General features: G+C 40.4%; 2 protein-coding genes across 2 annotated transcripts in view; both read right to left on the bottom strand.

The window, feature by feature from the left end:
- Positions 1–14,069, bottom strand: part of LOC132535633 (vomeronasal type-2 receptor 116-like) — a 20,698-nt gene extending 6,629 nt beyond the window's left edge. The window contains exons 1-4 of the mRNA XM_060182248.1: positions 14,053–14,069; positions 10,907–11,198; positions 6,611–7,420; positions 2,923–3,156 (exon numbers count right to left, since the gene is read on the bottom strand). Coding sequence (XP_060038231.1) covers positions 2,923–3,156; positions 6,611–7,420; positions 10,907–11,198; positions 14,053–14,069 — 1,353 coding nt within the window. The remainder of the gene's footprint in view (positions 1–2,922; positions 3,157–6,610; positions 7,421–10,906; positions 11,199–14,052) is intronic.
- Positions 14,070–35,538: 21,469 nt separating this feature from the next.
- Positions 35,539–69,384, bottom strand: LOC103128151 (vomeronasal type-2 receptor 116-like). The gene is made up of 8 exons (XM_060182247.1): positions 69,265–69,384; positions 59,582–59,766; positions 57,058–57,129; positions 53,926–54,217; positions 47,965–48,765; positions 46,046–46,273; positions 44,764–44,884; positions 35,539–36,701 (listed from the first exon to the last, which is right to left on the bottom strand). The coding sequence occupies exons 1-8, from the start codon at positions 69,382–69,384 to the stop codon at positions 35,779–35,781; spliced, it is 2,742 nt and encodes a 913-aa protein (XP_060038230.1). The 3' UTR covers positions 35,539–35,778.
- Between the last annotated feature and the right edge of the window lie 2,705 nt (positions 69,385–72,089).

Genomic DNA, 72,089 nt, shown 5'->3' with positions numbered 1-72,089 from the left:
CTGGAGGGAGGGTGGTGCTTGTTAACAGCGGTTATGTAAATAGAATGAAGTGGTTATGTAAATAGAATAGTGTTAAGCAGAGGGGATTAAACTAATGAAACAGAAGGGGTTTTTAGAAGCATACCAACAATTCCCTCTTTCTTTTTAACTAATGGCCATAGTATCAGGATTGCAGGGCACTTTGTGAGGCAGGAAGACTGATAAGAGGCACACCTTTTGGGGTTCCACTGTCCCTCCTTGCTCAACCTCTCCGTGGAGAGAGAGACTACACACCCCTCAAGCTCAAGCCCTTCCAAGCTCAACCACATCCTCACAATTCCCCAACATCTCTCTCTTACTTTATGGCCATATATAACTGGGTCAATGTCTGTAAAAGGCTTCATCTCTGTCAGGAGAATAGCAGCAGGTCTGCAGGTGTCTTTCTCTCCACCTCTCTGTCTTCCCCTCCTATCTCTATTTCTCTCTGTCCTATCCAACAATGAACAGCATCAACAACAACAATAATAACCACAACAACGCTACAACCACAAGGGCAACAAAAGGGGGGGGATAAAGGCCTCCAGGAGCAGTGGATTCATGGTGCAAACACCAAGTTCCAGCAAGAATCCTGGAGGCAAAAAAGAAAAAAAATTCCCAGTTTTCCATATGACAATACAACCCCCACTAGGTCCTCTGTCATCCTTTTTGGTACATTGTTCACTTTCTTCTTAACACGGAATGAATCCAAAGTTTCTGGACACTATCATTTGTAAGTCCCACTGGAGTGGCTCTGGTATTTGACTATTCTTACATCAACATTTTCAGTGCATTTAAGTGTATCGTAATTAATTAAATGGCCAATATGTCTTACAGTTACTTATGTCCCCATTAGGAGAATAAATTTTGCATTCTGTTAAGAAAAACTATTTATGGGGGCCTGGTGGTAGCACAACAGGTTAAGCTCACATGGTGAGAAGCGCATGGACTAGGCTCAAGGATCCTAGTTTGAGCCCCCCAGCTCCCCACCTGCAGGGGAGTCACTGCACAAGCGGTGAAGCAGGTCTGCAGGTGTCTGTCTTTCTCTCCCCATCTCTGTCTTCCCCTCCTCTCTCGATTACTCTCTGTCCTGTCCAACAAAAATGACAGCAATGGTAACAACAACAAAGGCAACAACAAGAGCAACAAAATGGGAAGAATGGCCTCCAGGAGCAGTGATTCCTGGTGCAGACACCGTGTCCCGGCAATAACTCTGGAGGCAAAAACAAACAAACGAAAAAGCTATTTATTTATTATGAGAATAATGAGTGTGATTGTACCATCTATTTTTACTTATACCAGTTTTCCTGCTGAATTCAGAATGATGCACTATGGGGAATAAATTAATCATATTCTAGTGTTTGGGAGTATCATTTGCACACAAACAATCTTCAGATTTCCTAAGGATATATATACACAGTAATGATAATAAAAATTGTCTATTACCATATAACAATCATGTTTTATAAAGATAATTTATACATGTATATTAACATAGCATTATATGTTATGTAAAAGTAATAACATATAGAGGGACTATCATGTTGAATTCTTGAGACGTTTACAATTCAGGGGCCAGGTGTTGGCGTACCTGGCTAATCCATTACATTGCAGTGCGCGAGGACCCGGGTTCAAGTCCCTGGTCTCCACCTGCAGGGGAGAAGCTTCATAAGTGGTGAGGCAGGGCTGCTGGTGTCTCTGTCTCCTCCCTCTCTCTCTCAATTTCTTTCTGTTTCTATCCAGTTATAATAATTATATATACATATACATATACGTATATGTATACATATATACTTGAAAAAGAACTTTACAATTCATGGTGGAAGCTTGATATTTAAGTGCTCAAACAGAAAGCCATAATTCTAGGCAAGCTGCCAAATCAGCAGTAATACTGTTCCTATAGTTTTGTCATTTTGTGGCCTTCACCTCTCAAGGATGACTTCATCAGTTAGAAAGACTGACAGAGAATGCAAGAAGAGCATGATGGTTCCCTCTAATGCAGTGAGAGTCAGGACTTACTCTACTTCTTGATGCTTTTACATGGAAACATAACAATAATATTGACACTACTGTATAAGAATTTAAAATATGTAAACAGCCAGTGAAGCGTCAAATGTGAGTAATGCATGCAATACAGGTTCAAGCCATTGAACCATTCCACTGAAAGAAACTTCAGAGTCATTCTCTCTTTTCTCTCTCTCTTCTCTGTTTTTTCTCCTTTTGTTGCCCTTGTTTTGTTTTTGTTGTAGTTGTTGTTATTGATATCATTTTTGTTGAATAGGACAGTGAGAAGTGAAGAGAGGAGGAGAGGACAGAGAGAGGGAGATAAAGAGAGACACCTGCAGACCTGCTTCACCGCTTGTGAAGCGACCTCCCATTCATGTGGGGAGCCCGGGGGCTCAAACCAGTATCCTTATGAAGGTTGTGCTTGGCGCCATGTGTGCTTAACCCACTGCGCTACCACCCTAACCCCCCTTCTCCGTCTTTATCTAAAAATAAACAATATGGGGGATTCTCAAAATAATATACAATCAGTTGTTACACTATGTGTTATGTTAGCTCTGATCCAGAAGACCACATCCTTAATTTCTCTACTAAGATTATTATTTTCATCCTTAATCTCTCTACTAAGATTATTATTTTGATTTTTAGACACATTTTATTGTATTCATTTACTTATTTATTGAATAGAGATAGAGAGAAATTGAGATTAAAAGGGAAGATATGGAGGAAGAGAGAAATACCTTCAGCACTGCTTTACTGGTTATAAAGCTTTCCCCTGCAAGTGGGGACCAGGAGTTTAACCTGGGCCCTTGTGCTCAGAACTGTATGCACTCAACCAGCTGTGCCACAGCTGGGCCACAATGTCTATATTTCTATAGTGCCCATAACTGGTGATGAATGTCACTGTACCTTTTCCAATCCCATAGGCCATTCTATAACCTCATCATGGATGACCAAACTTTGATAACTTGTACCATTGATGACAAACTCTCCTACTTTAACCAGGAAGTCCTGAGCTGTAGGAAATAGCGCAATGTTCAGGATGTCATATTGTTTTTTAGATTCTCTTTGCTCATCCAAGGATACATGGTCCCCAATGCTGTTAGTAAACTGGAGACTTCTCAGAAATCTGTGAAGCTAGAGGAGAAGCAAATTTATAAAAGAAAAGTGTAATCAAGTTAGAGACAAAAGACCCAGGCCTATAAAAACCATTCATATTCCAACCTCAGATGTTCTTTGTCATAGCAGTTGCTCATATTTATTTATTATTAATTAATTAATTAATTAATTAATATAATTACTTGGATTATTGCTGGGGCTTAGTATCTACACAATGAATCTACCACTCTACTGAGTACCCACAGAGTGGTCTAGGCAGTTCAATTTTGTTTGTTTAATTACACAAAGAGACCAAATGAGAAGAGCAGATCCTCTGACCACAAAATAAATTTTCAAAGCAATGAATGAAATTAAAGTGTTTCTCATAGTTGTGTTTAGTCATGGATATTTGTGCAAGACAGGCCAGGCATCTATTCAGATTACCTTTTTTTCCTAAAAGAAACAAGTTTCTTTGTTGTTGTTGTTATTGATGTCATTGTTGTTGGATAGTACAGAGAGAAATGGAGAAAGGAGGGGAAGACTGAGGGGAGAGAGAAAAATATAGACACCTAAAGACCTGCTTCACCACCTGGGGAGTGACTCCCCTGCAGGTAGGGAGCCAGGGGCTTGAACCAGGATCCTTATGCTGATCCTTGCGCTTTGCACCACATGCGCTTAACCTGCTGCGCTACCGCCTGCATCCCTGTTCAGATTACTTCTTGACTAAACCTTGCTCACTAACTTGGATAGTGTACATGTTTCACAAAAGCTTAATTCATTAGAAATCTTATGGTATATGAAGAAACAAACCCTATGTTGCCTGTTAAAAAAACAGAAATAAAGATGTAAATCACTCATCAAATTGACACACACTGTTGACGTAAAGGTAGCCCATTTTGGGATGCCAGGGAAAAGGAATCAAAAAGGTAGATCTGACCCATAGTTGATCTGTCTGTATTTTGTCATGAGTTATTAGACTATCTAACTTTTGTTTGGTGCAAAATCATCTCTACTTTTTGAATTATGCAAATTGAGGGCTGGCAAGACAGCTCTCTTGACTTGTCTACCTGTTTTGTCTTGCACATGACTCAGATTGGAGACTGGCCTTCACCACATTGGAGGTCTCTCTCTCTCTCTCCCCCCCTCTCTCCCTCTCTCCTCTCTTCCTCCCCCCCCCATTTACCTCTGTCTATCTGTTTTCCCATCTGAAAAAGCGATTCCAGAGAAGTGAAGACCCCATTAGGTCTATGGATACAATGTAAACTACTTGTCCCTTCCATCAGGAAAGTGTACCTCCTGTAGACCATTCTAGAACCTCACCCTCACTATACAACAGCAATGGTAGGAACGGTCTTGCTCTCCAAAGGGAGGCTGGGCCAACCTCTTCAGCTACTTGAGGAAGACTGGTCCTGAAATGAGTATACAGCCTAGAATGTTCTAGGCTGTGACCATGGGATGTGAGCTCAGACCTACAGGGATGCAGAGGCTACACAGACTACTGTGATAAATATGAAAAGACATGGGTCCTAGGTCAGATTGATGGGGTTTATAGTTAATGGTATTTATATACTTTGCTCATATTTGGGAGCTACTCTCTGCCCTGACCCACTTTCTAGTTTTATTCTCAACTCTAACACCAAACTTCCCAGACAGTACTTTTAGTCTACCTGCAGTTACCTATTGGGTTCAGACAAAAATTACTAAAGTCAGAAGCCCCATGGAACATACCTAAAATAGACTTCCTAGTCACTTCCCACACCAAGAAAGACCCTTTGTTTCATTTGTTCTATTCCTAACCTTGGGTTCCTGCATATTGAACATGTTGCTTTATAGTTTGCTGCCATTAAGTCACCAGCTTGCAGATGTTATTACGATTCCATCCTGACTTCCCTTGGCAGATGACCTCACTATATGGTGTCCCAGAACCTCACCTCTCCAGATCCCTATCCCACTAGGGAAGATAGAAACAGCCTGGTGGTATGGCCCCATGCCCACAGCCAATGTACATGTCAGCAGAGAAGCAGTTACAGAAGCCAGACCTTCCACCTTCTGCACCCCATAAAGAATTTTGGTCCAGGGGCCAGATGGTAGCACAAACACTGCTGTGTACAAGGACCCAGGTTCAAGCACCTAGTTTCCACCTGCAGGGGGAAAGCTTCATGAGTGGTAAAGCAGGGCTGCAGGGGTTTCTCCCTCTTTATCTTCCCCTTCATTATCAATATCTGACATCTCTATCTATTAAAGAAAACCAATATAATAAAATTTTTAAAAATAATTTTGGTCCATACCCCTGGAGGGATAAAGAATAGGGAAGCTGCCAATGGAGGTTTTGTGGGCATGGAACTCTGGTGGTGGGAACTGTGTAAATTTGTAGCCCTGTTATCTTACAATCTTTTTAGTCATTATTAAATCACTAATAGAATGTATTAAATATAAAAATTATAAAGCGAATTACCCATCAATTAACATTATTGGTATGTAATTGAAAAAAAGTTTAAGAAAAGTTTTTTTATATAATTTTTTTTTTATAAAAAGGAAACACTGACAACTCCACACAATTCCCACCACCAGAACTCCATATCCCTTCCCCTCCCCTGATAGCTTTCCTATTCTTTATCCCTCTGGGAGCATGAACCAAGGGATATTATGGGGTGCAGAATGTGGAAGGTCTGGCTTCGTAATTGCTTCCCCACTGAACATGGGCATTGACAGGTTAATTCATTCTCCCAGCCTGCCTCTCTCTTTCCCTGGTGGGGCAGGGCTCTAGGGAAGTGGGGCTCTAGGACACATTGGTGGTGTCATCTGCCTAGGGAAGTCCAGTTGGTATCATGGTAGCATCTGGAACCTGGTGGCTCAAAAGAGTAAAATATAAAGCCAAACAAATAGTTGACTAATCATGAGCCTAAAGGCTGGAATAGTACAGATTAAGATTTGAAGGTCTCCATTTTGTAGGTAGTTAGTAGGCCTATTTTAGGTATATTCCAAAGGACCTATTCCAAAAAACCTACACTAGTTTTTTTTTTTTTTATGAGCCTGACATCTGAAATGCAGGTTTATCCAAGTTATTGTCTGGAGAGATGATTTCATGGCTGGAAAAAGGACCAGAAAGCTGGATCAGGGAAGAGAGTAGCTCCCAAATATGGGAAAGGTGTATAAATGAAATCTAAATCAGGTCCTTAGATGAGTTCATTGTGAACACTTATTCAGGATGTTTTGTTTTTTTCTTTCCTCATCAACCTTAAGGAAAAAACGTCATTGAATGAGATACTGTCGTGGTATACCTTGTGTGCCCTGAAATGGCACTGAAGACAGGATTTTAGAGGTAGATACTCAGTAATTACTCAGAAGCTACATGTGCTGTAAGAGTTTTCCACTTGTTTTGACTGATGATGCTGTTAGGAATTATAAGGCTTAGTGGTATGTTATATTTCAGCAGACAATTCCCCACAAGCCCTGCTTGTCAATGCAGACCATGTAGTTGGAGGAGATTTACCTTCCAGGAGAGAGGCACTGGAAGGCTTGAATCTCTTGTCAACCCCATGTCTGCTTCTTCCAGGAGCATCTCATGAAGGGCTCTGGTCACAGTATGCACAGCATTGTAGACGAGATAGCTGGATTCAGACATGACCATCATGTCAGTGTTTCCTGGCATAAACTCTAAGGAGGCATTTGGGGGACAGTCTTTGAATTTTCCACATAGTGATGACCCAGAAAATACACAGTTAAATGCATTAAGCCAAAATCTCTTGAAATAAAAATCTTCTGGATATTTGGAAGGGTTCATTTTTTTAATAAAGTGTTCAAAACCAGGCACGTCTCTCTTTGGAGATGAAAATGAGAGACTTCCATGGAAAAGGCCCATAATACTCTTCATTTTATATAAGTCAACATAGGACTCTGTTGCCATGATCCACAGCTTACCTGAATATTCAGTCAGTCTTGAATGCATGTGTATGCTTATAAAAATGTCAGAATCACCATAGACTAAATAGACATTTACTTTTGCATCCTCTGTTGAGAGAGCAATTCCTTCATATAAATTGATAGTTCTTACCCATGAGGTAGGCAACTTCTCTATAAAGAGAATACATAAGTGTTTTTTCGCCATCTCTGCTTTCAATGTCCAGACGAATGTCTCACTTTCTACATTATCTGTGATGGCTACCCCCACCCAGGTCCATTCAAAATGCAGCAGTAGACAGATCAGTCCACGCACTAGGAACTTGTCCTTAACAGCCATTTGATAGAGTGATGGGAACTGATCTTTGTCACTCAGTGAAGAATCAAATGCTCCGTATGTGACCTAGACAAGAAACACAACATTCTGATTTTCACTAGGACTGACAAAACTCAAAACACCGTCCTGCTGGTTGGGAAAGTCACAAGCATAAGAGAAAATATAACCACAACAGCTGTTGAAAGATAGAAATGATTATTGTGAGATGTAGCCAGTGCACGCAGGGGAATTCCAGCCTTCCCATCAGCCTCACCGCATCACCCCACCCCTCCTCGCTCTGGTGGGCTTTGCCCTCCTTATATTTCTAGTTCCCGGATGGATCCTGCGTCGCCATCCAGACCTCCTCACTGCCTTGCTCTCTTTTCCCTTATAAGGAGATATTGGTCTCATTGCCAGCATGGCTACTTCCCCTGCACAGCTACCCCTTTATAAACTTATAACTGCAACAATAAAAGGTTCCCTCCTCCGCCACGGTATCCTGAAGAGGTATGTTGTATCGTCCACTGCCACGGTACACTGGGAGACCCCTAAGCAAACTCACCCCTTCCTCTGCTGGCCCACAATTCCCTGCTGTTTGTCTCCTGCTGACCAACAGGCCAGATGGAAAAGTGGGAGCCTCCAGGCTGGCTCGTTCCCCTGAGGAACCCGACAGTTGTGGACATTATGCAGTACTGTATTATTTTTAAAAGATTTTTGCTAATGTGAAATTCATTTAAATATTATATAAATTTTATCTAGAGGGGAGTTGGGGGATAGCGCAGTGGATTAAGCACAGGTGGTGCAAAATGCAAGGACTGGCATAAGGATCCCAGTTCAAGCCCCCTGCTCCCCACCTGCAGGAGGGTTGCTTCAGATGTGGTGAAGCAGGTCAGCAGGTGTCTATCTTTCTCTCCCCTTCTCTGTCTTCCCCTCCTCTCTCCATTTCTCTCAGTCCTATCCAACAATGACAACGTCAATAACAACAATAATAACTACAACAATAAAACAATAAGGGCAACAAAAAGGAATAAATACATAAATATAAAAATTACTACTAATAAAAATTTCATCTTGAGGACATCACAGTCACTACCAAAATGTACTCTCTGTACTCAATTATAAAGACACATATATTTTTAATAACAGGATTATTCCTGGGGCTTTATGCCTGCATGCTAAGTCAAATACTCCTGGCAGACTTTTTTCCTGTTAACTATTTTCTTTTTTATCTCCCTTGATAGAGACAAAAGGAAAAATAGAAGGAAGGGAAAGAGAAAATTGGGGAGTGAAGGGAGAGCGGCTCTTGGAGCTCCACAGCACTATACTGGGGCCAGATGGTGGCACACCTGGTCGAGCACTTGTTACAATGTGCAAGGACTGGAGTTCAAGGCCCCGGTCCCCACCTGTAAGGAGAAAGCTTTTCAAGTGGTGAAGCAGGGCTGCATGTGTCTCTCTGTCTCTCACATTCTCTATCACCCCCTTTCCTCTCAATTTCTGGTTGTATCTATCCAATAAGTAAATAAAGATAATTTTAAAAATATTTTTAAAAAAGAGCCTCTGTACTATAGGTAGGGCACTGATGCTTGAACCAAGGTCCTTGAGCATGGTAATATGTGCTCTCTATCCAGCATCCCATCCACCAAATTCTCAGATCTAGTAAGGGGCCAGAAAGGGGTCCACCTAGCAGAGCCCACATGCTATCATGCATGATGACCTGCTTTGCCTATAGGGGAAGCTTCCTAGAACTCAAGCAACACTACAGGGTGTCTTTCCTGCTTTCTGTCTCCTTTTCTCTCTCCATGTGTCTTTGTCTATATTTAAAATAAAAAAGTGAAAGAATGAGATCTAATCAAATACCCAGCAATGTTATCATCTGAGGATTTTTCCAAAAGGGAAAAAATACCTTTGCATATAGATCTAGGCATACCTTTGTTCATAGCTGCACATTTTGTAATCGATCAAAGTTGGAAGCAACACCAGATGCCCAATGACAGACGAGTGACTGAGAAAGTTGTGGTACATATACACAGTGGAGAACAACCCAGCTGTTAAAAATGATCAAGTCATCTCCTTTGCCTTATCTTGGATGGATCTCAAAAGAGTCAGACTCAGGCAAAAACTAGTAAAGTCATGGGCCCCTTGGAATATACTGAAAATAGGCCTACTAGCTTATTCCAAAACAGAGATTCTAAATCTTCATCTGCAATATTCATGCCTTTAGGTGCATGATGAGTCAACAATTTGGTCTTCTTTATATCTTAACTCTTTTTCAGCCACCATGTTACAGATGCTACCATGATGCCAACCTGAGTTCTCTGGAGAGAAGTCCCATCCAATGTGTCCTGGAGCCCTGCTTCCCCAGAGCCCTGCCCCACTAGGCAAAGAGAGAGACAGGCTGGGAGTGTGGATCAACCTGTCAATGCCCATGTTCAGTGGGGAAGCAATTACGAAGCCAGACCTTCCACCTTCTGCATCCCACAATGACCTTGGGTCTATACGCCCAGAGGGATAAAGAATAGGAAAGCTATCAAGAAAGAAGATGGGATATAGAGTTCTGGAAGTGGGAAATGTGTGGAATTGTATCCCTCTTGTCCTATGCTCAATATTTCCATTTTATAAATAAAAATTTTAATAAAGAATTATGTTAAGTGAGGTAAGCCAGAAAGCAAGGAATGAATGCCAAATAATCTCATTTATATATAGAAAGATAGAAAGAGGAACTGCAAATTGAGTTTTGATATATTGTACCAAGGCTCTCATGGGTAGGAGGAGGATGAGTGGGGTGTGGAGGATACAAAAACATTAGAGTCCTGGTTTATGGTGTTAAAAGGGACCTAATTAGAGGTTAGAATGTTTAACAGGGTCCTATCTTATGGAGATAAGAAATTGTGTCCGAGTGTCAATAACTACACAGTAAAATACTAGTCTTTCAATTACAATATTTGCAATAAGTCATATGCAGAATGTAATAGAGATTTTTTCTAAAAACTTGGGGGTATTACTATAAATGAAATAAGCTATATGAAGAAAAACAATATATAATTTCACTGGTACCACAAATTCCAGAGTTGAGCAGTATTCTTCCTTCTCTCTCTTATAGAAATGACTAAGTAGGGAGTCGGGCTGTAGCTCAGCAGGTTAAGCGCTTGTGGCACAAAGCACAAGGACCAGCCTAAAAATCCCGGTTCGACCTCTGGCTCCCCACCTGCAGGGAAGTCGCTTCACAAGCGTTGAAACAGGTCTGCAGGTTTCTATCTTTCTCTGCCCTTCCCTGTCTTCCCCCCTCCTCTCTCAATTTCTCTCTGTCCTATCCAACAACAATGACAATAATAATAACTACAACAATAAAACAAGGGCAACAAAAGGGAATAAATAAATAAAATAAATATTTTTAAAAAAGAAATGACTCAGTAGAATCTCAACACAGCAGAAGATTTATCAAGGATATGAGTTCATTCTCAAAGACACAGTCTCATTCTTCTTTCAGTGGAAGGTAAGGGAAGTCCGTGGTGGTGGTGGTGGGGGGGTTATTTGATTGTTTCTTCAGATCTTCAGAATGTCAAATTACCTTACCTGTGGAATTCTGTAGAGTCCCAGAAGTGGTCCAAGGATTGATGAAAATTCTAGTGTGGTTCCTGCAATAATGGCCGTAGATTTGCTTTGTTTCTGGCAGTTATAATTTGGGACAGTCTGATTCCCTCCTGAGAACCAAAGCAAGATGTTCTCTAAAGGTTTCTCATATTTATTAAAGGCGTTGTAGAGACTGAAACCAAGCGTCAAATTAGGGAGCAGATACGGGTCCTTATTGATCTCTTCAATGGCAAAGAGAAAGGCCAGAATGTAATTATAATTCTTCAACTGCCACCTGGATGGAAAACACAGCATTAGACACAACGGTCAAGTTATTCAACTCAGGGATATCTCTGAAGCTACACCCAACAACATAATACGTTACAGTCCCGTTTCTAATCATTTTTCTCAATATGGAATACCTAAACTTTACTTTTGGTCATTTGCTAATTGTCTCCTGATATTTCAGCATCCAAGATTTATGTAATAAGTATTTGTGTTGAATTTTTGGAGACCACAAACCTGGATAGCATATGAAATATCATACAAGAGTAAAGTTTGGTATATTTCGTTACCCTTAGAATTACCAAGTTTTTAACCAGACACACTCATCCAAAAGATTTGGGGTATACCTATGTTCATAGCAGCACAATTTGTAATAGTCAAAACCTGGAAGCAACCCAGGTGTCCAACAACAGATGAGTGGCTGAGCAAGTTGTGGTATATACACAATAAAATAATATTCAGCCCTTAAAAATGGTGATTTCAGAATTTTCATCCCATCTTGTATGGAGCTTAAGTGAAATAAGTCAGAAACAGGAGGATGAATATGGGATGATCTCACACAGGCAGAAGTTGAAAAACAAGATCAGAAGAGAAAACACTAAGCAGAACTTGGACTGCAATTGGTGTATTGCACCAAAGACTTATTGGTTTTATTTTTATGTTTTTTTAAATCTATTATTGGGTAGACACGGAAAGAAATTGAAAGGAGAGCAGAGAGAAAGAGGGATAGAGACAGAGTAAAACTTGTAACACTGCTTTATTACTTCTGAAGCTTTCCATTTGCTAGTGGGAACTAAGGGCTTAAACCTAGGTCCTTGTGCACTGTAATGTGAGCATTTAGCTAGGTACACCACCACTGGGCCCATGAAATATTTATTTTCTATTAATTAGATATGAGAGAGTTTCATCTGAGGCATAAAAAAGAAAAAAATGATTCAGATTATCACTCTGTTGTGTGCAGTGCTTTGGGTTGAACTAGAAATGCCAGACACGAAATTTTCAGTGCCCTACGATTCAGCCGTTTCCCCCATCTCTGATTTCTTTTTTTGTTTTTAATTTTTACTTATTTATTTGTATATGTATTTATTTTCCCTTTTGTTGCCCTTGTTGTTTTTTCATTGTTGTTTTAGTTATTACTGCTGTTGTTATTGATGTCATCAATGTTGGATAGGACAGAGTGAAATGGAGAGAGGAGGGGAAGACAGAGAGGGGGAGAGAAAGACATACACCTGCAGACCTGCTTCACCACCAGTGATGCGACTCCCCTGCTGGTGGGGAGCCGGGGGCTCGAACTGGGATCCTTATGCCTGTCCTTATGCTTTGCGCCACATCACTTAACCCACTGCACTACCACCCAACTCCCCCCTCTAATTTCAGATCTTAACATGTCACATTTTTCTTGTTCATACATTGTTGTCCAAGGAAATTGGGAATCATCAATATTACAAGTTAAGGCTGATATCCAGCAGGCATGTGGAGCATTAAGATTGTTCCCTAATGTAAAATTTACCACAGCTTTCAAGGTGGATAGTAAATTAAACTTGCCTGGCCACTACCATGCTTCCACAAAAGAGTAAATACAGAATTCCAGAGAGGATGGCTATCATCCAGTAGCATCATGATCCAGCTCTGTGAAAGGGAGACAACAAAAGCAACAACCAAAGGAGCTACACAAACCATTAATACATATAATAAGCCAGGCCCCTGAGGTAGTGCAGTGGTTTAAGCACGCATGGCGCAAAGCTCAAGGACCAGTGTAAAGATCTCGGTCCGAGTCTCTGGCGGCAGGTCTACAGGTGTCTATCTTTCTCTCCCAACTCTCTGTTTCCCCCTCCTCTCTCCATTTCTCTGTGTCCTATCCAACAACAATGACAGCAATAATAACAATAACACTAACAACAACATTAATAACAAGGGCAACAAAAGGGGGAAAAATAGCCTCTAGGAGCAGTGGATTCATAGTGCAGGCACTGAGCAGTGGATTCATAGTGCAGGCACTGAGCCCTAGCAATAACCCTGGAGACAATAAATAAATAAATAACAAGCCATGAAACACAGAAAGCCCATAAATAAAGATCCCAAAGAATACTAGAGCTGAGATAAAGCCAGTTTACAACTGTAAAAGTCTCTGAGGTGGGGGGAGGGTTCAGATCCTGGAATACAATGGCCGAGGAGAACCTAGATGAGAGGTTAGATTGTTATATGGAAAACTGAGCAATGTTCCACATGTACAGACTACTGTGTTTTACTCTTAACTGTAAACCATTACTTTCTCCAATAAATAAAAACAAAATAAACAAGAATAACAAAGCAGCTTACAGGCACAGATCCCTACCTCAAAAGTTTCTGAGTGAAACAGAAGGATGACTACAGGAGGATCTCTATCACAGGCCAAAGTTGAAAAACAAGATCAAAAGAGAAAACACTAAGCAGAACTTGTACTAGAGTCAGTGTATCACCTCAAAGTAAAAGACTCTGTGGTGGCTGGGTGGGTGGGGAGAGAAAGATTCAAGTCCTGGAATAGGATGACAGAGGACCTAGTTTGCAGGTCCATATGTGACTATACATTGTGTTGCTCTGTGTTTGCATTAATGATTACCTCAACCTTCCCCCCCACCCTGAGCAATGGGTTATACTTCTTGCCTTTACTCTTCCAATAAACGAGATGCCCCTCTGAGGCCTCTCCCAGAGCTGGTTGAGTCTGGTGTGGCTTCTTCCTCTCCACACATGTCACCCCCAACATGCAGAATTACCCCGGGACTTCCAGGGCGCTGCCCTGACCCTTAGCCGCCTGTGGCCAGGGAGGCAGGCAGAGCACATGGAGTGACCCCCCACACACACAGTCTTGGATAGGAAGGACTAACATTGTCTCAATGACCATCCTGCCAAGGATTTAATGCCATCCTCATGACAAAAGTTACAAAGATTTTTTTTTTTTTCTCTTTTTTTTCTGGTTAGTTACAATGATTTTTTCTGGAACCAAAATAATCCCCAGGATTGCCACATAAATAGTAAGAGATAGGAAGAAGACCAAAGATATTATTATTACACCACCTGGCCTCAACCTACACTACAGAGCCACTGTAATAAAAATGGCCAAAACAGACACACAGACCAGTGAAACAAAATTGAAGACCCAGAAATAGCCCCCCTCACACACATCTACAGACTGTTGGTATGCTTCTAGTTCTGCTTCTGGGATCCCTTCTGTTACATTGCTTGACATTGTGGTCTATTTACATTGTCATTCTGTTACAGTGGTTTGGTCTCACTCCTCCCGGCCTCCGGGAGACTGTGTTTAGTCTTTGACTTTTCGTGCTCCTCCCTTCTCCCCACCCCCTATCCTACGTACTTCCTTGGTTCCTGACTCTGCTGCTGGAGGAGAAGGATGCAAGACAGATTTGGGTTGTGATTAGTTTGGATTAGTTTTTTGAATCGTTTACTTGTGAATAAAGAAATACTGCTTCTCTCCTCAGCTTTGTGTTCCTGGTCATCTGTCTACCACTGTGAAGCAGCCTACTGCTGCCCTGAACTCTTACTACATATGGCACCCAACTTGTGGCCTGACCTGCCCATCCCCCAGATAAGTGAAGATGTTTTCGGTACCTATCCACTATGGGTTGCTTTTCTGCTTGTGAAGAGGTTTCCAAAGGACTCTGCCCTTTCTTCATGAGACTGTTTCTCTGTTTCTGGAACATTTCACTCTGGGCCACACTCTGGTTTCCGCCTGGCGCCTGCCTGCAAAAACCTGCTCATGGCCGCAGGGTGAGGGCCGGAGCTCGGAAACTGGCTGCAGTAGCCTCAGGAGCCAGGAGCAGGGTGGTGGGAATAGTGGGCAGGGCTGCAGCCCATCGTGGCCACCACCCCAGGGCGCCTCGGCCTACTCCTTCTGCACGGCTGGCCCACCCGTCCTCCTGCTATGAAGTCGGGCCCTATCCTGAATCACCTGGGGACTGCGGGCTCCCTGCTGGGACTGGGCCCCCTAGCTGAGATCCTCAGCTTGGCTCTGAAGGCAGAGGAGCTAAAATAAGCAGCCGCTAGACAACGCACCCCCTGAACAACTAAGACAGTACAGATCTAAATTCATGTTTAAAATGATATGTCTTCATAACAAAAGTTTTTCTCCTTCTGTATTGAAGACCATGTTTATGTGTGTGTTTGAAGTTTGGTAAACATTGACTTTAAGGTTAGAAATGTAACTTTAAGGCTACATTCTTACCAGGCAAAGTTAAATGAAAAAGGTTTTCAACATAATTCTCATAAAGGTAAAATTAACTTACATTTAAAGTCTGAGGTAAAAATTAGCTAAAAATCAATGTATTTTAACTAAGTTGGTCTAAAAAGCCTGCACACAGCTAGGGTTTGTCTCCATATTGTATGGGTATAACAAAGGGTAAAAAAAAAAGACATTGTTGATATCTGAAGCTCTCAAATACCTTCTCAATTAGAAACAGTGGATTGCACAATGGTTAGGCTAATGATTCTCATGCATGAGGTTCTAGCAGTGGTTCTTTGCCTTACCACATATTATTACACTTAAATTGGTTATGCAGCCTTAAAATGAAATGAAAAAGACCTTCTAAATTTATAAAGATACTTAAACCAATTATAATAAGCGAGTTATCAATTATGGTAAACATCTAACCTGCTACAAGTTTTGTTTCATAAGTAAGTGAATTACAGCTGTCAAGTTCTCTACAGAAAAGCAGAATTCCAGCGGCTGACCTCCTCATACAACAATTCACCCCCTGGCAATTATTCAGTGAACATCTTCTTTAGACTGGCACTTCCTTCGGACTTACTGGTACACAACTCTACAGTGGCTTCCCTTTATGCTGCTGGGTTTCTCAAAGACTGACTGCAGCTAGCTGCCTTGGGACTCTATAAGAGATACCCTCCCCCCTTGCTAGGTAATGTCCACAGAGGCAGGAAACACCCATCAAGGCAAGAAAAGCCCACAGAGGCAGGAAATGTCCTTTAGCTGATAAGCCTTGCCCACGGAGGCAAGATACGCCCCCCTCAGGCCTTCCCTTGGCATCACACTAGTTCTTGTTGCTCGCTTACTTGTTCCTCCAAGTTTGTGCCAGTTTTTTTTTTTTTTTGAAAATGCGTGTACGATATAGGTTTCTGTTCACACAACACTACTGATACTATGGCCAATTAGTTAAAAAGAAAAGGGGGAATTGTTCGTATGCTTCTAGTACTGCTTCTGGGATCCCTTCTGTTACATTGCTTGACATTGTGGTCTATTTACATGGTCATTCTGTTACATCGGTTTGGTCTCATTCCCCCCAGCCTCCGGGAGACTGTGTTTAGTCTTTTCCTTTTCATGCTTCTCCCTTCTCCTCGTCCCCTATCCTTGGTTCCTGACTCTGCCACTGGAGGAGAAGAATGCAAGACAGATTTGGTTGTGATTAGTTTAGATTAGTTTTTTGAATTGTTCATTCGTGAATAATGAAATACTGCTTCTCCGCTCAACCTTGTGTCCCTGGTCGTCTGTCTACTGCCGCGAAGCTAGCCGGCCTACTGGTGCCCTGAACTCTGACAAAACAGACAACTAATTTTTCACAAGGGGGCTAGGCCATTAAATGGCTAAAGGAGAATCTCTTGGATAAATGGTGCTGGGAAAATTGGATTGAAACATGTAAATGGATGAAACTGAGCCATCAGTTATTACCATGTACAAGTCAGCTCCAAGCTGGTCAAGAACATGGACCTTAGGCCAGAAACTAACGAACAGCAACCCCATTAGTAAATGGGGCCAGGACAAAATTGAGAACCCAGAAATAAGCCCTCCTGTACCGGAAGGACATCTAAAAGATCACATGGTTGTCATGATATATTAAATAGTAGTAGCAGAGTATTCTCAATAAATAGTGTTGACAAAATTCTGCAGAAACATGCAGAAGAATGAAAGTGAACCATTACATTTCACCACACATAAAAGTTAACTAATGGATCAAGGTGTTCAAGCTGAACCTATCCAGTATTGAGAGGAGTACACTGGTACAATTCTTTTTGTTCTAAGGGTTAAAGTCATCTTCAATGAATCAAGTCAATAGCAGAGTAAGCTAAAATTAAAATATATCAGCGAGACTACATCAAATTGAAGAGTTTTCATGACAAAAGAAACCACTACCCAAATAGTAAGAGTCCTTGTGGAATGAGATCTTTTTTTTTGTTTCTCCAGGGTTATCACTGGGGCTTGGTGCCTGCACTACAAATAAACTGCTCCTAGAAGCCATTTTTCCCATTTTGTTGCCCTTGTTGTTATTGTTGGATAGGAGAGAGAAATCGAGAGAGGAGGGTAAGACAGAGAGAGGAGGGAAAGATAGAGACCTGTAGACCTGCCTTCCCACTTGTGAAGAGACCCTCCTGTAGGTGGGGAAACAGGAGCTCGAACCAGGGCTCCTTATGCTGGTCCTTGGGCTTCACACCATTTGTGCTTAACCCATTGCATTACTGCCTGGCCTCCCAGGATATCTTTTTATGGGAGGTGTCAACAAATAGTGTCATAACCAAACTATACAAGATGTCACCCAAGACAGTTCCAAATAAAGATATGACATCATTCAAAAAAGGGGAGAGGCTACAGACAAAGTATTCTCCAAAGATAAGATTCCAAGAGCTAGCAAACACAGTGAGAAAAAAAAATTGCCCCATCACTGATCATCATAGAAATGCAAATAAAGACAATAATGAGATAACATGTCTTCCCAACAGCTAGAGGCTTATCCATTTTATTCAACTTTTCAAAGAATCAGGTCTTAGACCAGTGGCTGTTAAAAGGAGAAAAATTCTAAAAAAAAAAAAAAAAAAAAACCAAAAAAAAAAAAACCCCCATAATATTAGTCAATGAACAACTTCTGGCAGGTTGTAGTGAACCTTGACATGACTCTATTTGTTAGTGAAAGTACATATGTCTGCATCTGTGTTGAGCCACATAAATAAAGTTGATTGAGAGGATCACAGCTTAGTGTTCAGTTATCCTTATGATATTCCTGTATTCCTGTGTTTGAGGAGCAGTAAAACAGTGCTAGAGCTTTCTCTTTCTCTCTCTCTCTCTCTCTCTCTCTCATTCCCTCTCTTTCTCTGTCTCTCTCTCCATTCTTGATTTATCTGTCTCTATCCAAAAAATTTCTTTAAACTTAAAAGAAAAGCAAAACAAAGGTAGGTTAGATAGCTTAATGGTTATGCAAAAATACTCAATTCCTGAGGCTCCATAGAACCACTGTAAGCCAGAGCAGAACAGTGCTCTGGAAAAAAGAAAATAAAATTTTATATATTTAGAAATACTGCTTAAAGGAATGTAATTTTTTGAAAATTAATAATGTATACTAACATTTATATTAAATAAGATACATAAAATATAGATATAATTAGTTCTTATGTTGATAGTTTCATATTGTTTATAAGTTGGTCTCAAATTTATTTGTACATTTAATGCATCGGTTGGCTGATTATAACACTGAGGTTTTTTTTTTTTTTTCATGGAAGTTGTCAACCCAGTTCAAACATTCCTATGAAAATGCTATGGTCTCAATTAGAACACTACTGAAAAATAACAAATTGGGGGGGCTAATAATTATTGATTTAGAATCTTTTAGATAGCATACACAATCATACAATGGTTTTCATAAAAATGTAGTAAAATGTATTTATGAAATAATATTGGAAACACAAAAGAAGACCCATAGAATTTAAGCCAAGTGGAAAGTCAAATACATGTTTAAAAAAATCTTTATTAATAATGACCAACATATAGAAAAAAATCTTTGGCTTACACTTTAGGCAAGAATGAACTCAAAATTTATAGTCCATCAAGGAATAACAATGAAGAGTGACTGAATTATACAGAGACCTATTGTTACTGCAGCAAAACACAATTCATAAAAAAAAAATTGAACCCTTAAGAACTACTTTTGAGGGGCTGTGTGGTGGCGTGTCTGGTTGTGTGCACATGTTACAATACACAAGGATCCACGTTTGAGCCCCTGGTTCTCCCTGCAGGGAGAAAGCTTTTCAAATGGTGAAGCAGGGCTGCAGTCGTCTCTCTGTCACTTTCTCTCACTATTTCCCACTTCCCTCTTGATTTCTGATTGTCTCTACCCAATAAATAAAGATAATAAAAATCACAAAAATGTGAAAACTAGTCTTGTTTAAAAACATTAAAAGAATGGATACTATATCACACACTTAGAGAGAAAAATTGTACGTTATATCACACACACTAACATAAACAATAAATCACTGGGATCAATTAAGAATACCAAAGGAGACCACCTGGGACTGAAACAGGACAGGACTAGAACAACTTCTGGAACCCACCAGTTCATTGGTGAGTGCAAACACGTGTGGCTGACAGACAGAGAGGAGCCTCAGGAGAGAATGGGTGGCTGGTAACAGTCCTGCAGTTTATCAGTTCAGGCACCAGCTCCAGTCTGTTTCATTAACAAGGGGATGGCTGAGGGGAGGAGAGGACTTCCCTGGGATCACCAAGTGAAACTCTGAGTCTCCATTGCTACTGCTATCATAGCCTAGAACAAAGGAAGGGAGGCCCTGGGCTGAAACCAGGGGACAAAGAACTAGCCAGGAAACTCAGAAGAAGATCTATACCTCAGTGGCATAGTGGTGGGACTGTGAAAGTCTCCTTGCATAACAACTGGATTATCTCTGCCACACCCTGATTTATCTCTTGGTCAGGAGTCAGTGATAAACTAAGAAGCCTACTTATAGTTTAAAAGCCCTCTGGCTCCCATAGCCTACAGGGAAGAAAAAGCACAAAAGAGGCTTTTAGCCACTGAGCTCCAAATCAGGGATTTAAATACTATTGAAACAACTGTCAATTTCCAAAACTGTGAACCCTTTAACTACCTTACTTAAACACAAGTCAATCCAGGCAATAGTAATCAGTAATTTGAAAAGTACTGAGAGAGGGACCTCATAGCATAATAAATAAAATGGCTAAATCAACAAGAAGAAATATTGGAGAAATGAACTAGGATGAGAGTCCAGCTAAAGCCCCCCAAAGGATGAAACACAAAGTAATGAGGTCAACATCCAAACACTAGTTAAGGAAATAATCACAGGAGTTAATAAAGAGTTTGAAAGAATTGTCACCAGAAATGCAAAAACAACAAATGAGACTCTGGAAGAAAACACTAATTATCTGAAGGTTATTAGAGAACTGAAAGCTGAAATAGCTTAGCTCAAAATATAAGTAGCTGAAGAAGCTAAAACAGTAACAGAACAGGCTAACAAAATAGATGAACTCTAGAAAACAAGAGGACAGAGAGAATAGAATCAATGAGGCTGAAGACAGAATTAGCAAGATTGAGGACAAATTAGAGACAACTAAAAAAGAAGTAAGAGATCTCAAAAAGAGATTATGAGATACTGTAAACAACAACAGAGACTAGAGGGTGACTTCAAAAGAAACAATATACACATTATTGGCTTACCAGGGGAAGAAAGAGTGGGAGGGGATAATAGCAATCTTTAGGCCATAATAGCTGAAAAGTTCTCTAGTCTAGACAACGTCAAAGATGAAAGTTCAAAGAGAACATAGGCTCCCAAACAGAATTAATTCAGACTTAAAGACACCAAGACACATCATATTTAGAATGGAAAGGAATAGGATAAATAAATGATCCTGAAGTTTGCAAGTGAAAAACAAAGAGTCACATATAGAGGAAAACCCATAATATTAGCAGTAGACTTCTCCACACAAACACTATAGGCCAGAAGAGAATGGCAAGATATCTACTGAGTGCTCAATGAGAAAGGCTTTCAACCAAGAATACAGTATATTGATAGACTGTCACTCAGACTATATGGAGGCACAAAAACCTTCTCAGATAAGCAACAATTGAAGAAATCAACTATCACTAAGCCTGCCCTAAAAGAAGTTCTGAAAGGACTCCTATAAACAGTCAACCATTAATATGCCACATATCAGAACACCCTAAAACTCTACAAGAATGGCATTAAAATATCTTCAATCTTTGATATCAATCAATGTCAATGGCCTGAATTCACCTATTAAAAGACACAGAGTAGGAAGATGGATCAGAAAACACAATGCAACAATATGCTGTTTAGAGGAATCCCACCTAATTCATCAAGAAAAACACAGTCTCAAAGTGAAAGGATAAAAAGCTATCATAGAATCTAATGGCCCACAAAAAAGGGGCAGGAACAGCTATTCTCATATCTGACACTATAGACTTTAAAATAGATAAATTTAAAAGAGATAGGAATGGACACTATCTAATGCTCAGTGAATCAGTCAATTAAGAGGACTTAACAATTATTAACATCTATGCACCCAATGAGAAGCCCTCAAAATACATCAAATATATACTGCAAGAGTTACAGCAATATATTAACAGCAACACAGTCATATTAGGGGACTTCAACACCCCACCCTCTCAACATGAGAGATCATACAGGCAGAAAATCAATAAAGACATAAGTGAGCTAAATGAGGAGATATATAAACTAGAACTATTGGACATTTTCAGAGTCATTCATCCCAAGAATCTGGAGTATACATTCTACTCAAGTCCACATGGTTCATTATCAAGGATAAACCATATGTTAGGCCACAAAGATAGCATCAGCAAATTCAAGAGCATTGAAATCATCCCAAACATACTCTCAGACCACAGTGGAATTAAACTAACACTTAACAATCAAAAAAAAGATTAAAAATACTCCCCAAATGTGGAAGCTAACATTACACTCCTTAGCAACTACTGGGTCAAAGAGGAAATCAAGGAAAAATCAAAATGTTTTGAGAGTTCACTGAAAATGAAGACACAAGCTATAAAAATATTTGGGACACAGCTAAGGCAGTACTGAGAGGGAAGTTCATAGACATACAAGCACACATTAGGAAACAAGAAAAGCACAAATAAAGAGCCTGGTTGCACATCTTAAAGAAGAAGAAGAGGAAGAGGAAGAGGAAGAAGAAGAAGAAGGAGAAGGAGAAGGAGAAGGAGAAGGAGAAGGAGAAGGAGAAGGAGAAGAGGAAGAAGAAGAAAGGAACCAGAAAATGACCAGAAGGACAGAATCACTAAAGATAGGGCAGAAATCAATAACATTGAAAATAAGAAAACATACAAAAGATCAACAAAAGTAAATACTGGGTCTTTGAAAGAGTGAAAAAAATTGACCAAACTTTAGCCAGACTCACAAAACAAAAAAAGGAGAAGACCCAAATAAATTTGACAGTAAATGAAAGAGGAGATATCACAACAGACACCGCAGAAATTCAACCTATCATGCGAGGCTTCTAAGAACAACTATATGCCACCAAGCTAGAGAACCTGGAAAAAAGGACGATTTCCTAGATACCTACCAACTTTCAAAACTAAGAGGAAGTAGATAACATGAACAGGCCCATCAAGCAAATGAAATTGAAGCAGTTATCAAAAATCTTCCCAAAAATAAAAGTCCTGGACCAGATGGTTTGAAAAATGTATTCTACAAAACCTTCAAAACCTTTTGTATTCTACAAAACCTTCAAGAACTAATACCTCAAGTTTTAAAAGTCTTCCAGAAGTGTTGGGGTTATGTGTAAGCTTGATAGAGCTTAGGGAGAACTCCCCCCATCCTTGGAAGGAGGTCTGAGAAGATAACCTCTTGTGAGTCTCTCTCAACCAAGGTGAGCAAAGAGGAGAAACCATCTCCCAGACTTAGTTCTTTCCTTCTTGATTCTCTAGCCCACAGAAACCCCAATACTTCTCCCCATTAACTGCATGCCACATGGCCACCTACTTTAAGATTCACTTACTCAAAATTCACCTTACCTTATAATCACAGAGGAGAATACATCTTATCACACACTCCATCATACACCTCAGACCCCAGACAAGAGAAATTCCAAACTATATGGCCTTTTGATATTCATCTTCTCTCTGTCTCACCCTACTGGTTTAACCCCTATGCTTCTCTCAAATACCTTTGGATAATTAAGTTGCTTGCGTCATGGAGAATAACTGTCTTATATCTCATTAATTCCTGTCATACTAGCCCCCTACCATAAGGGCGAGCTGATCTTTAAGAAACCTGTAATTTCTGACATATTTCAATAATTCCCTTTGCTTGATTTTCTATTTAACTTATGTCCACCTTCTAATAAACGAGATCTGAGCATGCTGCAGGTCTTCCCGGTGTCTTTACTTCATGTCGACCAGTGCGCGAGTGAGAAAGAATCTGTCCATTACCTTTATCCTGGAGATCACCCCACCAGAGACCCCAACACAGATGATTGAAGACACTGGAATACTCCCTTCCAGCTTCTATGAAGCCAACATCACTTTAATACCAAAAGCAGACAGGAACACAACCAAAAAAGAAAACTACAGATCAATATCTCAGACGAACTTAGTTGCTAAAATATTGAACAAAACACTAGCTAAGCAGATACAGCAGTATATTAGAAAGATTGTTCATCATGACCAAGTGGGGTTTATCCCAGGCATGCAAGGTTGGTTTAATATACGTAAATCAATCAACGTGATCCACCACATCTATAAAATCAAGACCAAAACCCACATGGTCATATCAATAGATGCGGAGAAAGCTTTTAACTAATACAACATCCCTTTATGATCAAAACACTACAAAAATGGGAATAGATATAAAATTCCTCAATATAGTGGAGTCTATATGTAGCAAAACTACAGCCAACATCATACTCAATGGTGGAAAAATGGAAGCATTTACCCTCAGATTAGGTACTAGAGAGGGATGCCCACTATCATCATTATTATTCAAAATAGTGTTGGAATTTCATGCCATAACTCTCAGGCAGGAGCAAGGAATTAAAGGGATAGAGATTGGAAGACAAGAAGTCAAACTCTCCCTATTTGTAGATGACATGAGAATATACGTAGAAAAACCTAAGGAATCCAGCAAGAAGCTTTTGGAAATCATCAGGCAATACAGTAAGGTGTCAGGCTACAATATTAACATTCAAAAGTGTGGCATTCCTCTATGCAAACACTAAGTTAGAAGTAACTGAAATCAAGAAGTCAATTCTTTTTATTATAACACCAATAACAATAAAATATCTAAGAATAAACCTAACCAAAGAAGTGAAAAACTTGTATACTGAAAATTATGAGTCACTACTCAAGGAAATTGAAAAAGACACAAAGATGTGGAAATATATTCCATGTTCATAGTTTGGCAGAATTAACATCATCAAAATGGATATATTACCCAAAGCCATCTACAAATTTAATGCTATCCCTATCAAGATCCCAAACACATTTTTTAGGAGAATAGAAAAAATGCTACAAATGTTTATCTTGAACCAGAAGAGACCTAGAATTGCCAAAACAATCTTGAGAAGAAAGAACAGAACCAGAGGCATCACACTCCCAGATCTCAAATTGTATAATAGGGCCATTGTCAACAAAACTGCTTGGTTCTGGAACATGAAGAGACACACTGACAAGTGGAATAGAACTGAGAGCCTGGAACTAAGCCCCCACACCTATGGACATCTAATCTTTGACAAAGGTGCCCAGACTATTAAATGGGGAATGCAGATTCTCTTCAACAAATGGTGTTGCAAAAAATGGGTTGAAACATGCAGAAGAATGAAAATGAATCACTATATTTTACCAAATACAAAAGTAAATTCCAAGTGGATCAAGGACTTGGATGTTAGACCGCAAACTCTCTAATACTTAGAGGAAAATATTGGCAGAATTCTTTTCTGCATAAATTTTAAAGACATCTTCAATGAAAGAAATCCAACTACAAAGAAGACTAAGGCAAGCATAACCGTATGGACTACATTAAAAAATTAAAAAGCTTTTTCACAGCTAAAAAAACTACTACACAAACCAAGAGACCCCTCACAGAATGGAAGGTCTTTACATGCCATATATAAGACAAGAGGCTAATAAAGAACTTGCAAATCTCAACAACAAGAAAATGTGGGAAGGACATGGACAGAATATTCACCATAGAAGAGATCCAAAAGGCTGAGAAACACATGAAAAAATGCTCCAAGTATCTGATTGTCAGAGAAATGCAAATAAAGACAACAATGAGATACCACTTTACTCCTGTGAGAATGTCATACATCAGAAAGGTAACAGCAGCAAATGCTGGAGAGGTTGTGTGGGTCAAAGGAACTCTTCTGCACTGCTGGTGGGAATGTAAATTGGTCCAGGCTCTGTGGAGAACAGTCTGGAGAACTCTCAGAAGGCTAGAAGTGGACCTACCCTATGATCCTGCAATTCCTTTCCTGGGGATATATCCTAAGGAACCCAACACTCCCATCCAAAAAGGTCTGTGTACACAAATGTACTTGGCAGCACAATTTGTAATAGCCAAAACCTGGAAGCAACCCAGGTGTCCAACAACAGATGAGTGGCTGAGCAAGCATGGTATATATATATACACACACACAATGGAATACTATTCAGCTATAAAAATAGTGACTTCACCGTTTTCAGCCAATCTTGGATGGACCTTGAGAAATTCATGTTAAGTTAAATAAGTCGGAAACAGAAGGATGAATATGGGATGATTTCACTCTCAGGCTGAAGTTGAAAAATAAGATCAGAAAAGAAAACACAAGAAAAACCTGAACTGGAATTGGCATATTTCACCAAAGTAAAAGACTCTGGGGTGGGTGGGTGGGTGGGGGAAATACAGGTCCAAGAAAGATGACAGAGGACCTAGTGGGGGTTGTATTGTTACATGGAAAACTGGGAAATGTTATGCATGTACAAACTATTGTATTGAAGGTAAAACATTAATTTCCCAATAAAGAAATTAAAAAAAAATAATACATCACTTACTTGCTGGGTGACCCTTGGATTGGCTTGTTCAGCCAATAGAATTTCTGTGACTCTAGTTGCATATTCAGGGAGTAGAGAGGGAAGAATCCACCCAATATCCAGTCCCCATCCCTGTCAACACTAGGCTTCAGAGGGCAGTGAGAAATGTCCATCTTGCAAAGAACAGGAAAAGATTGAAGGAAAAGAAACAGACAGATCAGAGAGGATGGCATGACACTGTCTGTTAGTGAAGGTTCAAAAGTTTGCATCTCTGCTTAGCTGCTGATGGCAGCACAGATCCAGTGTTGTTCCGTCTTAAACTCATGGAATCAATAGGGCAAGAGCCAGACTAATGCCCAGGACAAAGGCAGGACTAGGAGCAGCGCCAAGTTCAGGATGGAGGTACTTTCCTGAGAGTCACAGTGCAGAGACTTCAGCCCCTGTGATTCTGTGATCAAACAGCTTTCAGTGTCCCTTCCTTTTAACAGCTTCACTGCAGTGCTTTGAAGGAGCTTTGGGATCCTTCTGCCCTGGGGCCCTGCACCTGCCCCTCTCTGCTCATCACAGTGGAAAACACTTTGGGTCAAAATATGTTTGGATTCTCTTCCCTTGACAAACAGGATGTCATCAGGCTCAGTGACCAAAAGGTCCCAGGGGCCTTTCTGCCCTGAGGCGAGAGGCTCTGCAATCTTGTTTGTGCCAGTCCCTGCAAGGAACCAGGGGGGTATTGTGGCTACAGAACAGAGCATCTGCAGGGTCAGAAATGTCAGGGTGTGAATCCAACTTTAGCCCCTCTACCTTAATTCATATGATGTTTTATGGAAGTCATTCATCCTGTACCATAACAGGAGAAAACTGCTATACCCAGTGTCATGGATTTTCAATTATCTGCAATGTCAAAATGAGTGTCATGGTTAGGAAAGAAAAACAACAGGAAATTGCAATGCAGGAAAGAATAGAAGTTTTCCTCTCTTCTGCCTCTTTGTTGTGAGAAAAGGAATTAAAGCCAAGGACTCACTCAGAGAGCGTATTGGGGTTAAACAATAGTTTTTTACTTATGTTTAGATGCCATAGAGAGATCACACAATTCATACAACACACAGTCAAACCCGACAACCCTCTCCTTACTTAACAACACAGGTAAGGCTTAGGATGTGGTCACCATCCGCTGTGTTGCCTGAAGAGGCCCTTTGTTTTGCTGGTGCAACCAGATTAGCGAGGGGTCTCTGGAAGCCAGGAAGCTTGTTACTGAAGGCAGCCACCTGTGCTTTAAGATTTTAGCCACACTCACAGCATCCCATTCAGTCATTGAAGGTGGAATTGCTTCTTCTAACTAATTTCTGAGCTTCTAGTTATACTTAGTTTGCCTCTGGTTTCAGGTGTTCCATCTCCTTTGGCACACATATGTTTCTATCTTGTCACTCACTCCATGCAGGTGCACTATGGTTACTAAAATTACACTTGGTTTACAAGATCATGTTCACTACATTTATATATTTACTACATTAGGGTTACATGTTCACTACATTTAAATATTCACTATATTGGGGTTACGTGTTCACTACACTCTTGAAAATGGGCACATTGCCTCTTTGTCTCATTTTTAAAAAAATTTTATTTATAAAAGGTAACACTGACAAAAATCATAGGATGAGAGGGGTACAACTACACACAGTTCCCAAAACCAGAACTCTGTAGCCCATCCCATTCCCTGATAGTTTTCCTACTCTTTATCCCTCTAGGAGTATGGATTCAGGGTCATTATAGGATGCAGAAGGTGGAAGGTCTGGCTTCTGTATTTGCTTCCCCACTGAACACTGACTGGCATTGGCAGGACAATCCATATTCCCAGACTCAGGAGATCACCTGGGATCACAACAAGGCATCACTACAATGATTTCAGGAAGCCACCAAATCACCTAAGAAGAGACTGAGTGGCTGGTAACAGTCTGGCAGTTTACCAGTTGAGGGACCACCTCCAGTCTATTTAACCAACAAAAAGACTGCTGAAAGGAGAGGACTCCTCTAAGACTCACCAAATGCAACTGTGAGTCTTCATTGCTACTTCCTTCAGAGGCTGGAGCAGCAGTGGAGAGGCCCTGTGCTGACATCAGGGGACAGGAATCTGACCAGGAAACTCAAGAGTGGAGCTACAGCCTAGTGGTGGGGCTGTGCAGTGGAAGCCTTTCCATATTTTTCTCCTGATGAGAACATGGTGAATAATTGCCTTGGAACATACAGACTATGAACAGGACTCTTAGAGATTCACAGGGCCCATCAGTGCTGCCAGGCTTGGCAGAGAAGCTGAATTAAGCCCAGAGCTTTGGCTCCTTGGGGTGTGAGAGTCTCTTTGCATAACCACTGTGCTATCTCTCCCCTACCCTGCTTTATATCTTGTTCAAGGGTGAGTGATTAAGCTAAGAAGCCTACTTATAATATAAAATCCCTCAGGATCCCATAGCCTACATGAAAGAAAAAGAACAAAAAAGGCTTTAACGGCCACTGTTCTCCAACTCAGGGATTGAAATAGTATTGAAACAACTGTTAATTTCCACAACTGTGAACTCTTGAAGTACCTTAATTTGACACAAGTCAAAAGAGGCAAGAGTGACAATAATTTGAAAAGTACTGAGAGACAGACCTCCATTTCGTGGTCTCTCTCACTGGCGGGGTGATCTCCAGGGGAAAGGTAATGGACTGGTTCTTTCTCGCTGACGACAGGGGTGACACGAAGTAAAAGACACCAGGGAGCTCCTCAGTATGTTAACTCAGAACTCCTTTATTAGCAAGGTGTACATGAGTTCAATAGAAAAACAAACAAAGGAAATATTACTGAAATATGTCAGAAATTACAGGTTTCTTAACGGTCGGCATGCCCCTAAGGTAGGGGGCTGGTATGACAGGAATTGATGAGACACAAGACAGTTATTCTCCATGATACAATCAACTTAATTATCCAAAGGTATTTGAGAGAAGCATAGGGGTTAAACCTGTAGGGTGAGACAGAGAGAAGATGGATATCAAAGAGCCATATAGCTTGGGATTTCTCTTGTCTTGGGTCTGAGGTGTGTGATGAAGTGTGTGAAAAGGTGTGTTCTTCTGTGATCAGAATGTGACTTTGAATAAGTGAATCTGTGGCCATGTGGCCTGCAGTTAATGGAGGGAAGTACTGGGGTATCTGTGGGCCTGAGAGTCAAGAAGGTAAGAACCAAGTCTGATTTTCCCCCCTTATGCTCACCTCGGTTGAGAGAGACTTACCAAGAGGTTATCTTCTCAGACCTCCATCCAAGGATGGGGGTGGTTCTCCCTAAGCTCTATCAGACTTACACATAGTCCCAACACAGGCCTCATAATATTCTATATAGAATGGTTAATCCTACAAGAAAAAATATTGGTGAAATGGACCAGGACAAGAGTCCAGCTAAAAGGCCCCCAAAGGCTGAACCAAAAACTAATGAGGTCAACATCCAAATGCTAGTTAAGGAAATAGTCACAGGAGTAAGTAAAGAGTTTGAAAGAATTGTCATTATAAATGCAGAAACAACATGAGACTCTGGAAGAAAAGACTACTTATCTCAAGGTCATTATATGTGAAAGTTGAAATAGCTGAGCTAAGAACACAACTAGTTGAACAAGCTAACCAGTATCAGAACAGGGTAACAAAATAGATGAACTACAGAAAACAGTAGAGGGGAGAGAGAATAGAATAAATGAGGGTGAAGACAAAATTAGCATGATTGAGGATGAATTAGAGACAACTAAATAGAAGTAAGAGATCTCAAAAAGACATTAATATGTACTGAAAACAACAACAGAGACATATGGGATGATTTCAAAAGAAATAATATATGCATTATTGGCATACCAGACGAATATGAGAGGGAGAGGAAAAAAGCATTCTTCAGGAAATGATACCTTAGAACTTCTCTAGTCTAGACAACATAAAATTTCAAGAAGCCCAGAAGATCCCAAACAGAATTAACTCAGACTCAAAGACACCAAGACACATCATATTGAGAATGGAAAGGAATAAGGATGAAGAAAGGATCCTGAAGGCTGCAAGAGAAATAACAAAGAGTCACCTACAGAGGAAAACCCATAATATTAGCAGCAGTCTTCTCCATACAAACAGTACAGGACAGAAGAGAATGGCAAGATATCTACTGAGTGCTCAATGAGAAAGACTTTTAACCAAGACTACTTGTAGGAACTGTCAGAAGCACCCTAAATGGTCTATTGATGAGCTTTTTGGATTAGGACACACTCCAGGGACTCATGATGCGACATAGTGAGATCTAAATAATCTGGTTCAAGGTGACAAAAACATAAATTACCTAACACTTTTCTCTTCTTTCCCCCCTCATTGTTCTCTCTGAATATCTTAAATTTGCTGTCTGCTTTCAGTTGCATTTCGTAAGAGAGTGATTTGAATGACTGAATTTTTGTATCACATTGACTTTACAAAAAAAAAATGCTGGACATAGCCATAATTTCTAGAGACATCCAGAAATGATCCAAAAATTGTTTTTTTCCTCTTTGGATTTTTCTTTTTTGTCTTGGTATTAATGTGAAACATTTAATCCTGAAAACTGTATGAGTATGGGCTGGGTAGATAGCACAATGGTTATGCTAATGATTCTCATAACTGAGGCTTCTAACCATGGTTCTTCTATTGAGCTTATACTGTCTAAACAACCTTGAAATCATACCAGAAAGGACTTCCAAAATTATAAAGGTACTTAAACCAATTATAATCGAGTTATCAATTATGGTAAACTTCCAATCTGCTACAAGTTTTTGCTTCACAAGTAAGTGAATTACAGCTATTAGGTCTTCACATAAAAAAGCATCTGCTCATATGGAATCCCTGGAAATCCATTTGGACCCCTGTTCTCTGACATCACTCACAAGACAGTATGACTACAATGCACCCCCCTTAAACAATTATGTGACCTGGAACGACCTGAATTAACTAATTCACAGACTCCAAAGCTCACTCTCTACAGAAAAGCAGAATTACAGTGGTTGACCTTCCCCATCGAGACAGACGTGCAGCATTTCATCCCCTGGCATTTCTTCCATGGTCATCTGCTTTGGACTGACATTTCTATTGGACTTACTGGTACACCTCTTGGACACTTTACACAACTTTACAGCAGCTTCCCTTTATGCTGCTGGGTTTCTCAAAGCATGACTGCAACAGTCCATGTAATTTGCAGCCAGCTTCCTTGGGACTCTATAGGACATGCCCCCTCTCCTTCAGCCCCTGTCACCAGAGGCAGGAAACTCCCCTCCTTACTAGGTTCTGCCCCCAGAGGTAGTAAACACCCTCTGAGGAATGAAATGTCCCAGAGGCAAGAGACACCCCCAGAGGCAGTAAACACCCTTTCACCTACTAGGCCCTGCACTTTGACGCAGGAAAAGTCCCCTTCAGGCCTCCCCTTGGCATCACACTGGTTCTTGCTGCTCTCCTGTTTGTTCCTTCATGTCATATGCCAGTTCTTTTGAAAACTCCTGCATGATATAGATTTCTGTTCACCCCACACTCCTGATACTATGACCATTAGATAAAAAGAAAGGAGGAAATGTTGGTCTGCTTCAAATTCTGCTTCTAAGACCCCTTCTGTTTTGATCATCATGTCAGGTTCCCCTGCATTGCTTAACGCTGTTGTCTACTTAAAAATCACTGTTTTACCTGAGACCGGCCCTGCCAGCAGGGCACTGGTTTAATCCCACTAGTTTGCACTCTCTTTTCTCTCCGCCCCCTCTCCTAGTCACACCCTGTTTTGACATCCTACCACTTCCTTCCTGGAGAGTATAAATGCAGATGAATAAAGCCAGCATGGCATTGCATTGCATCCCAGCTCAGCCATGAGTCCCTGGTCATATGTCTCCCACGCGTGAAGCTAGCCCAGCATCTGGTGCCTGAACAGGTTCTGGAAACTACTAGACTACTATCCTGCTAGACTGTCACTCAGACTTTATGGAGGCATAAATGTCTTCTCAGACAAGCAACAGTTGAAAGAATCAAGTATCACCATGCCTGACCTGAATGACCTTGTGAAAGGTCTCCTATAACCAGTCAGGCCACCATAAATATGTCATATATCAAAACACTCTAAAAATCTACAATAATGGTGTTAAAATATCTTCAGTCAATGATATCAATAAATTTCAATGGTCTGAATTCACCAATTAAAAGACACAGAGTAGGAAGATGGATCAGAAAACACAACCCAATAATATGCTGTCTGCAGAAAACCTACCTAACTCAAAAAGGCAAACACAAACTCAAAATAAAAGGATGGAAAACTATCATAGAAGCCAATGGACCACAAAAAAGGGCAGGAACAGCTATTCTCTTACCCGACATGGTAGACTTTAAAATAAATAAAATTTAAAAAGATAGGGATGGGCACTACTTAATGCTCAGAATCAAGAGGACTTAACAATTATTAATATCTATGCACCCAATGAGAAGCCATCCTAATACATCAAGTTAGAAGTTGAAATCCAGTAATCAATTCCTTTTATTATAGCAACAAAGATAGTAAAACATCTAGGATTAAACCTAACTAAAGAAGTGGAAGACTTGTATACTGAAAATTATGAGTCACTACTCAAGGAAATTGAAAAAGACACAAAGAAGTGGAAATATATTCCATGCTCATGTGTTGGCAGAATTGACATCACCGAAGTAAATATGCTACGCAGAACCATATAAACATTTAATGCTATCCCCATCAATATCTCAACCACATTTTTAGCAGAATAGAACAAATGCTACAAATGTTTATCTGGAACCAGAAAAGACCGAGAATTACTAAAACAATCTTGAGGAGAAAGAACAGAACTGGAGGTATCACACTCCCAGATCTCAAGTTGTATTATAGGGCCATTGTAATAAAAAGTTCTTGGTACTGGAACATTAATAGACACAATGTCAACACCTCTGGACATCTAATCTTTGACAAAGGTGCCCAGTCTATTAAATGGCAGAGATCAGAGTGCTCTCAATAAATGGTGTTGGAAAAAAATGGGTTGACACATGCAGAAGAATGAAATTAAACCACTATATTTCACCAAACAGAAAAGTTAATTCCAAGTGGATAAAGGACTTGGATGTTAGACCAGAAAATATCAGATACTTAGAGGAAAATATTGGCAGAACTCTTTCCTGCATAAATTGTAAAGACATCTTCAGTGAAAGGAATTCAATTACAAAGAAGACTAAGACAAGTATAACCCTATATAACTACAACAAATTAAAAAGCTTCTGCACAGCAAAAGAAACCAATACCCAAACCAAGAGACCTCTCACAGAATGGGAGGAGATCTTTAAATGCCATACAACAGACAAGAGAGAGTTGAAAGTGTCGGAATTTTTTTTTTTTTTTTTTTTTTTGCCTCCAAGGGAAGTGGAGTTCCAGGACACAATGGTGGGGTCCTCTGCCCTGGGAAGTGTGGTTGACATTATGGTAGCATAGAACCTGGTGGCTGAAAAAGAGTTAAGATATTTTTTAAATGCAGGGCATGGAGATGTTAGACCTTCTACAAGAGCCTTCAAGTTAGAGCCTGCTATACTGTGTCTCCAGGCCCTCAATCTTTCTCCATCCAACCATCTTCTCTAGATCCCCATGCAGTGTATCATGTCTTGGGGTGATTCCAGACGTGTGTGGCAGAGTCCTATCCATGCAGGTATGGTCTCTTCTTTGCAGAAGAAAGACAATGCCTCCAGCATGTTCCTCTGTGCAGCCCTCTGTGTTTATCTCTGTGTTTATTTATGAGAGAGCATTGTGATCAAATAGCATGTATGTCAAAATGTGACTATGTATTGTCTTATTCTGCGTTTGGGTTAATGGTTACTTCAACTTTCTCCCCAAGTTAGGGGTATATATGCCTGTTTTTTCCTTCAATAAACGAGTCACCCACTGTTCTGAGGCCTCTCCTGGAGCTGAATGTGTCTGTGATTCTCATTTCTCCGAACACATAGCCCCTGACATGCAGTTACCCAAGGACTCCCAGAGGGCAGTTTTTTTTTTATTTAAGAAAGGATTAATTAACAAAACCATAGGGTAGGAGGGGTACAATTCCACACAATTCCCACCGCCCAATCTCCATATCCCACGCCCTCCCCAGTAGCTTTCCCATTCTCTATCCCTCTGGGAGCATGGACCCAGGGTCATTGAGGGTTGCATAAGGTAGAAGGTCTGGCTTCTGTAATTGCTTCCCCGCTGAACATGGGTGTTGACTGGTTGGTCCATACTCCCAGTCTGCCTCTCTCTTTCCCTAGTAGGGTGGGGCTCTGGGGAAGCTGAGCTCCAGGACACATTGGTGGGGTCTTCAGTCCAGGGAATCCTGGCCGGCATCCTGGTGGCATCTGGAACCTGATGACTGAAAAGAGAGTTAACATACAAAGCCAAACAAATTGTTGAGCAATCATGGACCCAAAGCTTGGAATAGTGGAGAGGAAGTGTTAGGGAGGGTACTCACTGCAAACTCTAGTGTACTTCTGCTTTCTTACTTTGGTGCCATACAGAGGGCAGTTTTGACCCTCTATACCTGTGGCCGGGGGCAAGGTGGGGGGCAGAGTATCAGCCTGTAGACCTAGTCAAGGATGAGGAGCATCCAGCACCACAAGTGACCACAGGTGATGGTGCAGTTGGGGTCATGAGTGAAGATTGTTCATGCCACTGGCTGCAGACTGAGCAGCAGTATGTATGGGACAACAGTGGGGCCCATAGGCATTTGAAAGGTGGGTAGTAGTGGGACAAAATGTGGCTAGAATGGCAGGAAGTGAATCATAATAAACAGGAAGCAAGCAGATGTGCAGAAGCTGGGAAGCCAATGGGTTGCGGACAGTGTCATGTATTCATCATGTAGGTCACACAAAGTTTGTATTTCTGTTTTTCTTTCTTTTATTTACTCTTTATTGGAAGATTACTGTTTTAGTATTGCGGTTTTTTGTTTTTCTTTTCTTTTTTTTCCTCCAGGGTTATTGTTGTGACTCAGTGCCTGCACCATGAATACCCTGTTCCTGGAGGCCATTTTCCCCCTTTTGTTGCCCTTGTTGCTGTAGTGTTGTTGTGGTTATATTTATTGTTGTTGATTTCGTTCATTTTTGGATAACACAGAGAAAAATGGAGAGAAGAGGGGAAGCCAGAGAGGTGAAGAGAAAGATAGACACGTGCAGACCTGCTTCACCGCCTGTGAAGGAACTTCCCTGCAAGTGGGGAGCCAGGGGCTCAAACTGGGATCCTTAGGCTGGTCCTTGCACTTTGTGCCACGTGCACTTAACCTGCTGTACTACTGCCTGACCTCCATTATTGCGGTTTTTAATTGAACCACATATTTGGATTATTCTAATGGTTGCTCATCAATATATAGTTCTCACTCAGGTCGTTTCAGTCACATGAGACTACTGAAATGGAAAATCAGATTGATTTGTTAGGAATGCAGTGACTGTGACAGGCATGTGGGATAAAAACCTAAGTGTGGGGAGTCGGGCTGTATCACAGCGGGTTAAGCGCAGGTGGTGCAAAGCACAAGGACTGGCATAAGGATCCCAGTTCAAGCCCCAGCTCCCCACCTGCAGGGGAGTCACTTCACAGGAAGTGAAGCAGGTCTGCAGGTGTCTGTCTTTCTCTCCTCCTCTCTGTCTTCCCCTCCTCTCTCCATTTCTCTCTGTCCTATCCAACAATGATGACAACAACAAAAATAACTACAACAATATAACAAGGACAACAAAAGGGAATAAATAAAATAAAATAAAATAAAATAAACCTAAGTGTGTGCATTTCTCCTGGGATCCATTTTACTCTTTAAGTATTTCAAAGAGTTCTTGTCAGGTCTAATCAGAATAATGTAACACTTGGGAGCAAAGATGCACACTAGGAGACCAGCACTGGAGGCCAAGATGGAGAAGATCTCCAAGGCCACCGTGAGCTTGCCCTGGGCACCATGGTAGACAGGCAGAAAGGTCACCCAGATGCTGCAGAACACCAGCATGCTGAAGGTCAAGAACTTGGCTTCATTGAAGGCATCAGGCAGGTTGCGGACAAGGTAGGACAAGGAGAAGCTGACCAGGGCCAAGGAGCCCAGGTAGCCCAGCACACAGTAGAAGGCAGCGACTGAGCCCTTGTCACAAATGATGAGCAGATGCCTGGGCTCAGAGTGTGTGTCTACATCAATGAAGGGGGGAGACAGTCCCAACCACATACCACAGATAACCACTTGGACAAGAGTGCAGATGGGAATGACATTGTTATAAGCCCCTGATGCCAACAGCCACCTCATGGTTCTTCCTGGCTTCATGGATTTGAATGCCAACAGCACAATAATGGTTTTTGCCAACACAGTGGAAAGAGCCACAGTAAACACAAGTCCAAATGTGATTTGCTGGAGGATGCAGGTGACTGGGTGTGGCCGACCAATGAAGAGAAAGGAGCAGAGGAAGCAGAGGAGGAGGGAGATGAGCAGGATGTAGCTGAGAGTCCTGTTATTGGCCTTGACTATGGAGGTGTCTTGGTGCTTCACAAAGATCCACAAAACCACCACTGTGATGATAGAGAAGCACAAAGCTGTGCAGGCCAGAGCCATCCCCAAGCAATCTTCAATGGACAAGTAGGTCACCAACTTGGGGAAACAGTGTGTTCTCTCTTGGTTTGAATATTCTTGGTCTGAGCACTGGATACAGTCTTGTGCATCTAGAGAGATAAGCAAGAATTGTATTTATTCACAACATTTATTTTTAATAATTTTAAAGTTTATAACCTTAAATCCATTTCAAAAATACATTTCAAAAGAAATTTCAGTCTAAGGCCAGTCTAGATTGGATCATCCTCTGGTTATGTGATTTACCTTTGACACTGATAATGTATAATAGTTCTTTACAGTCAACACTGGTTTATAATAGACAAATTTGAAATTCTCTGAGTTAAAATGCTTTATGGTTTAATTAGAGTTCTCATTTTTATTATTCACACAAATGCTGAAAGAGAGAAAGTAGCATATTTAACATCCTAAATCTCTGAGAAAATATTTTTCTGCAGAAAAAAATGTATCGCAGTTCTTAAATATTCTGATGAGAAATAAAATCTTCCCTTTATACAAATCAGTAATGTTTAAAGATATGGGGTTCATGTAGCCCAGTTGCCTCAATATGAGAATGAAGTTAGTAGCAGGCATTTTTTTTTCTTTATTTTTCCAATAGGACAGAGAGAAACTGAGAGGGCCGGTGGGGATGGAAAGATAGAGACAAAGATAGATACCTGCAGACCTGCTGCACTGCTTGTGAGGTGTCCCCACTGCAGGTGTGGATGGAGGGTTCAAAACCAAATCCTTGGGCGTAGGAAGACATTTTTTGTACTTTGATAATCTATTTGAAAATGCAGTCCATTAGGTAGTTTTGTTGGTATGGTAGGACAGCTCTCTGAGGAGGGAAGCCTTTCTACTCACACCAACCTCATATAGTGGCCAACTTCTGACTAGGCCGTGCAACATCATAATACTCAGAGACGTCAAAACAACACATGGAAGTTTAGAACTTACAGTACACGAGTAGAGAATGATGTAGTTTCACATCAGTGAAAAATCAGATTTTAACGGGGTCGGGCGGTAGTGCAGTGGGTTAAAGTGCAGGTGATGCAAAGCACAAGGACTGGAGTCAGGATCCCGGTTCAAGCCTCTGGCTCCCCACCTGCTGGGGAGTCACTTCACAGGCAGTGAATCAGGTCTGCAGGTGTATGTCTTTCTCTCCCCCTCTCTGTCTTCCCATCCTCTCTCCATTTCTCTCTGTCCTATCCAACAATGATGACATCAATAACAACTACAATGACAATAAAAAAGGCAATTAAAATAGGGAAAATTTAAAAAATCAAAAAAGAAAAATCAGAATTTGGAATAAGTCAGGGAGAAAAGGCCTTTTTACTAGTAGGATAGTAAAATTAAAGTAAGAATTAAAGAGTTAATGGTTTAATGGAGGGGACTGGGCAGTGGTGAACCAAATTAAGCATACATTGTCACAAGTCCAAGAATCCATGCAAGAATCCCAATTGGAGCCCCCTGGCTAACCATCTGTAGGGTGAACACTTCCCAAAGTGTATAGTCTTCCTCTCTCTGTCTCTATCTTCCCTTCCTCTCTCAATTTCTCTCTGTCTTAGCCAATAAAATGGGGAAAATGTGGCTTCCAGAAGCAGTTGATAGCACTGAGCCCCAACAATGTTGCTGGAGGGGAAAAAACTGATTCAGTGGAAACATTGGGCCTGGATAGATAGTATAATGTTTTGCAAAAAGATTTCATGTCTCATGCTCTGAGGTCCAAGGTTCAATCCTCAACATCACAACAATCCAGAACTGAGCAGGGCTCTGGTTGGTATCTTTCTTTCTTCTTTTTTTCTCTCATTTTTTTCTTTATTGGAGGATTAATATTTTCCATTCAACAGTGAATACAATAGCTCATATATACATAACATTTCTCAGCTTTCCACATAACAATACAACCCCCACTAGGTCCTCCACCATCTTTTCCAGGACCTGTACTATCCCCTGCACCCACCCACCCCAGAATCGTTTACTTTGGTGCAACACACCAACTCCAATCCAAGTTCTGCTTAGTGTTTTCTCTTCTCATCTTGTTTTTCGACTTCTGCCTGTGAGTGAGATCATCCTATATTCATCTTTCTGTTTCTGACTTATTACTTATTTCACTTAACATGATTTCTTCAAGCTCTATCCAAGATGGGTTAAAAATGGAGAAATCACCATTTTTAATAGCTGAGTAGTATTCCATTGTGCAATAGACCACAACTTGCTCAGCCACTCATCTGTTGTTGGACACCTAGGTTGCTTCCAGCTTTTAGCTATTACAAATTGCTATGAACATAGGTATACGTAGATCTTTTTGGGTGGGTACGTTTGGTACCTTAGGGTATATTCCCAGGAGATGAATTGCAGGGTCATAGGGTAGGTCCATCTCTAACCTTGTGAGACTTCTCCACACTGCTCTCTCCACATAAGTTGGACCAGTTTACATTCCCACTAGCAGTACAGGATGGTTCCTTTTTCCTCACAATGGCTCCAGCATCTGTTGCTGCTGCTTTTTCTGATATATGACAGTCTCACAGGAGTGCAGTAATCTCATTGTTGTTTTTATGGTTGGTCTCTTTCTATCTCTGTCTTTCTCTTGGCATCTCTCTCATTAAAGTAAATAAAATATAGATGTCAGTGGTGGTGCACCTGGTTAAGCACACACATTACAGTGTACAAAGACCTGGGTTCAAGCTCCCAGTCAACACCTGCAGGGAGATAGCTTTGCAAGTCGTAAGCAGGGCTGTAGTTGTGTCTCTGCTCTGTCTCTTTCACTCTCTATCACCTCCTTCCCTCTTGCCTTATTTTTTTTTTTTTTTTTTTTGCTTCCAGGGTTATTGCCTGTACTATGAATCACTGATCCTGGAGGGCATTTTTCCCATTTTGTTGCCCTTGTTGTTAATGTTATTGTTGCCACTGCTGTTGGATTGGACACAGAGAAATCAAGAGTGATTGAGAAGACAGAGACGGTGAGAAAAAGATAAACACCTGCAGAGATACTTCATCACTTGTGAAGAGACCCCCCCCTACAGGTGGGGAGTCTTGGACTCTAACCGGGATCCTTATACTGGTCCTTGCACTTTGTACCTAGTGCACTTAACCTATTGCACTACTGCCAGTACCCCCTCTCAATTTCTGAACCTCTCTACCCAATTAGTAAATAAAGATCATAAAATAAATGAATAGAAAATAAAACAGTCAAGTATACAGGCCCTTTTCACTAAGTGGACAGAAAAAATCAGATGAAAGTAAAATTTGGGCTTAAGGGGGTGGGGACAAAAAGATGATGGAGAAGCTGCTATTGGCTTGAGCTCTGACAGCATCTGCTGGAAACGGTAGGATTTTTTTGCCTTTAGCAGCACAGTGAATATGGGTTCATAGCTGTGACACCAAGGAGGTGACTATAGCTCAATTTGGATTAGAAAATAGAGTAAAAAGAAAGGAAAATTTATTATTGCTATTATTATTCCTGAAGTGCACGCCTGCCTACCCCTCATAATCAGACCCTGGGGCCAGAGTGTTGCTCCTAGAAGGCTCCCCCACTAAGCTTCTTTGTTTACCAATATTCCTGGCTCACCAGGTGTTCATTTCAATTCCAATCCTGTTCCTTTCTGAAACCCTTGGCCCTTTTTCTTTCTAACTGGCCAATTGGAGCTACAAATATTTGACTAGGCAGAACCTTACTCAGAAAGAGAAAGACTGCCAGAGGTGATTTTTGTTTTTTTGTTTGTTTTCTATTCTTAACAATCAGCTGCCTCTACTCAGGGGACATGAGGCAATCTGGAGCCATCCAAGCTGAAGGCAGAACAGGTTTTTTACTCTGTTCATTTTATTATTAATACTATATATAGGTATATCTCCTCCGCCCCCTCCATCAGTTGGACCAGAATTAACTCTTAGTGTATTTTCCATAGCTAGGCGACCAGCTGTCTTAGCCATTGCTAGAGGAACTTGTTTCACTCTTTCTACCTCCCCTACCAACTCTCCCCCTTCTCCCTCCTCCTAGCTAATTAAATAATAATAATTATTATTATAATAAACTCTTCCCTTTCACTGCTGTTTTGTTACTGTTCTTTTTCTTATCTTTCTTCTTTTCTTTCTTTTCCTCATTATTGTCATCCTTTCTTCTTTGGCTTTCTGAATTCACTGATACACATTTGTGAATTATTTTGGGGAAGAAATCTGACTCAGTGTGGACTCTCTCTGTGTGTATCTCTGCTCTACTTGCCTTTCTCCTCTTGCTACCCCTAGAATATACAGTAGATAGTAGATTTGCATGAATCCAGTGGGATTCATCCCAGGAATGCAAGGGTGGTTCAACATCTGCAAGTCAATCAATGTCATTTACCACATCAATAAAAGCAAAGCCGAAAACCACATGATTATCTCAATAAATGCAGAGAAAGCTTTGACAAAATCTAACTCCCATTCATGCTCAAAACTAAAAAAATGGGAATAGACAGGAAATTCCTCAAGATAGTGGAATCCATATATAGCAAACCTACAGCCAACATCATACTCAATGGTTAGAAGCTGAAAGCATTCCCCCTCAAATCGGGGACTTGACAGGGCTGCCCACTATCACCATTACTCTTCAACATAGTATTGGAAGTTCTTGCCATAGCAATCAGGCAAGAGAAGGAAATCAAAGGAATACAGATTGGAAGGGAAGAAGTCAAGCTCTCACTATTTGCAGATGATACGATCGTATACATAGAAAAACCTAAAGAATCCAGCAGAAAACTACTGAAAGTTATTAGGCAATATAGCAAGGTGTCAGACTACAAAATCAATGTTCAAAAATCAGTGGCATTTCGTTATGCAAACACTAAATCTGAAGAATAAGACATCCGATATCACTCCCATTCACTGTTGCGCAAAATCAATAAAATACCTAGGAATAAAGCTGACCAAAGAAGTGAAAGACTTGTATACTGAAAACTATGAGGCGCTTCAAGGAAATAGAAACTGATAACAAGAAATAAACAGACATCCCATGGTCATGGATTGGAAGAATAAATATCATTAAAATGAATATTCTCCCCAGAGCCATATACAAATTTAATGCGATACCCATCAAAGTGCCACCAACCTTCTTTAAGAGAATAGAACAAAAACTACAATCATTTATCTGAAACCAGAAAACACCTAGACTTTCCAAAACCTTCTTGAGGAAAAGAAACAGAAATGGAGGCATCACACTCCCAGATCCCAAACTATATTATAAAGCCTTCATCATCAAAACAACATGGTACTCAAACAAAAATAGGCATACAGACCAGTGGAACAGAATTGAAAGCCCAGAAATAAATCCCCACACCTATGCACATCTAATCTTTGATAAGGGGGTCCAAAGTATTACATGGAAGAAGGAGGCTCTCTTCAACAAATGGTGCTGGGAAAACTGGGTTGTAACATGCAGAAGAATGATATTGAACCACTTTATCTCGCTAGAAACAAAATTCAATTCCAAATGGATAAAAGACCTGGATGTTAGACTAGAAACAATTAAATACTTAGAGGAAAACATTGGTAAAACACTTTCCCACCTAACCTCAAGGATATCTTTGATGAAAAAATCAACTGCAAGGAAGACTAAAGCAAAAACAAACCAATGGGACTACATCAAATTGAAAAGCTTCTGCATAGCCCAAGAAACTGTCACACAAACAAAGAGACCCCTCACAGAATGGGAGAAGATCTTCACATGACATACATCAGACAAGAGACTAATCACCAAAACATATAATGAGCTCAGCATACTTAGCAACAAAATAGCAAATGACCCCATCCAAAAATGGGCAGAGGATATGAACATAACATTCACTACAGAAGAGTTCCAAAAGGTTTACAAACACATGAAAAATTGCTCCAGTTCGCTGATTGTCAGAGAAATTCAAATAAAGACAACACTGAGATACCATCTCACCCCTGTGAGAATGCCATACATCAAAAATGCTGCAGCAACAAATGCTGGAGAGGCTTTGGGGACAGAGGAACTCTTTTGCATAGCTGGTGGGAATGTAAATTGGTTCAGCCCCTGTGGAGAGCAGTCTGTAGAACTCTCACAAGGCTAGACATGGAACTTCCATATGATCCAGTAATTCCTCTCCTGGGGATATACCCCAAGGACTCCATAACACCCAACCAAAAAGATGTGTGTACTCCTATGTTCATAGCAGCACAATTCATAATAGCTAAAACCTGGAAGCAACCCAGGTGCCCAAAAACAGATGAGTGGCTGAGAAAGCTGTGGTATATATACACAATGGAATACTATGTAGCTATTAAGAACAATGAATCCACTTTCTCTGGCCCATCTTAGACAGAGCTAGAAGGAATTATGTTAAGTGAGCTAAGTCAGAAAGATAAAGATGAGTATGGGATGATCCCACTCATCAACAGACGTTGACTAAGAAGATCAGAAAGGGAATCTAAAAGCAGGATCTGACTAAATTGAAAGTAGGGCACCAAAGTAAAAGCCCTGTGGTGAATAGGAAGGCAGACATGCAGATTCCTGGGCAGGCGGGGCTGGTGGTTGGGGTGGATGTGTGGGATTGGACACAGTTTTTTGGTGGTGGGAATGGTGTTTATGTACACTCCTATTAAAGTGTAGTCATATAAATCACTATTTAATATGAGGGAAAATTGATTATATGTCTCGAAGTTTTTAAAATACAGACTGAGTCTTTTTAGTATATAGGCTGTGTCTTTGATATGCAGATTCTCTCAAAAGCCTAGACCAAGTAAATAAGAAGCAACTGGTGGCACAGCTATATACAGGATACTGGATATATACAGCAAACCCTAACAAAGGGATTTTTCAAATTTAACCCAATTACCAAATAATGTGATGATAACAATAACTATCCATTGTCTTTTTGAATACTATGACGACAGCAGGAACCTCACATTTCCACTATAGAACCTATATTTCCTCCCAGTCCTGGAACCTTAGTGTAGGGACCACTTTCCCACATGCCTCTCCCAATTCATATAAAATAATATTGCATCTGCCGATCACAACCCAATCAATGCAACAATTGCTAACTCAACATGCTTCATCTCAGTCTGTGTCCTGGCACTTCAGGTGTGGAATCAAAACCCTTCAGCTTCATTACTCAGGTGAGACATTTCCTTTCATAGTATTCTCTAATTCCATCCGAGGTGGTTCAATTTTTAACAAAGTCCCAAAACCTAGATATAGACCAGGTTCTGTGAGATAGAGCATATGTACACAATTATTCATAAACTAGGGCAAAATATATACCTGAAACAGACGTACACTTGAGTTTGCAATGAGTACCACTCGCCCCCAACACTTCTTCTCCACTATTGCAACCATTCAGTCCATGATAGCTCAACAATTTGTTTGGCTTTGTATGTTAACTCTCTTTTCAACCACCAGGTTCCAGATGCCCTCAAGATGCCGGCAGGTTTCTCTGGACTGAAGACCCCACCAATATGTCCTGGAGCTCAGCTTCCCCAGAGCCCCACCCTACTAGGGAAAGAGAGAGGCAGACTGGGAGTATGGATCGACCAGTCAACGCCCATGTTCAGTGGGAAGCAATGACAGAAGGCAGACCTTCCACCTTCTGCAACCCACAAGAACCCCGAGTCCATGCTCCCAGAGGGATAAAGAATGGGAAAGCTATTGGGGAGGGGATGGGATATGGAGATTGGGTGGCGGGAATTGTGTGGAATTTTACCCCTCCTATCCTACAGTTTTGTTAAAATCTCCTTTCTTAAATAAAAAAAAAAAATAGGTCTAGGATCCTGCTTTGAGACCCTGGCTCCCCACTGGTGGGGAGGGGGAGTCGCTTCACAGGTGGTGAAATAGGTCTGTAGGTGTCTATCTTTCTCTCCCCCTCTCTGTCTTCCGCTCCTCTCTCCATTTCTCTCTGTCTTGTCCAACAATGACAACATCAATAACAACAAGAAGAATTACTACTACAATAAAAAAATGAGGGCTACAAAAGGGAATAAATAAATACATTTTTTAATAAGTTAAAATAGGGAAATAAAGCTTTAAGCAATTTGTGGGATGCAGAGGGCCATGAGGTGGTGTAACTGGCTACGTGAACATGTTATCATTGGTGGAGTCCACTGATATAATAGAAGCCAATATCCAGCTTTTGCTTTTCATTGAAGTAACAAGTGAGCATTGATAAGTTTTCCTACCTTGTGTATTTGAAATCTCCCCTGTCAGACAAAAGACACATTCAAAGCAGCAGATTGCCTTAGCCTGTATAACTTTCTTGAATCCTGGACCACACTTCTGTGTACACACTGATATGGGAGGCTAAGGTAGAAAAGGGAAAGTCTGTCGGAACATTCCTTTTGTATTGTGGAATAAACAGATATCACAAATATATCATCTACAAGACTTTAAGAGTGGCATGCAGTCCAGTATTGTGAAATATATATATATATATATATATATATATATAATAGAACTGATGTCCAAAAATCAATCTTGTAGAGCTAGCTGGAATTCTTAGTATTTATTTCATCATTTCCAGGAAAGTTCAGAAAATCAAAGCTTTTGATTTTCATTACTCTGATAATTAGTGATGTTGAGCACTTTGTTGTTGTTGTTGTTGATCATGTACACCTTTTGGGGGAAATATGTATGTATGGCATAGGCTAGATGGGTCAGAATGATCTGGTCCTGTCAGTATCTAAATAGTAAATAGCATTAAATGACTTAAGTCATGGTGAGGTCAAGTATAATATTGTCAATTCTAACCACGGGATTTTCAAAGTAAACCAAGCTCCCAAATAAGTTGGTTATCATAATTATCTACTTCCTTCTCAAACTCTAAGACTGCATAGAACTTTCCCCATTCTCCTTAAAATATTTATTTTCCCAGTTCTGGAATACCGGGGACTTTGCTTGTATTTCTTGATGCCTCTCCTGTTAACCTCTTACCCTATTATACCGCCTCTGCTGACATTAAGAAGAAAAAGTAGTAATACTTCATTGGTACTTTGTCATTACCCAGACTTCACCACTCAAAGCTGTTTTTTTTTCAAGTAGAGAGACAGAGAGAGATAGTAGAGCATGGTAACTCCCTCCAATGTAGTAAGAGTCAGGTCTCAGTCTACGTTTTGCTGGCATTACAGGAAAACCTAACACATGCCCCTTACATAATGTAAGTAAGCATTTAAAATATAAGGAATGCCAGTGACATTTCTGACTTGGATAGCATGTTGCTTTGTCATCCTTTATCACTGCCCTTTTGCCTTCTCTATCTTTTAAATAAAAAATAAAAATAAATGGTGTAAACTTTATCTAAAATTTAAAAAATGTGAAGGACTATTAAAATAGTATGCACTCAGTACATTACACTGTAAAAATGATGTTAGTTATAAATCAGAAGTGTGAACACTCTATCTCATGTTAGGACTCTATTTAGATGTTTCCATTATGTCCATAAGTAGAAATGAAATGTTACTGTACCTTTTCCAGTTCAATAGGCCATTCTATGGCCTCTTTATTGAGGACCAAGGTTTGGTTATTTTGACCATTGATGACAAACTCTCCCACCTTAACTAGGAAGTCATGAGCTGCAGGAAATGACACAGTGTTCAGGATATCGTATCGTTTTACTGACTTTCTTTGGTCTTCCAAGGATATGTGTTCCTCAATGCTGTTAGTAAACTGGATGTTTCTGAGAAATAAGTGAAGCTGGAGGAAAAGTAAATTTATCAATGAAAAGTGTGTTCAAATTACAGATTGAGGTCCCATGCCTATCAACACATCCTTCCCCCCAAACTTAAATGTTCTTTGTAATAATAGTTGTTTGTTTATTATTTATTTACTTACTTAATTATTTTTTTTCTTGTCACTAGGGTTATTGCAGCGGACCCATGCCTACACAGTGACTCCACCTTTTTACTGGACAAACCACTGAGCAGTACCAGGTTTCAGTTCTGTCTGGATGGCCGTCAGTGGCCCAGTGAGAAAATCAATTCTCTAGCCATAAAATAAATTTAGAAATCAATTAATTAAATTATAATATTTCCTATAGTTTTGCTGATACATGGACATTTGTACAAGACAGACCAATGACATCTGGTCAGGCTAGTCCTTTCTCACTAAAGGGGGCAATATAGACACTTTATAAATTCTACATGCACTATAAATAGTATTATATATACTGAAATGAACCATAACCCAATCTGCCACAATTTTGCATGCTTTAAATAAAATTATGCAAAGGGCTCATACTGTAGTCTTCAAAGAAGTCTTAGTTTATGATACCAGAAAACTGATTTGATCTATGTTTTGTTGGTCTATATTTTGTCATGAGTTATTTGCTATGGAACTTTTGTTTATATTTGAAATAATCTCTATTACTTTAAAATACATGAATTTAATGCTGACAAAATTTCTTCCTTGCATTGTGTGTCTGCTCTGTCTGAATGTGTCCCATATTTGATCCTGATCCTGAATTCATTGGAGGAAGCTTCTTTATTTATCTATCATCTATCTATCTATCTATCTATCTATCTATCTATCTACTTATCACACATCTATCTATATATCTATCATCTAACTATCCCCTATCTTCTATTGATCTATTACTTGTCATCTATCTATTATCTATCATCCATCTAGCACCTGTCTATCTATCATCTACTATCTAATCTATCTGTGTATCATCTACTTATCTATCAGATTTGCCTCTATCTCCTCATCTAAAAATATCATTCCAGAGTCATAAAGACCCCTTAATGAGAAAGAGTAAGTATATATTATTTGTATTAATAACTTAGCATTATTGGAATACTCTTAAAAGCAATGAGTTTAAGTAGAGATTATAAATAAAAGCACGTCCTGGGAGTTGGGCTGGAGAACAGTGGGTTAAGCGCCAGTTCGAGCCCCCTGCATCCCCACCTGCAGAGGAGTTGCTGTGAAGCAAATCTGCATGTGTCTTTCTTTCCTCCTCTCTGTCTTCCCCTCCTCTCTCCATTTCTCTCTGTCCTACCTAACAAAGATGACATCAATAATAACAATAACTACAACAACATTAAAAAAGGCATAAAAGGGAAAATAAGTAAATTTTTAAAAGCAGGTCCTTAAGTAAGGTTATTCTAATAAATGTCATTCAGGATTTATTTTCTCCTTATCAAGAGAAAAATGGTATTAAATGAAATTTCATTGTGTAATGATATCAATACCCTGAAATTTTTTGAAGACAGGATTTTCCAGGAAGATATTCTAGAATTAGTCATAAGCTACATATGATATAAATAAATTCTCCTTTTATTTTTAGGAGACGATGTTGGTTATGAAATACATTCATTAGTATTTGCTACATTTCAATATGAATGTCTAGAATGTACTGTCTGTCAGTGCAGATCCTGGGGACTAACCTGCCAAGAGAGAAGCATTGGGATGTTTGCATCTCTTGTCAATCCTGTTTCTGTTTCCTCCTGAAACATCTCGTGGAGGGCTCTGGTTACTATATGCACAGCATTGTAGACAATATAGCTGGATTCAGGCATGATTGTATTTCCTGGTATAAACTCTAGGGAAATATTTGGCAGACAGTCTTTGAATTTTCTACATAGTGACCCAGAAAATGAACATTCAAATGTGTCAAGCCAAAATTTCTCTAAATAAAAATCTTCTGGATATTTTGAAGGGTTGAATGTTTTAATAAAGTCTTCAAAACCAGGCACTTCTCTCTTCTGCGGTAAAAATGAGAGACTTCCATGGAAAAAGTCCATTATATGCTTCACCCTATGCAAGTCAATATATGACTCTGTGGCTATAACCCACATCTTACCTAAAAGTTCAAAGGTTCTTCGATAGAAGTATATACCCATAATAATTTCAGAATCACCATGCACTACAGAGACATTTACTTTTTCATGATCAGCCAGGAGAGGTATTTTTTCAACATCTAAATTGTCATTCCATATCCATGAGGTAGGTAATGTCAGCATAAAGACAGCACATATATATTTTTTCAACATCTCTGCCTCCAACATTGAGACAAATTTATAACTGTTTATATCATCAGAAACAACGATTCCCACCCAAGTCCAGTCAAAATGCAAGAATAGCAAAACCAGTCCATGTGTCAGGAAGTTGTCTTTAGCAGCCATTTGATAGAGTGATGGGAACTGATCTTTGTCACTCAGTAAAGAATGATATGGTCCATAAGTGACCTAAACAAGAAACACAAACATTCTGATTTTCATTATGACTAATAAAACTGAAATTTTCTGCCTGGTAGTGGAAAAATATATAAACATAAGATTTAATCAAGAGGAGATATAAACAGAACAGCTGGTGGTTGGGATGTGGTGTCCTTGAATCCCACCTCCTCATAACCCTACCCCACTAGAGTAAAATAGAAATAGGATGGAAATATGAATAGACATGTCAATCCCCATGTCTAGTGAAGAAGCAATTACAGAAGCCAGACCATCCTTCCACCTTCTGCACCCCATAAAGAACTTGGGTCCATACTTCCAGAGGGATAAAGAATAAGGAAACTTCCAATGGGATATGGAACACTGGTGGTGAGAATTATATGGAATTGTAGCCCTCTGTAGCCCTCTTATCCAACATTATATTATCTTGTTTATCATTATTAAATCACTAATAAAAAATAAAATATTTTTAGATAAAGTAAAAGAAGATGAGAATGAAAGAGACTAAAGCATCAAAGTTTCATTTGATGTGGTGGGATTCTGAGTCAACACTGTCATGCACATGGCAGCACAGGACACTATCCAAATGAGTATTTTTCCATGCCTGACATTTTAATGTGTGCATTTTCAAGAAGAAATGATGATGGCATTGTCCAAGTATTAGATTCAGTAGTTGGATGGCATATTTTATCCTTACTCCATGTGGTTTATGAAGACAATGTGACCCCACTATATCCAGTAATCACTGTTAAATTAAAACATTGAGATCGCCATAAGTATTTACAATAAACTCTTAGTTAAACCTATAAAAATAGATCTGGTAAAATGTCAGAGATAGAATTTAAGAAAACTTATTATGAAAGCAATAAAAGAATCTAAACTTAAGATGCTGAACGTACTCAAGAATTCAGAGATCATTTCACCAAAAATTACAGACACAGTAGAAGAACTACAAACTGAAAGTGGTAATAAATGAAGGAACAAGTGAAAAAGGAGCAAATAAATGAAGGAACAAGTGAAAAAGGAGCAATACAGTGTAAGGTAGACGTTGAATGCAGTTCTGACTCAGATAGCAGGCTAGGAAGTAGACTAAATTAGGTTGAGACGAGGAAATCATGATAAAAAGTTAAACAGCCTCATAAATGTAAATCTTCTAGAGAAGACTCAGGAAAAGGAAATGATTCTCTGTAAGAAGGACAAAAGTGAGAGTCATTCAGATCCTTGAATAAGGAGAAGAAGAAGAAGAAGAAGAAGAAGAAGAAGAAGAAGAAGAAGAAGGAGAAGGAGAAGGAGAAGGAGAAGGAGAAGGAGAAGGAGAAGGAGAAGGAGAAGGAGAAGGAGAAGGAGAAGGAGAAGGAGAAGGAGAAGGAGAAGAAGAAGAAGAAGAAGAAGAAGAAGAAGAAGAAGAAGGAGAAGAAGAAGAAAGGGGTAAAGAAGCAGAGAACACATTTAAAGAGATCATAGCAGAAACTTTTCACAGCTGAGTAATGTTGAAATTACAGACATCCAGGAAATGGAACAAACACCCATATTTGTGAATCTTAATACATGTGAATGAAAGCATATCAGAGTAAAACTATCCCAAAACAAGGACAAGATGAAAATATTGCAAGTTAGCAGGAAAAGAAAGACATGGACTGACAGAAGCAGAATCATCAAGCTCTCAGAAGATTTCTCATCACAAGCAGTGAAGCAGGTCTGTATTTCTCTCCCCCTCTATGTCTTTCCCTCCTAAGTTTCTCTCTGTCCTGTCCAACAACAGCAACAACAATAATAATAATAACAACAATAACAACAAAGGCAACAAACTTAATAAATGGTCTCCGGGAGCAGTGGATTCATAGTGCACCACCACCCACCCTATTAGCATTTTTTGTATTAAATAATATAATCTGTCATCTCAATTTGAAAGAAAAAAAATATTTCCAGAATTAACAACCCTGAGCAAGCATTCTCTTGAATTTTATCATCAATAGTCTCCTAGTTAGAACATATCTCGAATTGAGTAAGTTAGAAGTGCAATCTCAGATGTCAAGCTGCATGTGTTCATTTAGAACTCTCAGAAAATTTATCTGTAGATGCTGTCAGAGAGGGTATGTCAACAGTGGTTTAAATGTAGTTAAAGATCACTGAATTCATAGAGATAGTTCTGACTGTGCAGACTGAAGCAAGATGACTATCTATTTGGATATCAACATAGGCCAGTTACTGACTTCTAGACACACTCTGGAAAGCTTACAGTCTATAATGGTCAGTTCTCTTTGCTGTGGATATGTTTTTATAAAAAGGTAAGCATTCAGGAATGGAAAGTACTATTAATAGAGAGATAAATGAGTGCTTCTTGTTTCTTCTCGGTTTAACTTTAAATCTAAATCTATCTTTAAATCTAAATCTATCTCATTTATTATTTTTTAATTTTAATTAATAAAACGGAAATATTGACAAAACTACAAGATAAGAGTGGTACATTTCCACATGATTCCCACCACCAGAACTCCATATTTTGTGGTCATGGTGAGGAACATTCTAGGCTGCACTAATTTCAGGACTCATCTTCTTTTAGAGGTAGAGTATGTTGGCCCATTTATTTTTATCCTTCTTCTCAGTGATAATGCCATAATCCAATGGCAAAGGAACTGGCTTATTTTCAGTATACAGGGCTTGGGTTAATACATTCCAAGGTCTCCAGTAGTCCCGTGGGGTGTGAAGCTAGCTCCATGCAGGTGTGGACCTACCTGGAGCTTGAACCAGGACCACTGCACATCGCAATGTTTGTGTTCAACCAGATGAACCACCATTTTGCCCCTTAAATATAGATTTTTTTTCCTGTTTCTAATGTATTAGCAATTGAATGTTAGCTTATCTGGTATCTTCTTTAATCAATAACACAAAATGTCAACACTTCATTTTTGCCATCAGGATTATTGCTGGGGCATGACAGTCTGCACAACCAATTCAATTTTTTAAATCTTTTTTCCATTTCTTTCTCCCTTACTGTCTTTTTCTTATTCTCCTTCTCCTTCTTTCTTCTACTCCTTCCCCTTCCCCTTCCCCTTCCCCTTCCCCTTCTTCTTCTTCTTCTTCTTCTTCTTCTTCTTCTTCTTCTTCTTCTTCTTCTTCTTCTTCTTCTTCTTCTTCTTCTTCTTCGACCTCTTCTTCCTTTCTTCTTCTTCTTCATCCTCTTCTTCTTTACTTCTTCTTTTTCTTCTTCTTTTTCTTATACTTCTTCCTCCTTTTCTTCTTCTTCTTCTTCTTCTTCTTCTTCTTCTTCTTCTTCTTCTTCTTCTTCTTCTTCTTCTTCTTGTCTTCTTCTTCCTTGTCTTCTTTTCTTCTCCTTCTGATCCTCCATCTTCTTCTTTTTATTCTTTTTTAGAGACAGAGAAAAGTAGGGAAAAATAAAAGGAGAGAGAAACAGACAAGCTGCAGCAATGCTCTACTACTTGGGAAGCTTCACCCCTTGTGGTGGATAATGGTGTGCTTGAACTTGTATCCCTGTGTTTGGTAATGTGTGTATTCAGGAAGGTACACCAGTGCCCAGACCCTGAATACTGAAGTCTTAAACCTGAATTCTATTAACATTTAATTTTTGCTGAATATATGTACCTAATTCCTGTTAGAATGGCCACCACCAAAAAAGCCAATAACAAGTATTGGTGAGGATTTGGGGAAAAGGAATTGCTGTGCATTGCTTATGGGAATGTAACTTGATATAAATTCTATTCAAACTGTAATAAAACTATTAAAAAATTAAAAACAATAACATGTTCCAACAATACTACTTCTGGGACATACATCTGTATATTCAAACTAAAGGAAAGCAACCTATCAAAGAGATAATCACACTACCATGCTGATAGCAGCATTAGTCACAGCACCCAAGAAATAAGCTTCTTGCAGAAAGAATAATGAAGCTATGAATTCTGTTCCACATGCAATAAGTACTATGTGTGGGAGAGAAGGAAGCTCTGGCACTTATGACAGCATGGATGGAACTTGAGGGCATTTCCTTATTGAAATAAGTTGGGGTGGAATGAAATTCTGCAAAATATCGTTATTTGTGAAATCAAAAGAAGAAGAAGAAGAGAAGAAGAAGAAGAAGAAGAAGAAGAAGAAGAAGAAGAAGAAGAAGGAGAAGGAGAAGGAGAAGGAGAAGGAGAAGGAGAAGAAGGAGAAGAAAAAGGAGATCTCATAGAAACAGAGATAGAAAAATAGTTGCCAGCAGTTGGGAAGCGGGAAAATAGGGAAAGTTTGGCAAAAAGGTACAAGCTTTACGTAATAAGATGAAAAAGGCTTGAGAGACTAAAATATGTGATGACTGTAGTTGATAACTCTGTACTGTATAATTACAAAAAAATACTGAGTAGGGGCCGGGTGATGGTGCACCAGGTTGAGTGTACATGTTACAATGTGCGTGGACCCGGGTTGAAGCCCCCCAGTCCCCACCTGCAGAGGAAAAGCTTCACAAGTGGTGAAGCAGTGTTGCAGGTGTCTCTCTGTCTCTCTCCCTATCTCTTCATCTCCCCCTTCCTCTCTATTTCTGGCTATCTCAGTCCAATAAATAAATAAAGATAATAAAAGAAGAACTTGACATTCAAAAAGATTACTGAATAGAATGCCAACGCACTCTTACACACACAGAAAAAGATGAATTCTGCATATTCTGGAGTTAGGCAGTGATTTTGCTTTCTCTCTTCTTATAAAGATGAATAAATAGGGAGTCAGGCCGTGACGCAGCAGGTTAAGTGCATGTGGCACAGCGGGTTAAGTGCATGTGGCACAAAGCACAAGGACTGGGGAAAGGATCCTGGCTGGAGTCCTGGCTGCCCACCTGTAGAGGAGTCGCTTCACAGGAGGTCAAACAGGTTTGCAGGTGTCTGTCTTTCTCCTCTGCCTCTCTGTCTTCCCCTCCTCTCTCCATTTCTCTCTGTCCTATCCAATAACAACAATACCAATAACCACAACAATGTTAAACAACAAGGGCAACAAAAGGGAAAAATAAAACATATATATAAAAAGATGAATAAGTAAACATTAAAAAGAATTCCATAGTAGAATTATCAGAGATATTTTCTCTCGATTCTGAACATACACATTTTTTTTTCTTTTCATAAGGGATAAGAAAGGCCAATTGGGAGTTTTCAACTATATACATCGAATGTAAAACTCTCTTACCTGTGGAATTTTGTAGAGTTCCAAAAGTGGTGAAATATTTGATGAGAATTCTGGTGTGGTTCCTGCAATAATGGCGGCAGATTTGCTTTGTTTCTGACATCTATAATTAGGGACAGTCTGATTCCCTCCTGAGAACCAAAAGAAGATGTTCTCCAAAGGCTTGTCATTTTTATTAAAGGCATTATAGAGATTGAAACCGAGTGTCAAATTAGGGAGCAGACGGGGGTCCTTGTTGATCTCTTCAATGGCAAAGAGAAAGGCCAGAACGTAATGATAATTGTTTAACTGCCACCTGAATGGAAAACACAGCATGAGAGACAATGATGAAGTTATTGAACTCGGGGTTGGGTGGTGGCGCATCTGGTTGAGCATGCGTGTTACAGTACGCCATTTCCCAAGTTCAAGTCCCCACTCCCCACCTGCAGGGGGAAAGCTTCTCAAGTGGTGATGCAGGGCTTCAGGTGTCTCTCTGTCTCCCTATCCTCCCCTTCCTCTCAATTTCTGGCTGTCTCTATCCAAAAAAATGAATAAAGATTTAAAAAAATTTTTTAAGTTCTTAACTCAGAGATATCTTTTAAGCTATCAGAGACTGATAGTTAATTAAACATTCATGAGCACTTAAAATCTCCACAGAATATTATCTTTATTTATTTATTTATTTGATAGAAATAGTCATAAATTGAGAGGGAAGGAGAGAGATAGAGAGAGTGAGAGACCAAGAGACACCTGCAACCCTGCTTCACCACTTCTGAAGCTTCCCCCCCCATAGGTGGGCACCAGGGACTCAAACCTGGGTCCTTGTGCACTGTAACATGTGTGATCAAGCAGATGAGCCCCTCCACAAAATAGTAAATGCAAACTATTTTCAATTTCTGGCATACAAAAATATTAACTCACTTTTGGTAATCTGTGTTGTAGATATTTTATTATTATGTCTCCTATATTTAAAATATTTTGGTCAAGGTGTTACCGAACAGCGTTGCTGCTGCCTCTGATTACATTATAATGTAGTGAATTTTAATTCATACATCATACTGTTTATATTAAAACACACATCCAAATGGGAAGTCAGACCCACACGTAATTGCACTTTGTGTCTGTATCCATAGTTGCCAAAAATAAAATAAAATGAACACTATTAAAGGGACATATGCACCCTTATATGTAGTGATACCTGCACTATTTACAATTGCCAAAAAGTGGAAGCAGCCTAAATGCCCATTAGTATATAATTGGCTAAATAAGGTATGGGTTATTTTGTTCATGGGACACTACTCTGTAATCACTAAAGATATCGAATCCTTTTTGAGAAAAAAAAATAATAAAGGATGGAACTGCAGGTGACTTAACCTAGTGAAATAAGTAAAGACATGAAAAAAAAAGCTACGGAGATTTCACTCATGTGTGGAATCAAGAAAAGTAATTAACGTGATTAACACATTCCCATATTCTCTGACAGGGGGACAAAATACTCTACCCATTGAGGAAGATGGGTCCTGCAAATAAGTAAAGCCTGGAATATTCCTAGCTATGACCACAGAATGTGATGGGGTTCCAGGACACATTAGTGATGTCGTCTACCCAGGGAAGTCAGATTGGCAACATGGTAGCTATCAGGCTCAGGCAAAAATTAGTAATGCCTTGAGCCCCTTGGAATATACCTCAATAGACTCCCCAGCTTTTTCCGAAATGGAGACCCCCCCAAATCTCATCTGCTCTAGGCTTACCTTTAGACTCCTGGTTATTAAACAATTTGTTCTGCTTTCTATCTTACTGCTTTTTCAGCCACCAAGTTGCCGATCCTACCATGATGCCAATCTGACTTCCCTGGCTAGAAGATATCACCAATGTGTCCTGGAACCCCACCGCTCCAGATCCCTACCCCACTAGGGAAAGATAGAAACAGGCTGGAAGTATGGATGGACCTGCCAACACACGTGTCCAGCAGAAAAGCAATTACAGAAGCCAGACCTTCCACCTTCTGCATCCTATAATGATCCTGGGCCCATGCTCCCAGAGGGATAAAGAATAACAAAGTTTCCAGTGGAGGGGATAAATTATGGAGTTCTGGTGATGGAAACTCTATGGAATTGTATCCCTCTTATCCTATGGTCTTGCCAATCATTATTAATTCAATAAAATTAAAAGAAAATGTAAAAAAAGGAAAATCATCAACACCCTTCACAACATTTAAGCCAAGAAGAAAACTAAAGATGAAGCCAACAATGTCCTGGATGTATGCCAGGGGGGTATCACAAAGGTTATGACCTTGCCGCAGGCTATGTGTTTCTCAGTGCAATATACAACACAACCAACAGCCAGATATGATTCATGAATATAGCAGAAAACAGTAGTTGAACTCTCTTAAGATGTCTGCTTCAGAAGTATTTTCACAGTCTTAAATAAAAGAATATACTAATACGAGTACATCTAACTGACAAAAGTTTCATGACAAGATAAGCCATTACCAACGCAAGAAGAGACGGGCTGGGAGTATGGATCAATGTGTCAACGCCCATGTTCAGCGGGGCAGCAATTACAGAAGCCAGACCTTCCACCTTCTGCTTCCTGCAATGATCCTGGGTCCCTACTCACAGAGGGTTAAAGAATAGGAAAGCTATCAGGGGAGGGGATGGGGTATGGAGTTCTGGGGGTGGAAAATGTGTGGGAAATGTACCCCTCTTATCTATTGTCTTGCTTGTGTTTCCACTTTTTATATAAAAAATTTAAATGATATGAATAGGACCATTTTGTACCCAACATATTCAACAAAGAGCCAATAGGCAACATACTTAAGAACCCACACCACTCAAATATATATAACAGCATTTAAGAAGAACAGATCTAGACAACCCTTTCACCAAAGAAAAGATTCAGATGTCCAAAAATACATAAAAAAATTGTCAAAATAAGTGATTATCCGGTAAGTACAAATTAAGATAACAGTGAAATAACATTTCACAACTGTAGGAATGCCATATATTAAAAAGGATAAAACAGTTAGTGGCAAAGACGTGGGGACAAAGGTGGGGACATGGTTGTTGGGATCATATATTAGTCCAGTCCAGTTGGAAAATGGCTTGGAGATTCCACAAAGTATTAAGTATTCCAGAAAACACCCAATAATCTGACCACTTATCTGAAGGTGATGACAAATGCCAATGTTCACCATCATGCTGCATGGAGTAGCTCTGTTTTGGAAGCCTAAATATTCAACAGCAAGTAAATTATGAGTGAAATTGTGTTATATATTCAGAATATATATTACTCAGCTTAAGAAAAGATGACCATGTTACAAGAATAAGCCTGAAGGGGACTAATACATTTCATTCAGAGATAAGACTTAAATAAGACGAGGAAAATTTGTGAATTTTTTTATGAAACCATTAGATTTATTGAAATTAAAAAATATAATACAGAGAAAATAGAGTTAGGGATTTTACTTTTCTACCTCTATCCCTTTAGTGTTAATTCACCCTATTACCAAACATTTATTGAGTTTAGTTCTACACTATTATTTATTCTACACTTCTTTTCTGATCTCAATTTAATTCCCGGCATTCTAAATTCATTACTGTTATATATATATATATATATATATATATATATATATATGTATATATGTTTGTATATATATATATATATATATTTCAAATTTTTATTTCTAAAAATGAAACACTCGCAAGAACCATAGGATAAGAGGGGTACAACTCCACACAGTTTTTGTCACCATATTCCATCCCCTCCCCTGATAGCTTCCCTGTTCTTTAACTCTCTGGGAGTAGGGATCCAGGGTCAATATGGGATGCAGAAGGTAAAATTTTATTATTATTTCATTTTAGATACAAAACTTCTGTAAAGAATGAAGGAGAGATGATGGGAATCCAATAGACATTGATGCAGAATTATGATAAGTTGGTGGAGGTGTGGTGTGCCCTCACCTGTCTGGGGGAGATAGAAAGCAGAGTATCTGTGGAACCAACATCTCCCATGTCTTCAGGAAAGTTATTTCACCAAAGAAAATCTTCTTAGGAGACAGGGGAAGAAATGGAGGAAGGGGAGTTGATGTCCTAGTGTGTGTATGGTGGGAACGAAGACCTTCGGGTGGCGGAGAGTGTCTTGCAGGTACCAAACCGCCTCTCATGGGGAGATTAGAGATTGTATTTATGTGACAACTGTACTATAAACCACTAACTTCTCCAATAAGACATTTTGAAAACTGTTTCAAAGCAAAAGAGAAAATTATATGTGTTAACCCACCTTTAAATTGAGAAGAAATCATTTTCTGTAAGTGATTAGAATCTTTTTTGTAAGGATACACAGTATGAACACTATTGAAGGGCCCTTGATTTCTTTATGGACCCTTGCAATTCAATGCCTATTACTTTTATGCTGAAGTTTTTTTGTTTTAATTACTAACCATCAGGTATTATGCCAGACATATGAGAAATTCTTTGCTGTCACTCTAGCTTCTTCTCCAGCCTCTATGGTGTTTGTCTAATCTCAAGGTAGACCCAGATAACAGGTCAAAAGACCTTCAAGCTAACAGAGGCCTTATCTGGTATCCCTAACTATGCCTGTATCCTTTGGATAAGGTCAGGATTTACAGAGTAAACACAGAACCTGATATAATCACTAGAGCTGGAGATTACAGGTCTGATATAGAGTAGTCAGCATTCTAGGAGAGAAATCATTCAATTTTGCGTGCCTTGAGGATATTTATGTGAACACAAAGATGTCTATATTTCTGTACGCCCTTCAGATGTTTGTAATTGTCACAACCGTATGCACATATACATAATAAATAGAAGGAAAAGCAGACTGTGCAAGAGGAGTAGGAGACATTTAGCAGGACTTCATTGAAAGGTAAACACCATGTGTCTGCAAGTACACATCCCCTTTGGGAGGACATTAATAATGGTCTGATGGATTTTGTCTCTCAGTCCTGATGTGCAAATCAAACTCTGCTCTCCAGCTCTGTTTTATAAATATATGTGTGTGTATATATATATTTATATATTACAAGGTCATTTTCATAATTCAGGCAAATATATTTATATAACAAATTAAGAAGCCCAGAAATATACCCACATAGTTTAAGCAAAGTGTAAAGATAAAACAAAATAAAAAACTTAATTAATTAACAATGTTCCCAGCATACTTTCTTTGTAAGTACAGAAGAAAAAAAATTTTGCATTGATTGACAGTATTGAGAAATTTTAACTCAGCATTTGTAGTAGACAAATAAAAGCTATGAAGAGTAACTCTGGATTATACAAGCACTTCTTTGATACCAAAGCTCAAAAGAATTCATTAAAATGCAAAGCTGAGCTATTAGTAACGACTAGTTGAAAACACTAAGAGAATGGAAAAGAGGAAAAACTGAGAACAAACATTTGTCAGTTATATTTCTCACACTCACATAGACAGTGGATTATGGGATGGGGAAGGGGGCACACCTGATTAAGCACACACATTACAGTGCACAAGGACCTGGGTTCAAGCCCCTGGTCCCCACCTGCAGGGGGAAAGCTTCACAAGTGGTGAAGCAGGGTTGCAGGTGTCTCTCTTTCTCTCTCCCTCTTCCCTTTCAAGTGTCTGGCTGTCTCTAGGCAATAAAGAAAGGTAATAATTTTAAAAATAGTGAATCATTTACCATTTAGGTGAAGTTTGGATTGGCTTGGACAGCCAATAGAGTTGTTGTAGGTCTAGTTGTGATTTCCAAGAGTAGAGGGGGAAGAAGCCATCCAGCAGCAGGTCCCCGTCCCTGTAAACACTAGGCTTCAGGAATAGAGGGCAGGGTGAAATGTCCACGTCCACGTTGCAAAATAGAGGTAAAGACTGAAGGAAGAGAAAAAGACAGATCAGAAAGGATGGCATGGCACTGTTTGTTAGTGGAGGTACCTATCTGTGCATCTGTGTGTTGAGTCATAAAGATTAAGGCGATCCAGGGGCCTGCAGCTAAGTATTCAGGTTGGGACAGGTATCCCTAACTGTGTTGCAGCAGAAATGCACTGCTGTTCTTTTCTGAAGCCCATGAAGTCAATGGGGGCTTGAGCTGGATTAAGCCCAGGACAAAGGCAAGGCCTAGAGGTGACCATGTAGGAGTCACAGTGCAGAGACTTCAGCCCCTGTGATTCTGTGTCAAACAGCTTTCAGTGTCCCTTCTTTTTAGCAGCTTCACTGCAGTGCTTTGAAGGAGCTCTGGGAATCCTCTGCCCTGGGGCTCTGCACCTGCCCAACTCTGGTCACTCTGGTGAAAACCACTTTGGGAAAATGTGTTTGGATTCTCCTTCGCCCTTGGCATTTGTGATTTCATCAAGTTTAGTGACCCAAAATAATCAATTAATTCTCTAGGGATCATTCACTCGGGGGCAAGTGAGTCTCCAGACAGGTGCATGATTCTGCAAGGAGTTTGGGGCTGTTGTGGCAGGACAGGTCTCAGGGGCCCTTCAGGGTGTGACAAGTCTGAGTTTGAGTCAAACTTTCTCCAGGACTTTTGTTTTCTCTGATGATTTATGGAAGTCTTTCAGGATGGATCACAATAGCATAAAATTGCAATGCCACAGAATCATGGGCTTGATAATCATTCAGTAATCATCTGGGCAGGGGGATGGATGTCATGATCAAAAGCATCAGACTGCATAAGATCTAGAGAGGGGCACACTTTAATGATGACTCTTTAGTCGCTATCAGGCCACCCCATCACCTGGGGTCCCAGTAAGGGAGTCTTGAGATTCTCAAAAAGACATGATGGTCCTAGGCCTAGATCCCTCTCTCCATTGTCACTGGTCATCTTCATCAGGAACAACACAATAGAACCCTTGGTGGGCCCCCCATAGGACCTTGCCCTCAATGTGGATCAACAATGTTAAACAAGCTTCCAACCTTCAACGTTATTCTGGATAACATACTCTACCAATGGTCCAAGATGGGTCCTGAAATTGGAGCATCTTGGAAGGCTCCTATCATGACTACAGAATGTGAGTTCAGATCTACAGGGATACAGAGGTCACATAGACTCCTAAGTTGAATATGGGCCCCAAATCAAATCAATGCGGTTTACAGTCAACAATATTTATATACCTTTCCCATATTTGGGAGCTACTTACTTCCGTGATCCAGCTTTCTGGTCCTTTTTCCAGCCATAGCATCATCTCCCCAGATAATAACTTGGATCCACCTGCATATCAGAAGTCAGGATCAGGGAAAAAGTAGTATAGTCATGGGCCCTTTGGAATATGACTAAAATAGGCCTACTAGCTATCTTCAAAACAGAGATCCCAAATCATTATTTGCAATATTCCAGCATTTACGTTCATGATTAGTCAACAATTTGGCTGTATATGTCACCTTTTGTTTTCAGCCACCAGGTTCAAGATGCTACCTTGAGGCCCACCAGACCTCCCTGGGCAGATGACCCCACAAAGAGTCCTGGAGCCCTGCTTCTCCAAAGACCTGTCCCACTAGAGAAAGAAAGAGACAGGCTGGGAGTGTGGATCAACCTGCCAACACCCATGTTCAGTGGAGAAGCAATTACAGAAGCCAGACCTTCCAGCTTCTGCATCCCATAATGACCCTGGGTCCATACTTCCAGAGGGTTAAAGAATAGGAAAGATATCAGGGGAGGAGATGGAAAATGGAGTTCTGGTGGTGGGAATAGTGTGGAGTTGTATCCCTCTTATCCTATGCTTTTGTCAGTGTTTCCTTTTTATAAATACATTTTTAAAAAGTAGCAGACTGAATTCCAGGCAAGGAATAGAAGCCTATGACCCCACATGTTATAAATGTGCACACTGACCCTCTCTCTCTTGTCTAGGGTGATCTATGCTGACCCAGACTCTGAGGAGATCAGCACTAAATCCTTATATTTAAATGAGCCCCTGGGTTTTTAACATAATCATTTTATGGGATACAGATATAGAGAATAGGGGTCATGTGGTGGCACATCTGGCGGAACACACATTACAATGTGCAAGGACCTGGGTTCAAGTCCCTTGGTCCCCACCTTCAAAGGGGAAAGCTTCATGAGTGGTGAGGCATGCTGCAGATGTCTCACTGTCTCTCTGCTTCTCTGTCTCATTTTCTGCCTACCTCTGTCCAATAAATAAAGAAAATTGAAATAATTAAAAGAAAGCAGATATAGGGAACATAAAATACTAGAGGTTTCATGTAAGATCTAGGAGTGAGTAGCATGCCAGTGTGGTGTGAAATAAAAATAACTGTTCTGTTCTCAGCATTTATGTTCTGATGTAACACTTTCCTTCTTGTCAGTGTTTCTAGGTCATGGAGTGTCTTTATGGAACTCATGTCCATGAGCCTGACACAGAGGGAGGGTACTGGAGTGTATTTTTAACTTAAGATTTGTTTTTATTTCTTACATAACAGGAGACTTATTCACTTGAAGCAGAGAGAAGTAGGAAGAGAGAAGTCAGAACACCTTCCCATCACAGGTGGTACCAGGGATTAAATAAGAAACATTTAGCATGAAAATCTGGTGCTCTAGTTGTGAAACTGTTTCCCAAGCCAGTGAATTATATTTCTTTTTTTAAAAAATATTTATTTGTTCTCTTTTGTTGTCCTTGTTTTATTTTTGTATTTGTTGATGTCATTCTTGTTGAAGAGGACAGAGAGAAATGGAGAGAGGAGGGGAAGACAGAGAGGGGGAGAGAAAGACACCTGCAGACCTGCTTCATTGCCAGTGAAGCGACTCCCCTGCAGGTGGGGAACTACCAAAGGATAGGCAGGGGCACACCTAGTTCAGTGCACACAGAACAGGCCACAAGGACCCGGGTTCAAGCCCCTGGTTCCCACCTGCAGGAGGAAAGCTTCACGTGTGTTGGAGCAGGGCTGCAGGTGTCTCCCCATCTCTATCTTCCCCTTTCCTCTCAATCTTTGACTGTCTCTATCCAATAAATAAAGATAATAGGAGAACAAAATTAAAGACAATAACGAAGGAATATCAACTACTTAAAATATCAAGCAGGAGCAAACAGGAAAGGAAAAAAGTCAACAGGAACAATAAAAGGAACCTCAAAGGAAAAGCAGAATAGCTAGAAGCCAAGTGCACTTATCTATCACCACCCTACATGTAAATGTCTTACATTCTCCTCTCAAAATAGTCAGAACACCTGGATGGATTAAGAAGCAAGATAAAGGGCCAGGAGTTAGCACAGCTGTTAAGCGCACATGGTGCAAGGCACAAGGAGAGCCGTAAGGATCCCAGTTCGACTCCCCGGCTCCCCACCTGCAAGGGGGGGTTGCTTCAAAAGCAGCGAAGCAGGTCTGCAGGTGTCTGTCTTTCTCTCTCCCTTTCTGCCTTCCCCTTCTCTCTCGATTTCTCTCTGCCTTGTCCAATAACAATGTCAACAATAACAATAATAACAACAAAATGAGAAAAAATGGCCTCCTGGTGCAGTGGATTCATAGTGCAGGCACGGGGGTCCAGTGATAACCCTGGAAGCAAAAAAAAAGCAGTATGCAAAACTAACTTAGAATTATATAGAACCCCACTATGAAATAAAACTATACAATACTATCTCAATTAAAATAGATAAAATTTAAAAGATTTAAAATTAGAATATGTGGGAGTCGGGTGGTAGCACAGCAGGTTAAGCGCACATGGGTCAAAGTACAAGGACCGGCGTAAGGATCCCCGTTCAAGCCCCTGTTCCCCACCTGCAGGGGAGTCGCTCCACAAACAGTGAAGCAGGTCTGCAAGTGTCTATCTTTGTCTCATCCCCTCTGTCTTCCCCTCCTGTCTCCACTTTTCTCTGACCTATCCAACAATGACAACATCAATAACAACAACAATAATAACTACAATAAAACAACAAGGGCAACAAAAGGAAAAATAAATATAAAAAATTTAATAAAAAAGAAATTTAAATAAAAAAACTAGAAGGCGTACTGGGTTTATAAATAAATGGAGAGGCATACGTGAAAGTGGGCCCTACACAATAGTTCTAGGACTGGGGGAAGTAGAGGCTCCATAGTGGAGATGTGAGGTTCCTGCTGTCTTAGGGTTCAAAAAGACATTCAATAGTTAATGTTATTATCACATTATTTGGTAATTGGGTTAACTTTGAAAAGTCCTTTTGTTAGGGTTTGCTGTACAGTACCTAGTATCTTGTATATAGCTGTGCTATTGGTTGCTTCTGATCTACTTGGTCTAGGCTTTTGAGAGAGTCTGCATATCAGTTACACAGCCTATATATTAAAAAGATTCAGTTTGTGTTTTGAAAAACTTCGAGACATACAATTTATTCCCCCCTCGTATTAATTAACTAGTGATTTATATGACTACATTTTACTAGGAGTGTACATAAACACCATTCCCACCACCAAAAGACTGTGACCCATCCCTGCCACCCACTCCCACCCCCCATCCATATCAAATAATATTGCATCTGCCGATCACAACCTAACCAACACACTGATTGCCACCTCAACATGCTTCACTTCAGACTGTGTCCAGAGACTTCACGTGTGGAATGACAACCCTTCAGCTTCATTACTCAGCTGAGACCTTTCCTTTCATAGTATACTCTAATTCCATCTCAGGTGGTTCACTTTCTAACAAAGTCCCAAAACCTAGATATACACCAGTTTCTGTGAGAGAGAGCATATGTTCACACATATCCATAAACTACTGCAAAATATATACCTGAAAGCAGAAGTACACTAGAGTTTGCAGTGAGTATCCCCCTAACACTTCCTCTCCACTATTCCAAGCTTTGGGTCCATGATTGCTCAACAATTTGTTTGGCTTCATATGTTAACTCTCTTTTCAGTCACCATGTTCCAGATGTCATCCGGATGCTGGCCAGGCTTCCCTGGATTGAAGACCCCACCAGTGTGTCCTGGAGCTCTGCTTCCCCAGAGACCCATCCTACTAGGGAAAGAGAGAGGCAGACTGGGAGTATGGACCGACAGGTCAACGCCCATGTTCAGCGGGGAAGCAATTACAGAAGCCAGACCTTCTACCTTCTGCAACCCACAATGACCCTGGGTCCATGCTCCCAGAGGGATAGAGAATGGGAAAGCTATCAGGGCAGGGGATGGGATATGGAGATTGGGTGGTGGGAATTGTACCCCTCCTACACCATGGTTTTGTTAATCCTTTCTTAAATAAAAAAGAAAAAAAAGAAAGAAATGGATAAAATATATGAATTTTTTTGCTAATAAAAAATACAAAGTATGGCTTAGAATCAGGAAGAAAGAATGGAGGCATATATTTTGTTGAAGTTTTGGTAATTGAATAGTTTTAATTAGTAATTTTTTTCAAATTCCACTATGCATTTCATGCATACATCGATGTCGTCATTGTAGACAGTTCCTTAGGGTCCAAACTGATAGCCCCATTCTAACAGATATGGAATTGCAAGGAACTCAGAATGTTTCTGAACACTACTGAAACATAACAAATGTGGGATTGAGAATTAGTGAATTAAAGTATTGCATTAAGGTTATACAATCAAAATATAGTGGTATTTTCATCAACATAAACCTGAATTTATGTAGTAATACAAATAGTCTTCAGATAAACCCATAGAATGTCATTTGATGAAAGTGCAGTCAAAGCAGTATTGAAAGAAATATATTTTTTGTTAATAATTTTTATTTTTAGAATGGAAAGTCTGACAAGACCATAGGATAAGAGTGGTCCAATTCCACACAGTTCCCACCACCAGAACTCCGTATCCCATCCCCTCCTCTGGTAGCTTTCCTATTCTTTTTTTTTTAATATTTTTTATTATTTATTTATTCCCTTTTGTTGCCCTTGCTGTTTTATTGTTGTAGTCATCATTGATGTCTACAATGATGTAGTCATCATTGATGTCGTTGTTGTTGGATAGGACAGAGAGAAATGGAAAGAGGAGGGGAAGACAGAGAGGGGGAGAGAAAGACAGACACCTGCAGACCTGCTTCACCACTTGTGAAAGGACTCCCCTGCAGGTGGGGAGCTGGGGGCTTGAACCAGGATTCTTACACTGGTCCTTGCGCTTTGTGCCACCTGCGCTTAACCCACTGTGCTACAGCCCGACTCCCCAGCTTTCCTATTCTTTGTTCCTCTGGGCGTACGGACCCAGAGTCATTATGGGTTGCAAAAGGTGGAAGGTCTGGTTTGTATAATTGCTTCTCCACTGAACATGGGCATTGGCAGTTTGATCCATACTCCCAGCCTGTCTCTCTCTTTCCCTTGTGGGGCAGGGATCTTGGGAAGTGAGGCTCCAAGACATATTGGTGAGGTTGTCTATCAGGGAAAGTCAGGTTGGCATCATGGTATCATCTGGACCCTGGGGCTGAAAAAGAGTTAACATGTAAAGCAGAACAAACTGTTGACTAATCATGAACCTAAAGGCAAGAATATCGCAGATGATGATTTGGGGTCTCCATTTTGGATAAAGCTAGTAGGTCAATTTTATGTATATTCCAAGGGGCCCATGACTTTAGTAGTTTTTGTCTGAGCTTGATATCTAATATGCAGTTTGACCTAGGTTATTATCTGGGGAGATGATGTCATAGTTGGAAAAAGGACTAGAGAACTCGATAAGGGGAAAGTAGCTCCCAATATGGGAAAAGTATGTAAATAATGTTGACTGTAAACACCATCCATTATCTGGGGCCCAAATTCAGCACAGGAGCCTGAGCAACCTCAACATCCCTGGAGGTCTGAGCTTGCATTCTGTGGTCACAAGGAGGAACGTTCCAGGTTGCACCAATTTTGGGACCCATCTTCCTCAGGTGGTAGATAGAGTATGTTATCCACCACACCTTCGGAGGATGGGACATTCTCTACCACTGTTGAGCCACATTGAGGGCAAGGTCCTATGGGGACTCACAGCAGAGTCCATTGTGTTGTTCCTGAAGGATATGACCAGTGACAATGGAGAAAGGGATCTATTGGAGGTCTAGGCCCAACATGTCTGACCCACACAACTGTTTAACCACAGTAGCTGTGTGTTCACTCTACTCACAAGTGAAAGTCTATTGAGTCTTGCCTGTTATGCTATATTACACTCACCCACACCATTAATATAAGTTGAGTTTCTAATATGTCCAGCATTAAGGACTATGTGCTAAATCAAATAGGACATTGGACAGAGGTATGATCTCTTCATACTGACAATATTAACAATTATATACAATCATGAGACCAGTAAAAATTCAGCATACTGAAAAAGATGTCACCTAGGAAAATGAGATGGATGGGGGTGGGCAACTCAAAAGGCATCTTTACCGAAAAGTAAATAGAGAGCAAGACAACTATCAGTAAATTTCAGAACCAGAACCATCTACCTGAAAACTCAGAAATAGTCAACAAGTTACCAGATTTAGGTCAAGCTTTGACTGAATTGGCATAGCTTTCTGATAAGTGGCATCAGTGGCACCTCAGTTACATACTCATTTGCCACTCAGAACTCAAGTCAGCTGAGCTATGAGCATAAGGAATACACACACACACACACACACACACACACACACACACGTATATATATACAGGGACCAGCTGGTGGCACACCTGGTAGACTGAACAGGGACCAAGGTTCAAGCTCCCAATCCCCACCTGCAGGGGGATACTTCACGAATGCTGAAGCAGGGTTGCAGGTGTGTCTCTGTCTCTTTCCCTCTCTATCACCCCCTTCTCTCTCAGTTTCTGACTGTCTTTATCCAAGAAACTAAAGTTAATAAAAAAAAAAAAAAACTATACCGTAGGCAAAAAATCTTGACTGTAGAATTCAACTCTCATATAATTCCCTAAAAGAATGTGCAAAATAATATGTTTGCTTCTTCTGAAACTGAGCAATATTGTAAATAGCATGCTAAGGTCTTGTATGGTATGCTAAATCCTATCAATGCGATTGTCAAGTAAACTAAGTTCCCAAATAAATAGGTTATAATAATAATAATTATCTATTGCCTTCTTAAATCTATTGCCTTCTTAAATCTATTGCCTTCCTCATTCTCTATAGAAACCAAATGTCTCCCATTCCTGGAAAATGGGGCGTGACACATTTTCTTTCATGCTTCCCTTGAAGCATATCATTTGATATTGCACCTGCCGATCTCAATCCAATCAGTGCAACCAGTGCCACCTCAACATGTTTTAACCTGGGAAGGAGTCCAGAGATGCCAGACATTGGATGTCAACCCTTCAGGTCCAATACTCAGCCACCAATTGTAGTTGCTACCATGATGCCTACCAGACTTGCCTGGACAGATGACCCCATCAATGTGTCCTAAAGGCCCCACCTCCCCAGAGCCCTACCCCACTAGGGAAAAATAAAAACAGGCTGTTGGTATGGATCGACCTGCCAATGACCATGCCCAGCAGATAAGCAATTTCAGAAGACAGACCTTCCACTTTCTGCACCCCATAATGATCCAGGGTCGATATTCCCAGAGGGATAAAGAATACGGAAACTTTCAATAGAAGGGATGGGATATGAAGCTCTGGTGGTAGGAAGTGTATGGACTTGTACCCCTTTCATACCAAAATCTTGTTATTAAATTACTAAAAAAAATCAGTTTGTAGCTGTGATACATTTCAGAAATCAGGTAACTATCATTGTGGACAATGAAGAAGAGTTGGAAGAAGCAATTGGAAGATAAAGTATTTGGAAGGAGGAGTTTTGACCAAGAGATAGTAGAGAAATGTGTGCTTTCTAAAATCTGATACATGTAAAGAATACCCAGAAGGCCTTTCTAATCCCAGGTCTTGGGCTCATGCTCAGAAGAGAACTGTGCGTCCGGGTGGGGATGTACTCAGTCGTGGGCACAGAAAGCAGCTGTTCCCCACCTGCAGGGGGCAGGTGTCTCTCTTTCTCTCTCTGACTTGGTATCCCTTCTCTCTCAAATGCTCTGTCTCTATCAGAAAGAAACAAAAAGATATTTGAGAGTACGTTGAGATTTCTTCACGGTTGGCATTCCTTTTACACAGAAGCAATGACGATTGCTGAGAGCAAATTGAAAACAGGCTCAACAAGTAGGAATGTCCTCACACAGGCCAGTGCTTGAAGACTAGAAGCTTATGTATTTTCCTTTTTGTCAGCTTTACTATTCCACTCTTTAGAGAGAACTCGTTTACAATATTGTCTTGGTAATGTATTTCTAGTTTTTTGTAATTATCTTTATTTATTTTTGGAATAAAATAAATTTGAGAAGAAAGGGGGTGATACAGAGGGAGAGAGATAGAGAGGCACCTGCAGCCCTGCTTTGTACTAAATAACCAAGCAAAAGCAGGAGGGCAACTGCAGATAGTTGGGTAGACACCACTGAGGTCTTTCAACACAAGAAGGACCCCCTCCCTTTTCCTGAGAGTGACACAGTCCTCACTTTCTGCTTGTCCTCAAGACCAGGACAAAACCAGGTCCTGAGGTCTCCAAAATGATTGTCAATATGAGAAGTGGTACTCAGGGGGTCTGCTCTCAGACTGAGGGCCGTGTCTGAGAGCATCCACAGAGCCTGTCCAGCCAGACAAAGGTGGATTGCAGAGACCTTGGTCTTTCCGCTTGAGGGCCAGTCCTCAGACTCCAAAATGGATGAAGGTCAATTTGTTCTGCTTTGCTAGTGTGATGTGCTGGCCCTTGTGTGTCATCTCTTCAATGGCGTCTCAGCTTGAGGATGGTCTCCTCATGTCCGTGGAGACCCGACTACTACTACTACTCATTCTTCAGCTTCTTCTTCCCCTTCCCTTTCCCCTTCCTCTTCTTCTTCTTCCCCTTCTTCTTTGTCTTCTTCCACTTCTTCAATTGAAATAACACTGGTTTATAGGCCTGTTTTATTCCGCCCTCTCTCCCAGGGTTATTGTTGGGGCTCAGTGCTTGCACTACAAATCCACTGCTCCTGGAAGCTATTTTTTTTCCCTTTTGTTGCCCTTGTTTTAGTGATTATTATTGTTGTTATTGCTATCATTGTTGGATAGGACAGAGAGAAATTGAGAGAGGAGAAGAAGATAGAGAGGGTGAGAGAAAGATAGACACATGCAGACCTACTTCACCAGCTGTGAAGTGACCCCCCTTGCAGGTGGGGAGCCTCGGGCTCGAACCGGGATCCTTATGCTGGTTATTGTACTGCGTGCCATGTGCGCTTATCCCACTGCACTGCTGCCTGGCCCTTGTCTCCTCAACCTCTTCTTCAGGTCACAGTCTCTTCCCCTGATGATGGTGTTAATGAACAAGAGGGATGGAAACATTCAGTGATGGTCAGGTCAGCTCAAGTGACGTGGAGTGGAGGGCATTACACTCAGGCGCAGGTGGATGCCTATTGAGGTGGGAGGGCCTGGTCTTGTCCTGGTCATGGACCAAGCCACACTGCCACTTGGCTGTCACTAGGGGTGACCTCCAACCCAGTGACTGTTCCTCCACTGTGATCTCACTCACTTCTAACACTCAGAATTCTAGGCCTGGCAGGTAAGAGCCCTTTGTACCTGATTACACCTCTTGTTCTAGAAAAGTGCTAGAGAGGGTTTCGTGAGGGGGCAAGGCGGTGGTATACCTGGTTAAGCTCACATATCACAGTACACAAGGTCCCAGGTTCAAGCCCCTGCCACTCCCCCTGCAGGGGGAAAGCTTCAGTGGTAAAACCGGGCTTCTGGTGTCTTATGTCTCTATCTCCTCCTCCCCTCTATGTTTCTGTCTCCATCAAATAAACAAAATATTTAAAGAGGGCGAGATAGCATAATGGTTATGCAAAGAGTCTCTCATGCTTGAGGCTCTGAAGTCCCAGGTTCAATCCCCCCTGCCCCCACTCCCACCCAAGAGCCACCGCATAACCCCCCAAAAAGATTGTTTAAGGGAGTGGGGATGGTAGCACAGCAGGTTAAGCGCAGGTGACACAAAGCGCAAGGTATGGAGGAAGGACCCCGATTCAACCCCACCAATGTGTCCTGGAGCTCTGCTTACCCAGAGCCCCACCCCACTAGGGAAAGAGAGAGACAGGCTGGGAGTATGGATCCTCCCGTCAACACCCATGTTCAGCGGAGAACCAATTACAGAAGCCAGACCTTCCACCTTCTGCATCACACAATGACCTTGGGTCCATCCTCCCAGAGGGATAAAGAATAAGAAAGCTATCAGGGGAGGAGTTGTCTGTCCAGGGAAGTCTGGTTGGCATCCTGCTGGCATCTGGAACATGGTGGCTGAAAAGAGAGTTGACATACAAAGTCAAACAAATTGTTGACCAATCGTGGACCTAAAGGCTAGAATAGTACAGATGAAGAGTTGGGGGGGGGGGGTCCTCCACTTTGTAGATAGATAGTAGGCACATTGTAATCATATTTGAACTCCCATCTTTTATGCCAATGGAGAACTGTCTCCTCCACCCCTGGGTGGGGTTCAGAGCTCACAGTCTCCCCATTGCCTAAATAAGAAAAGGAGGAAGAGAGTCTGAGTGTCTCTGCTGGAGGATTAGCAAGCACTGCAAGGAGCTGACCTAAAGAATACAACACTGCTGGCCACAGGTGGTCACAGATAACAAAAGATTAAAAGAATTTTTTTTACTAAAAAGCCCTATTCATGTTCTTTTGAAGAGAAGACTTAACCATCTCTCACAATCACCATCATCATTATAATACAGACAGATTCCCCACCTGGTGTGTCAACCTGCTAATTTCTGGTTGGGTCTTCCCACCTTCTTTTGTACAAAAAAAAAAAAAAAAAGAAGAAGATGCTTTCTGAAAGTCATCGCTCCTATGCTCCTATGCTGGTGCCCCTTTATTTTGGGCAAATGGCCCGTCTCCCACAAGGCCCAAGACCTTGTGAGTTCACCTTTAGACATTACAGATGGTATGAATTTCAAAAGACTTTGGATAATTTCAGAGTCTTGAAGTAGGAAGTATTTCATTGATTCCCTTCAACACAGCCCATTGCAAATTAAGTTGAGAATCAGATGGAGTTAGGGGGGAAAAAAACAAGTCAAGGAAATTAAACAGAAAGACAGACAAATTCTGTAATTTCCATTTTAAACATCTTAGGCATGGATTTGGATTAAATTTATTATTTACTAATAGGGTGACTGAAGGAGTAGGCACATTAGTTCATACTAATTTTTGGTCATTAGGCACAGGCTGAATCTTCTGCCTTCAATTTGAGATGGGTGGTGAGAAATTAGGCATAGAGCCATGTGGCAGATATAAACTAAAAAGAATGTGCATAGAGCGA

The sequence above is a fragment of the Erinaceus europaeus genome, chromosome 23 (assembly GCF_950295315.1).
Source record: "Erinaceus europaeus chromosome 23, mEriEur2.1, whole genome shotgun sequence".
Taxonomy (NCBI): domain Eukaryota; kingdom Metazoa; phylum Chordata; class Mammalia; order Eulipotyphla; family Erinaceidae; genus Erinaceus; species Erinaceus europaeus.
The sequence above is the reverse complement of the archived record's forward strand: the minus strand, read 5'-3'. Positions and strand labels throughout refer to the sequence as shown.

Bases quoted from the DNA above. Each gene is read 5' to 3' on its own strand.
- LOC103128151 (XM_060182247.1), bottom strand. From the start codon at position 69,384: ATGCTCTCAGACACGGCCCTCAGTCTGAGAGCAGACCCCCTGAGTACC. The intron at 59,767-69,264 runs GTGAGGACTGTG...CTCTTCCTTCAG, and splicing joins GTCTTGAGGACAAGCAGAAA to TCTTTACCTCTATTTTGCAA. The intron at 46,274-47,964 runs GTTAGTCCCCAG...CTTTTCCTCCAG, and splicing joins CAATGCTTCTCTCTTGGCAG to CTTCACTTATTTCTCAGAAA.